Genomic DNA, 69,124 nt, shown 5'->3' on the forward strand with positions numbered 1-69,124 from the left:
TATTTTGCTATTATGATTCGAAGTAATTTGGCTAATGTATTAAATAGATAAAGAAAATCATAAAACTATCTCAAATTATAAAGTAAATTTATTTTGTATTTTGTCCATAATTTTTTAAACCAAACAGAGGACCCAAACCATTATACGAAAAAAAAAAGAAGGATGCCCAAACAATTTTAAATTTGTACATAGCCAAACCAAAGTTATTTACTAATAAATCGAAATGGTTTACTAATAAAAAATTTCGATTTATTAGTGAAGTAAACGCACATTCATATATACATACAGTATCAAGTTTGTGCCTACCTATAATTAAATAACTTTATATATTAAATATGCTGAATTTAAATTTTTGGTAAATTTCAAATACCATCCCTGTGGTTTTGTACTTTTTCACTTTAGTACCCTATGATCTAAAGTGTATCAATTTAGTGTCCCTGATTTCATTTTTCTCTTTTTGTCAGACCCTCTATTAACTTTTTGTTAAATTATATACAAAAAACTTAAGAGACCTATCTATAGTTCATTGAATATTCACTTTAATACTATTTAGTTTTAACTTTATCACTAATTTAACGAAAAAAATTAATAGAGCGGATAACAAAAAGAGAAAAATAAAATCACAGGGTACGAAAGTGATACACTTTAAATCATAGGGTAGTAAAGTAAGAAAGTGCGAAACCACGGGGGTGGTATTTAAAATTTTTTCTTAAATATTTCCCAAACAATGGATATAATACTAAATATACAATTTCATCCTAATCACTTAATAATAGAAATTTCAAACTTTCTTAAACAGTGATGCAAAAATTATTACCTAAATTATTAAATAATGATGTCAATCCAAACTCTCCTTAAATTATGTAATATGATCAATTCTAAAAATTCTAAAATATTCCCTGCATGAAGTTACGTGTATTTTAACCTTCTGTACTCACTACAACTAGGGCTGGCAAACGAGCGAGCCGGCTCGCGTTCGGCTCGTGTTCGGCTCGATATTCGGCTCGCTCGAGCTCGACTCGAAATTAAATGAGCCGAGCTTGAACAAAATAAAAGGCTCGAAATTCATTTCAAGCCGAGCTTGAGTATTACTCGGCTCGTTCGAATTAGGCTCGAAAAGCTCGAAAAGCTCAAATATATATATATATATANTTTTTGTGTAAGTATCCTATTCACGCCAAAACTTAAAAAAAAAATTATTAATGCCTAAATATAAAGCCCAATCAAACCAAAAAGAAAATGTTACTTTACTCAACCCACCCCACGCCTAAATATAAAGCCCAATCCAACCAAAAATAAAAGGTTACTATACTCAACTCACCCCACCCAGCCCAATCGACCCGATTACAAACAGAAAAGAAAAGAAAAAAGAAAAAAGAAAAATCGATTACCATCTCCCCTTCTTCCCTCACTCAATCCACTGAAATTCTAGACGAAGAGCCCTTCCCTCTCCTCCTCCTCCTCCTCCTCCGCCACCACAGCCAGCGAGGTAGAGTTCCGGCGGTTGCTAAATGCTTAAATAAGTGTCGGTAAATTAGCATCACTCTTTTTAGATTATAGCGATACTTTTTAACTGTCTCTATATAGCTAGCAACCCCACATATAGCAACACTTTTTAAAAGTGTCGGTAATTTAGCCAGCAGCACTTTTTTTGATCTATACCGACATTTAAAAGTGTCACTATAGACCGTTTTTGTTAGTGTGTAAGTTAAAATAACAATTCTATTAGAATTAGAATTAAAATCTTTTATTATGATTATGATTATGATTATGATTATGATTTACAATAATTATCGAACCAAATCTCTCTCTCTCTCTCTCATCTCCCTCTCTCCCTCTCTCTCTCTATATATATATCTATCACAACAAAGGGATAGTTTCATTTCTTCTTTGTGCACCTTAATTAGAAACTGATCGAGAGTCATTTTGTGTGATCACTATCATTAATTTGGAGAAAAAGGATCTCCCTCAACATGGGTTTGATGATGATGATGATGATGATGAGCTCTAAGCGATCCGCCCTTCTTTTTCTTATGATCATCTTAGCATCTATACTCTCCACTTCATTCGCAGGTTAATTACGTTGTATTTCATGCGTATTTCTTTTTTTTTTTTTTGATGCATTAATTTGTCATCATCTGTACGTAGAAACTAATTAAGGCCATGCATGCATGCATGCATCTCTCATGAAAGATGATTCATATTATTAATTTATTCGTCTAAACTATACTTTATTTTTAATTTCTTTTTCGAGCGACTAACAGTTTAAAACTAAGCTAGTTTTTGGAATATTTTTTGTTTTTTCGTTGCAGTTTTATTGTTAGAATACGATGGATAAACTAATGAAGTAGCGTCTAGTATAATAAAATAATAGAATATTTATGAACTTAATTGTTTCTGAATTAGTTTATTTTGTTGTATNTATTTCTTTTAAAGTTTACTAAACTGTTATACTAGTAACTTAAATTTGAAATTTATCATTATACTTTAAGGAGATTAAATTTAAAGTGAAAATTTAAATTTAAGATTATAATATAAGTTTAAATATAAAATTTTTAAATTCAAAGTATATTTATGAAACTTTATACCATTTGTCTTTATTAACAAACTTAAGATCAGAAGACCAAATCTAAATCAAAACCCAAAACCTTTTAACCAGTCAAAACTTAAACCTATACCTAAAAACTTTAGGCAGCTCAAGACTTTATTCAAAACACTAACAATCAGTCTAAGCTTAAGTTTAAGGGTTGATAAAAAAAGAGTGGTCATTAATATTAGAAAAATTAAATATACAAATTTTAATATAAATTTTATAAATAATCGAGATTGTCAATTTAATAGTAAGATAAATTTTATAAATAATAGAAATGGCCAAGGTTTAACAAGAATTACAATAAGCCAAGTTATCCAATTTTAGTATAAGAACTATCTTATCCAGTTTCAGACTAGTCAGTTTAGTTAACCAAGTTAGATCAAAAATTTAGTAACTTAAATTTTAAATTTATCATTATACTTTAAAGAGATCTCTTTAGATCAACATCTTTAGAATGAGAGATTCAAAAAATACGCAATGCAAAATTTGACCACGCTTATTTGACATAAAATTTAGAACCATCTTTAAATCAAAAATTTATCATTATACTTTAAGGAGATTAAATTTAAAGTGAAAATTTAAAATTCATAAATTAAAAATTTTAATTTAAGTAGCATAAATCTTTATTTTGATAAAGATTTTAAAGATATTAAATTTAATTACGTATTAAACTCTTTGTGATTTTGTAAATTTCATCTAAGGATTTAATTACGGATTATTAACGTATTTAAACCAATTAGTTAATTAAAGGATTTAATCACGATTAATTACGTATTTAAATCCTAGAGTTAATTTTCAAAGAAATTTATAACATAATAAATTAATGGTTTGATTTAAAGTTATTTTATTAAGAAAATGGACGATTCATAATTTCAATATAAAAATGGGCGATAATTAGTTGTCGATTCTAGAAAAAATAAAAACAAATTTTTTTCATGGCTTAGTATAGAGAATGTGTTTTCACAGGGTTTATACACAGGGATATTGATTAAGACAACATCAATCCCCACCTTTGCTCGGCTCGAGCTCGCTCGAATACAGTCGAGTTTAAGCCGAACTTTAATTAAAGCTCGGATTTAGATCCGAGTTCGAGCCGAACTTTAATTAAGCTCGGCTCGAGCTCGCTCGGATTAAAGCTCAGCTCGGCTCGAGCTCGAGATTTGCTCGGCTAACTTTAAGAGTTGTAATATATTAGTTATCAAATTAAAAATATCTTGTAATGGATGTTAAACTATATTGTACAGGTTATCAAGTTTTATGTTTTATTAATATTCTTTACACTCGATCCCACTGAAGGACTGACCTACTCCCAGACTCACTCTCTCTCTCTCTCTCTCCTTTTTTTTTTCATCTCTAAACTTACAATAGAAATACACGTTATCACTTTCAAACTTTCTCTCACAATACATTTAAATCTCAACCCGAGTTAACGTGCCATCATGAACAACCCAAATAAAATACCCGGTTGTTATTACTGGGTTTAATTTAATTTCGGATATACATTAATTTTATGTAATATATATATATATATATATATATATATATATATATATGAAATGCCAAATTATGAAAGGAAAGATAGAGAGAGCAAAAGGAAACAAAGAAAAAATAAAAATTTTGAAAATATAGTAGATGTAAAATGACTAAATTGCCCATGTATTAAAAGACAAAAATATCATTTTTTAAGGTACCTGATAACCGGTACCTCTCCCAAAGTGACCTGCTATTGCAGGTCACAATTTAAAAAAAACCAAATCTGAGCCGTTGAATACGCGTAAATGAACGTCAACAAAAAAAAAAAAAAGTATAGAAGCATTACTCTTTGTGTAAATATCCTATTTATGCCAAAACTTAAAAAAAAAATTATTAATACCTAAATATAAAGCCCAATCCAACCAAAAAGAAAATGTTACTTTACTCAACCCACCCCACGCCTAAATATAAAGTCCAATCCAACCAAAAATAAAAGGTTACTATACTCAACTCACCCCACCCAGCCCAATCGGCCTGATTACAAACAGAAAAGAAAAGAAAAAAGAAAAAAGAAAAATCGATTACCATCTTTCCTTCTTTCCTCACTCAATCCACTGAAATCCTAGACGAAGAGCCCTTCCCTCTCCTCCTCCTCCGCCACCGCAGCCAACGAGGTAGAGTTCCGGCGGTTGCTAAATGCTTAAGTAAGTGTTGGTAAATTAGCATCACTCTTTTTAGATTATAGCGACACTTTTTAATTGTCACTATATAGCAAGCGACCCTACATATAGCAACACTTTTTAAAAGTGTCGGTAATTTAGCCAGCAGCACTTTTTTGATCTACATCGACATTTAAAAATGTCGCTATAGACTGTTTTTGTTGTAGTGTGTAAGTTAAAATAACAATTCTATTAGAATTAGAATTAAAATTTTTTATTATGATTATGATTATGATTATGATTATGATTTACAATAATTATCGAACCAAATCTCTCTCTCTCTCTCATCTCCCTCTCTCTCTCTCTATATATATCTATCACAACAAAGGGATAGTTTCATTTCTTCTTTGTGCACCTTAATTAGAAACTGATCGAGAGTCATTTTGTGTGATCACTATCATTAATTTGGAGAAAAAGGATCTCCCTCAACATGGGTTTGATGATGATGATGATGAGCTCTAAGCGATCCACCCTTCTTTTTCTTATGATCATCTTAGCATCTGTACTCTCCACTTCATTCGCAGGTTAATTACGTTGTATTTCATGCGTATTTCTTTTTTTTTTTTTTGATGCATTTGTCATCATCTGTACGTAGAAATTAATTAAGGCCATGCATGCATGCATGCATCTCTCATGAAAGATGATTCATATTATTAATTTATTCGTCTAAACTATACTTTATTTTTAATTTCTTTTTCGAGCGACTAACAGTTTAAAACTAAGCCAGTTTTTGGAATATTTTTTATTTTTTCGTTGCAGTTTTATAGTTAGAATACGATGGATAAACTAATGAAGTAGCGTCTAGTATAATAAAATAATAGAATATTTATGAACTTAATTGTTTCTGAATTAGTTTATTTTGTTGTATGAATTTTAGAGCCAAATTAATAGCTAAATATGAGTAGCTTTTTTCTTATTATTATTATTTTCTTTTACTAATTTCTTTTATGCTTTTATGTACACAGGAGGGGATCTGCTGTTCTTCGCGAAATATGGAAGAGAATTCAAAAAGAAGGTTTGTAGTACGTAGGAAAATATATGAGATTATATATTTCTTTTTTTAATAAATTTGTATTGCTATTTCATAGTAGTTATTGAAAATTAACAATTTTAATGTGGTAAGTAAAATATGTCGAAAAAAATAAAATTTTAATATTAAAAACTTCAAATACTTTAGATCAATTTTAACCGTATGGATTGTTGATTTGAACATCTTAAGATCGAAAACAAAACTATATATAGTATCAAAGTCTCGATACTACAGATATTATAGAAACCTCGATACTATATATGTCAATAAGGCTATGATCCAACAATTGGTTCAGTTGATCGGAAAAATACAAGTAACAAGAACAATTAATAATGCTGCATAATATCCAAGTGCTAATTGTACTATTTAGTGTGCATAAGAAATTGATGGTGTGTATATATGCAGTGATTGTTTACATTATTTTCTTGTTGAATGGTGCATTAACTGGAGCTAGGCTCCGACGTTTTCAAAAGTACGGAGGCCTCAGTTGTTTTTAATGACGGAACATTCAATTCAGCGATCGGTCTCGTTAGACATTATATATCTACGTTATAATTAGGAACTACTTATAAATCAAATTTTATAATTTCTTGACTTTGCTTGTCTAGTAAGCAAGTAATCTCAAAATGAACGGTTGAAAATAAAAATCTCATAAAAAATAGCGATAAAATACTCAAATTTTGAATTGGAAGTATTGATATTTAACTCTTAATGTTAAGTAGAATTCTTCATATAATTTGAAACTTTAATATGATTTGATTTGTTCTACAGTTGAACTCGTGCCATATCGGCTATTAAAATAGTCATTTTTGAGCCACTTTGATCACTTAATAAATGATGTTGAAAAATTATGGTATTTGGTTTCTATATAGTTCTAATATCGTAAATTATATTTAACTGGAACCGATCGTTGAATCGAATGTCCTGTTATCAAAAACAACTTACAACCACTGAGGCTTTCGTACTTTCGAAAGCGTAGGAAACGTACTCCATTAATTGTTAATTAGTGTAATAGCTTATACTAACATATATAAGAGCGAGAACATGCAAATTAATTAATGGACTCATGATTGAGTCAAGTGATTAGATATTCTTCAGTTTTTCAAGATGTTTCACAAGCAAAAAAAGAAAATAAATAAAATTACAAATATATTCCTACACAATATTTATTCGTATATGCTTCCTCGTAAAATTTAACTCTTCGATGATCACTTATACCCTTGATTTCGTGCATGCCCTTCGAAAATTTATTACTAATTCAAAAACAATCATATCCTCCTATTAATTCGTTGGCTTTTCTTATATGAAAGTAGTGAAATTTTGCTAGGATAAAAATAAATTAAAGACACAAAATGATTTATGGTCCATGAGAATTTAATCTTGCAAAATCGTATTGTTTGGTCTCTTGCTGATTTTTTAAAATTGTTTAGCATATACTCCTAACCCTAAGGTTTGCGTATAGAATTTGGGATTTAGAAGAATATTTTGGGAATAGAAGGAAAAATTTAAAAATTTTGAATAGTAGTGAGGGGTATATAAGCAAACGCCCTTTACTGGAAACATAAGAACTACTGTTGTTACTATGCATTAAAACTATAGTTTTGATGGTAATAACAATAACATTAGTTAAATTACATAGCCTACCAACTGGGCTTGTAATTCATAATTTGTGCCCTAATTTGGCCTATCAAGTCCAAATATTAACATGGGCTTTGGACTCTCTTTTTTGGGCCTAGCAAAGTCCACTTGGGACTAGGGGGGTAATCGAGTTCGCTGTTTGCAAGCCAACTTGTGTTCGGTTCGAAATGAGCTCGAGAACGAATCACTCGTTTAATAAACGAGCCAAACACGAGCCGAACTTTTCAATTTTTTTAATAAACAAGCAAAACACGAGCTGAGGTCGGCTCACTCATGTTCAACTCGAAAACAGCTCGACACACACACACACACACACACAAACACACACACACACACACAAAATGGGTAAAATTTCCACTATTAGATCAAACTCAAATGGTAAGATCTCATCAATTTATTTTCTATCCATATTCTTCATAATTCTTTTAGCTTGTTGTTCATGAACAGCTTCTCGTCAATTTTTCGGCTCAGATACTTTAACAAGCCAGCTTGTATTCGGCTCGTGTTTGGACCCTAAGAAGTACAATAGTTTGGCTAATTTACTTATTCTTCATTTCATTCACGCATTTATTATTTTGACGGTTGTTATTTAGTTTACCGTTCATGAGTCTGATTATCTATTTCTGGTGTGGGCATTTTTTAGAGGTTTATGAATGCAACTGCAGATGATTTGGGTAATTATAGTAATTATTGAGGAGAAATATAAACCCCATTTTATTTTAGTTTGATTTAAATTTAAATTTTTTTTTTGTCTTAATTAATGGCAACAACTTCAAAGCTTTGTTCCTTGGCTAGTTTGGTAGATACAAAAATAAGAATATCACACAATAATAATCACAATAAAATTTTGCTTCATAACATAAAAAGAGATCATTTAATGAGTACTTAATTTGGCACCTTACATGTACTTGAAAACATAATATTTGGAATCCTTTACCAACCAATCATGCTCCCAATTTAATAGTGAAATGGTGATATCTTTTCATGAGTCTCAATCCCCATGCTTAAGCACATGCTTGACATGTACTTGTGGGAATTGTAACAATAATTAACTTAGTGTTATTTATTACCCTCTTTTTGTGTATTTAAACTTTATTTTCGATAATAGAATATTTAAATTGACAATACATTTGAATTGAATACTCAACTTTACATGCAATTTTGATAGAATTTTTTAAAATTATTTAAAACAAGATCTCCGTGTTTTGGAAATTAATTAGCACTTTAGCATAACTCAACAAACTAATAATTAATGTACATAAATAAATTGGCTATTTATCTACATGTAGTTGGCTAAACTTTATCAAATTCTCCAACAACCTATCTTGCACTTTGTTTTTTTTTCCCCATTAGCATGAATATGATGCAACATAAAAGACCCATAAGAATGATTACAAATGTTTGGTGTGGGAACTCCCCTACCTACCTATAATAAAGTGACAAATAGAGCATTGATTAATTATGAAGGCATGTGACAAATCATGTGCATGAACCATTAGTGATTTGTCTCTAATGTATTTTTTGTTTTCTAATTTTAATTATAATCTATCTTTCACTATCTCACAACTAGAGCATTTTGTACATTCTTATAGTACTTCATCTTTATTAATCATTCATTTTATCTAATTATTCTTCATCTATTTATATTTATATCTATATATTATTTTTTCTAAAATTGCCACATGGCCACTTTTTCTTCATGATTGAGTGTGGGCTCCACCCCCGAATCAGTTCAAGTCCTTCCGCTTCCTTTTTCTTCGGCTGTTACTTTTATTTATCGACAAGATGAATCCCACTCATCATCGCTTCTTTTATCATCGTTTTCTCTTTTTTTGTCGATGTTTTTTATTTTTCTCTAATTATCTACTGTCAGATCGCGCGGGATATTACGCTAGCTAGTTTAACAATATGTGATGTATATAAAAAAATTAACATGGTGTACAAATATCTCGATGCACAAGATACAGGCAATTACTTTTAACAAGGCACTTGCGCTAGAAACGACCAGTAAATCAAACTAAATTAAAATATTAAAAAGTTGGATAGTAAAAATAGTCCGAAGTTTAAGTCAACTCTATACAATTTTACCTGCTTGCATGTTGTTTGATTTTTTTTTGTTTTTAAATTTATGCTAACTATTGCACCTTAAGATGCGTGCAAATGTGGATAAACTAGGCTCATATATGTCACATGTATGAGCATTGATATGAAAATGATGGAGTGGGCTAAGAGAAAAGGAGAAGATCAGAAGACCCATTTAATTGTAGCTATATTTGCTTTTAATAGTAAATAAAAAAGGTAAAAATGTATAGATAATTCTTATACTCTATTTCCATTGTTAAAATTTTATATGTGAATAGTTGCATGTTGAATAATTAGTAAAGAAAATAAAGAATTAATATATATTAATAGGTTCAAGTCTCATAAGTTTAAGTTTTTAGTTTATATGAGTTACATTAGATATGTCACATTTTTATTACATGAAGGTCCTAGATCAGAATTTTCTAACATATATTTCCAAATATCTGCATAAATATTTCACTTCCAAACATCAAAAAAATTGTCTAATATTCTTATAAAATAACCATCTTTCCCTTTTGTGGTTACCAATTTATATATTTCTGTCCACATCAAATAAAAGTTTGACTTTTTTAATTAAAAAAAATTAAATATATAATATATGTAAAAATTTAGAAAATTAAGTGTTTAAATAAAAAGTAGGGTAAACTTTAATTTACCACTATATGGTTTAAAAGTTACACTTGATTACCCAAAAAAATCTGCAAGTAAATATATAGGATAACAAAATAAATTATTTTTTCTTGAAAACTGCACGATGTTACTCTATTTAACGATATATCATTATAGTGAAATAAAAAATAAAATCATAAAATAGCTAAGTGTAACTTAACCACAATGTGACAAATTAAGTGAAAGCACGCTAAACTATAGGGCAGTTAAGTGAAACTTTTTGAAACATAATATGGTAATTAAAGCTTACCCTGAAAAGTATTAGAACCAAATTGCCATATGTAGATAATATAGGGTCTTTTCACACATTTTACACTAAAATAAATAAAACAATATGTCAAAGTCAAAGGGCCCCATGGAGCTCTATTTTAATTGACATGTAGGTGCGAAACCCAACCACCAAAATCAGCAAAATATATTCTTTTGAAGGGGCTTTGCGTGTTGTATTTTAATTGTGTCTCTCCAAAATGTTTAATTACATTATTAGTTATTATTATTATTATTATTTTTACAAATAAGTTGATGAGTCAAAGTCTAAAGTCTACAGATCAGGTGAGAAAATAGTAACAAATTAGTTTCTTTTTGTACAATGTTTTTCCTTAGTTGGTGAATCATCTTTGTCATTTATTTCTAAGTATTATTGTTGACCTCTCAATTTGGATCTAGCTAGTATTTATTTAACGCCTAGGCATGGAGACATCTGGAACTGGCTCTGATGCCGTGTTACTCACCAAATTGATTTTGCAAAAAAAAAAAAAAAGTCTAGAAATAATTTGACCAGATAATATTCGTATACTCGTAGCTGTACGTATGGACGTTAAACATTGGTTTTATTACACTTGCGTGTCATAAGAATAAGCACTCTTAAAAGTACGTCTTGCACTAAGCAGAAAAGCACCGATCTTTAGTATACTTCTTTGTTCTGCAAACGGGATTCGAGATGCGGTATTTCTCTGTAACCCCTGCTCTCGCTTCATGAATCATGTTCCGCACCGGTGAAACGTGATTCATCACATCGATCTCGCGAGAAGTGACCGAGAACTTGGCTTGAAAATGAAGATTGATCGTTACAAAGGCACGCCTTGGGCACTTTTAAAAGCTTAATTTCTTGCGCTCTCCATCTAGCAATGTCGCATGCACAACGGGCTAACGTGGACAGCCATGCGGTATTTCGAAAGAACCTTTTGTACGCTTCTGCGTTTGTGACAGACGGAGTTTGAGACATGCGTGATAGTTCTTTGGAACTGCTGCCACGCATTCTTATGCGCGAAAGCAGAAGACCTACTCGACGCATCACGTTTTGCACTACAGAAAACGTACGTTTGTTCAACGCATAACCTTTATTTTATATACATCTATAAATATACTTTCTAATATAATATATCAAAATACAATGAATGAAGAAAATTTAAGAAATATATCGGGCAGTAGTAATTAAACACAGCTCTTATTAAATAAAGAAATGATATTAACAATTACATCTTTAATAAGGGCTAATCATATTCGTCGAATCTGGACAAATTCGGTCAGTAAATAATGACCGAGTTCAACGAATCTTTTTTGTTGTGCATAATAATGCTAAATATTATATTATGCGGATAATAATAAGCTCTATTGTGTGAGTAAAGTTTTGTCCCAAATCCACTTGCTAAAATGCAATTTCTCTTTTTCGCGAATCTAATACCACCCTTGTTGCTCGACACATAGAATCCGGGCCCACATCCGACCGTACGATATGCCACGTGGCATCATCTGAACGGCTTTTCCGTGCGAATGCGTACGACGCACTCCGCGTCCTCCACAAGAAGAATCTCCCTGCACACTTGGTTCTCACTGTGCACCCGGTCTACAGCCGTTACAAAGTAAACTCGCCTCCTATTGGGTGGCTCAAAGTTATTGCGTGCACCACGGTCTATTGTCAAGGGCTATCCCTATTTTTAATATTCTTGTAATTTTAATATTTTTTTAAAGTATTTCTATCTCGGGATCACTAATAGAATTGAATTTAGAAAGGTATTTTAATAATTTCAAAATAAAATTTAAGAATTTTAAATAATAGTAAAGAATAAATAAATCAAAAATTCTTATTTTATTTTGTTTTATTTTATTTTAACATTTTGTTACCTGTCACGGTGAATAAAAGTCAAAAATTCAATCTCAAATCTGACGTAAAATAATAATAAAAAATTCAGTAAAAAGAAATTTTCAGGGAAAGGAAAGTGTTAATAAGGTTCGAGCTAGTGGCTTCTTAAGTTTTTTTTAAAAAAAAGAAAAAAAAAGAAAAAACTTCAAATACCCTGTAGTTTCACTTTTTCTCACTTTAGTATCCTGTGATTTAAAGTGCATCAAATTAGTATCCTGTGGTTTAGTACTTTCTCATTTTAATACCCTGTGGTTTAAAGTATATCAAGTTAGTACTCTGTGGTTTCGCACTTTCTCACTTTAGTATCCTGTGGTTTCGCACTTTCTTATTTTAATAGCCTGTGGTTTAATATTTAATTAAGAAAAAAATAAAATTACAGAGTACTAACTTGATATAAAAATAAAACGACAAGCTACTAATTTGATATAAAAATAAAACCACAGAGTACTAATTTGATACATTTTAATCCACAGGATACTAAAGTGAGAAAGTGCGAAATCATATGGTACTAACTTGATATACTTTAAACCACAGAATGCTAAAATGAAAAAGTACGAAACCACGTAGAGGGTTTTTGAAGTTTTCCGTAAAAAAACCCTAAATTTACTATCTAACCTTTCGTTTACTTAATTTAGGACTAAATGCATTATTTATTTTTATATATTTGATTAGCATATTTTATACAATTCACATAACTATAAATTTTTCAAAATAAATTATTAACTTAAAATTTGAAATTAAAACACCTCAAGTTGAAAAATTTGAAAGATTGAATAGTTAAATCAAAATAATTTATAGTTAGCTAGATTCAGTAAATTTTTATCAAAAATATATTTAATAATTAAAAAATTATAGGGATGTAAGTGTAATATTAGAAGTGTGTAGGGATATAGATGATGAAACCTATTTATTAGGTGTGTGACACGTAGCGGGGAGACCATGTTGACGCAAACTACGTAATGGAACGGAACTTTGCCTTTTCCTTTTTTATTTTATTTTTTATTTTTTTAATAATAGTTTTGGGCTCCGCTCTCACTTCGCAGAGGAAAAAGATAAAAAGGAAAAGGAAAAGGAAAAGCCACTCTTTTTTATACCCACTTCCACACCCTCTCTCTCTCTCCCTCTCTCTCTCTCTCCTTGCTCAGTGGTGGAAACCCTAGAGTGAGAGGCGGGGGATCGATCGGAGGGGTGGGGGGGAGGGGGCGATAGCTGCGGTGCTGGGGGAATCGTCGATGACCTGGAGGGACGGGAGGGATCGGCGGGGCGGATCCGAAACCCTAGGGTCGCGTGCTCCCACCGCGGAGGACGCCTCCTTTTGCGGCGGCGCTCTTTCTCGTCGCGCTGTGGTGAGGTGAGGTGAGGTGAGGTGAGGTGAAGGGCCGCCGATTTTGGATCTCGCGACTCGGTTTCGAGCTCCTCGGCATCGATCGCGTCGATTGTGGGGATATTTTTAGGTAATCTTGGCGAACTCAGTCGAAGGATCTCCACTCGAGAGGTATAGCGTGGATTCAGTTGTCGGAAATCAGATTTTAGGTGTTGTTGTTCGTTTTTGATCTCATCGTCGTTTCTCGCGTCGATTTTTGGTGGATTTAGGTAAATCTTTAGCTATTCAGTGGAAGAATCTCTACTACAGAAGCAGAGAACATTAGGCTGGGATTTGTTTTCGTTTAGGGTTTTCATTCGGTCTTTTGAAGTTATTTTTTGGTCCCAGGGTTCGAATTTTGATCTTCTCGTCGTTAATCGGGTCGATTTTAGGGTCATGCTTAGGTAATTTTGTAAACTCAGTCGAAGAATCTCTACTCGAGAGGCAACAAAGGTTCAGCTGTTGCAAGTGCGGGTTTTGATCGTTCTTTTGGTGGGAGTTTAGGTCCCACAATTCGGTTTTGAGCGTCGTGGGGTTGATCGGGCGACTTTCGGGGCATTTTTAGCTGATTTTAGCGGCTCAGTCGAAGAATCCCCACTCGGGAAGCAAAGCAGATTCGGTTGCAACATATGATCTTTTTCCTTTTTTCCTTTTTGAAATTATAAATTTAGGTTTTGATCATTCTTTTGATGCGATTTTGTTGCGAAGATGATCTCATGGGTTACTAATATCAATTATTGATATCGAGAAAAGATTTCGCCACTATTAGTGTTTTATTGGTAGGAAATTGTTCTAATTTCTTAAATAATTGTAGGGAAATTTGCTGTTGGATACTAGTAAGTCAAATTTCAAGCACGCTTTGACCAGTGTTTGCTTTAATTTCTTTGCTCTATTCAATATTTCTAAGGGATGCATGAGGAAAAGTCTCATCTCTCTCTCATTTTTCTTTTTTGATTTTTTTGTCTCTTCTGTTGACGGAGACTAAGATTCTTCGTTCTATGTGGTTATTACTCTATATTCGACCGATTTGATCCCCCCTCTTTCTGTGAGTTCTGTGAGGGCACTGATAACAAAATCAAACACTTCCTCCTCTTCTGTCTTCTAGGTTGGTACTGAGATAAGATCCAATCTCAATTCAAAAGGCCAAGGTTTTTTGTGGTAAGGAATGAGGAGTTGGTTCTTGAGATATTATTTTTGATCATTATTGTGGAGACTCAGTGTGGTTGTTATGTAAAGAATGTGATCTATGGACTTCGATGATGGATCTCTTAGCATTCTTCTATTTGGAAATTATATGGATTAGTCCCTTTTTGTGAGTCCTGTTTATACCTTGATGATCTCTCTCTCTCTCTCTTTCCCTTCACAAAAAATAGCTATTTCAGAATGTTCTAGTTGTTAGCGATACCTATGCCCTCTCAAATCCGTTGCGTCATGGGTTCATTTCCTAACAACTTATATTTGTCAAACCCTCATCTGTTGCCTGTAACGTTAGCTCATGCCAATTTTCTGTTTTTTGTATTTTCCACTAATTTCTCTATCAAGGGGATTTGGAGTGGTTATTCAATGTTGCTTTTACATTGCAGAAATAAATATTGTCTATTGGGTGTTAACTCTTAATCAGTCATATGTTTGAAGTGACTCTAATCATGATCACTACTTTTTGATTTTCAGGAGCAGTTACTGCGTGAATATGATTTCCTCTCGCAGGGAACGGTGTAATGGGCATTGAAGTCGTCCCCTCTTCCAATTGTAAATACCATTGTTAATAAGGACCATTTTGGAAATTTATTCACTGTAATCAACATGGGGGCCAACTGCTGTGTTGCTGCAAAGGACAAGCCTTTGCCCAGTGCAACTCGGTGTGAGGTTTCTACGTATAGGAATATGAGGCAATCTCCTTCTTGGAGCTTTCGGTGGGATAACCGAACCCACATAGAGGATATAATGGATAATACTGCTCAGTTTTCTCAGCACAGTAGCAACAGTAGTACTGCTGCTTCTGAAATAAAGAATGAAGCTGTCGTAGAAAATGAAGGTCTTTTAGTTGGTGGAAGTTCACTTGATGCCATTTCTGCAGAAAAACAGCGAAAATCTCATCTTGAGACTGGAACTACTGGGAAATCTAAAGCTGTCTTAACAGGTAAAGTTGCTTCTTTAACTCTTAATCTAGATGATTATTTTGTTGCTTTCACTCGTCATTGTCGAAAATTGGGGAACTTTTATGATTGTTGGATTCTTTTTTATGGTAGTTTATCTTCATTCAGATTGAGTTATTTTTTTTTAATACCTATATTCTTAGTTGTTACTGCAATATACACATAAACTGTACTTTCATCAATATGTAGTTGCCACTTTATCGTATTAAATTATCGTGGTTTGGGGTTGATTAGATTTTGCTTGTAATTTAAGGAAAAATTTGAGTGATGAAAGTTTCTTTTGGAAAAGAAATTGTTGAGTTGTGTGTATGACTGCATGTTTGGTTTATATGTTAGCACGTCAGAAAATGTGATGATAATTTAAAATCTGTTATTATATTAAGAATCCATCTGTTTTGTTCTTCCAACCTTTATTCTTATATTGAGACTTAAATAGTACTCGGTAAAGGGATATACATGGCTAGGTCATTGTTGTGCTTGGAAACTGTTTTTGGGAATTTGGTTAGGCTTTGGAGAACGCTTTTTTGGTGTTGACTCTCTAAAAGTAAGACCAAATGTGGCATTGCAATCATAAACTTTGTAGCACTGAATTCTACATTGATATAGGTGCCTTCTTATGTGCTTATGCGGTCCTGGTTACATATACTTCGAATAGTGGAATTATTATACTTATATTTTGCTCAGTTTTTCATAGATATTGGACTTTTGATGCCATTATTATGGCTGACACTTTGCTCGATTGGCCATAGATATTTTGCTCAGTTTGCCATATAGGTGCCCACTTAAGTGCTCATGTGGTCCCATCGATAAGCTCCACTCATAAGGCTACACTGTATGAATATCCAGTTACAGTGAGTAAGAAATGGTAATGTTTGTCATACCAATGCGCTATATCACCTGTTAGCTTACTCTCCAGTTTATTTAACTGTGGCTTTACAAGAGCTTGGCTTCAGAAGAGCTCAATTTGCCGTAGGCATCGAACTGAAGCTGAGCTTCAGCTCAAGCTCTGATACTCTTCCCATTACCTCAGCTTCTCCTTGAAACTACGCTCGAAACTAGATCATTTTTTCACCTAGGTTCAGGACGGGACCTGAGCATGGCATAGTTTAAGCCCAAACTGCTGTGAGGCGTGCTTTAGCAAATTAACCCCAGCTATTCAAAGAACATTTGGTTTGCAACCTTATGTCCTTTTTTTTATTTCTAGTTTTCTAGCAATGTTGTCTTGTGGACCTTATGTCATCTAATATACTTCCCTCTCCTTACAGATCAAACCATGGAGAGCAACTTTTCCGCGGAGGTAATAATTTAAATTACCAGCACTAGGATTCTTTTATTCCGAAATCCTCCTGTGTTAGGCAGGATTGAAGCTAAATGCTTTTTCTTTTTTATTATTATTTATTAGTAGTATTATTATTATTTTTTGCAGGAGAAGGATCCCGTGAAGCCTTCTGGCAAAGCAAGTGTCGATTCATCGAAACCCTCAACCTCTCTTCCTCAAACCCCGTCCTCTTCTACTTTTAAATCAGACCCTTCCTCCTCTACAAGCCATTCTCAGCTGTCCGGTCCAGCATCATCCAAGAAGCCACGCCAATCTGACTGCAGGTCCTCTTCCGATGGCTGGTCCATGCACTTGTTCTCTGAGCTCATCTCTTCTTCTCAAAGAGAAAGATTGTCATTTGACAGTGAAAACCAAAATTCCATAAACACTAGTAAGGCATCAAGATCAAACACTCAACAATCATCCCCCCCACTGTCCCCAGAAGACCAAAAATGCAAAATATGCTTGAAGAAACTGAAGGAAAAATCCCCATGGAGTACTCAAAAGATAATTTCCACCAATGAGCTTTCTGTTGTTGCTATCTTATTCTGCGGCCATGTTTACCATTCTGAATGCCTGGAGAAAATGACTACAGAAGCTGATAAATACGACCCTCCTTGCCCTATGTGTACCCATGGCGAGAAGTTTATGTCGAAGCTATTTGCGAAAATCGAATCAAAGGTTAGGAACAAGGCGTCCAAAATCTCGGTTATTGATATTGATCCTGGTGGCGGGGGTAATGCTCTGTCTGAGAAGCACCAAAATGGAGGTCCGGGTAAAGGGCTTAAATTGGGGGCGAGTTCTAGCATGAAGGGCTCAACCAAGCAGCCGTTTTTAAAGCGGCACTTCTCGCTCGGTTCGCGGTTCTCACGGACGGTATCTGAGAGCGAGTCCTCGAGAAAGAAGGGGTTTTGGGGAAGATTAAGGGATTGAAGGTGCCCCCTCCACGCCGCTCTCCTCTCTCTCTCTCTCTCTCTCTCTCTCTCTAAATTTAATCGAAGAAAAGAGGTGAGCTGCTGCTTTGGTTCTTTATATGTTTCGATTAATCAAAATACAGGCATTACATCGAGGCAATCTTTTCCCCACACCACTAAGAATATTCAAATAAATTTGCCGCTCTTCTCGATTGCCTTTCTAGATTGAAGGGTATAATGTATGCTTAGTTCTTGTACTATCCTGATATTGTGACTTTGCCCCCGTTATTTTACCTTCAACACACAATCCCCGAATTTTTACAAATGTGGCAGTTTAGCCCTGCACAGTCATATTGAAAATCTATTCTTTTGAAGTAGCCATTTTGCTCGTTCATTTGTAGTCTATTTACAAGTAACATGAGATATTTTTTATGGTTAGGGACCACCAACGAAATACATGTTCAAGCCCGGGTTTAGATTATTGAGTCACAATGTCGGGAATCGTACTGGTTCTATGCATGTAGTTTCACTTGATCTAATGCTTGGACACTTCCTATTTCACTATACAAGTACATTTATTAGTGTGTAAATTTTAGCTGAACAAAGCATTATAAAGTTACCGGTGAAGTGGAAAAGAAAAAAAAGAAAGAAGAGGGTGTGGAACTACTCTATCTCTCAAGCTTCCCTAAAGCCTACTTCGCTTGTCGGAGAAGGGGATGAAGTAGTAAATAATCTAGCAAATATATTAAAGGGAGATTAGATGCAACTAATCTATGGTACAAGTATTAAGCGAGTTTTGTAGCTTTTTGTCCTTTTTTTTTTCCCGTTATTTGTCGCTGTAGTCGGTGATCTTGTATACTCGTTTCATTTGGGGGATTTTCGTATCAGAACATGTATTGATGATAGTAATGGTATATTTTGAACGCTATATTTGTGCTCCCTGATTTTTCTCTATTTGTTATCTGATTGTTTTCGTCGTCGTGTGTGCATGTCAACTTGCTATTTGCAGGGTCATGGATTCGTGACCATTTTTATAGAGAGAGACAAGTTAGAACTGCTGGAACAAAGAGAGAATAGACACTTTCACCCTTTTCTTTTACCTTTTGGTGTTTATTTATTTATTTATTTATTTATTACTTGATCTATTTTGAGAATTGCTTGCTCTTGGCATCTTGGAATCTCTCTTCCTGGGACTGGACTTCAACTGAGGCCTTCCTAAATCCGAAAACGAAAGCGGTGTTTGATTCCTCGGAAAAACTATTTTCAAGGAAAAGAGAATTTATGGAAAACAGTTCTCGTTTTTCAAATAAATAAATCTGAAAATTAAATGGAGGGAGATTATTTATTTATTTATTTTCATGAAATCTGAAAAATTTATGGAACTGCATAGCTCCTATTTTTGGAGGACATGGGTTGGTTAGTCAAAGGTTGTGTTTGTGAGGACTAGCTCAAGTTCAGGTTTGTTGAGTAGCTAACCCACTTGGGGGCAAAAATTGTATGGACACGGTGTGCAAATTAGCATTTTTGGGGACACTCCCGATGGGCGCCGCGTGTCTCATAGGCGTCCATCTCACCGTCCCTTTTCCTTCCCCTACTTTTCTCTCTCTGTCTCTCTCTCTCTTTCTCTCTCTCTCTCTCTCTCTCTCTCTCTATATATATATATATATATATATATATATATATAGAAACCTTCCTCTACTTCTCTCTCTTTTTAGAAAAAGTCGCATTTTTTTTTTAAGAAAGAGAAAGGGACGATAAGATGGGCGCCTGCGTGCCACGTGGTGCCCATCCGGAGTGTCTTGAAAAATGCTAATTTGGACACCATGTCAATTTTTGCCCCCTACTTGGTTGTTGTGTTATTGTTAGAGATGCAAATGAATCCGAGTTCTTGGATCTTCCACCCTAATCCCGTAAGTGGAAGGCAATAAATGAATTCGGAGCAGTGCCTGGAGCCTTTATTTATTTATTTATTTATTTATTTTTTATAGTCCAAGACGGATTCAGCATTGAAAATAGTGAAAAAATTGATCCGTCCTAAATTTACCCTGAATCTGTTTTTAAACTATGAGATTATTATTATTATTATTTAGAATATTATTTGAGTTCTAAATATTATTTATTTTTAAAGTTAGTGTAATTTGCAAGCTAGTTGCTTTTATGGTACTTTCCTTATTTTTAAATTTCATTGTAATTATGTAATCTAAGTTTCAAATGTTGTTTATTTCTAAAATAAATATACTTCAAAAGATTCTTGCTCTTTTGGTACTTTCATCAACTTCAAATTTTATTTAATTAAAATAATAAAAAACTAATTATATTTAACTTAAATTTTAAATAAAAGTTTAAAAAGACAAATTTTTAAGCAGGGCTGATTATAAGACAAATATTTTATCCCGTCACAAATGCAAGACAGGAAGTAGGGCAGATATGGTGTTGGCGCGATAGAGTCTTTTCCTCCCAGATTCGCTCCGTTCGCATTCCTAATTGTCACATAAAAAAAAAAAAGAAGTAATTCTCTATAAAGTCATGCTGCTTTTGCCCCTTTTTTGGGGCAAAATTTTTGACATTTAAGCTTTTTTGGGGAAATGTATTAACATACATAAAGAAAGCCTTTTGCAAACTCCATCAAAGATATTTCAATACAATACTCATTAATAACAAATAACAGAGCTTTAGTTGTCACTTTCATTGGTTGGTTCAATTTAGCCTACTTCCAAAGCCATGACAGTGCTTATCTAAAGAGACTTCTCAGGTATTTTTTTTGGGCATTATTTATTAATCACTCACATGCCCATGATTGTGACCAATCAAGGCCTAACAATGAAGATAAGGAACAGTGTATGTATATTATATTCACATATAAGTAAATTTCATAATTGCTTTCATAAGAAGCAGTGTTTCTCAGTTCATCAATGTTATTATAATATTTTGAATACTTTTCCCCTTTTAGTGGGCCAAGTACTTAAGATAGTGATGGTCATGGGGATAATTGGTTTTCACAAGGTGTTAAATGTTGTTGTATTTCTAATAAGGTTTAAACAATTAAGCATTTATTGGTGGAAGAGGGGAAATTAATAATACTCAGGGAATTAATTTTCATGAAGAAAATTGAAGAATCTGAAGTATGGTATGATAATAATTAATCTTAAACGCTAACAACTAATTCCAAAAACTCGAACTGTTGGAAAGATACAACTAATTGTTTTAAAGTGTACAGATGCAGTACCTATAGGTCTCAATTATGACTAGGCCTAATCGGCCTCTCGCTACTTCAAACATCATTCGGCCCAACTCAGCCTCTCGTCATTTTGAACGTGACTCGACCCAATCTGATCTCTCACCGAGATGAGAATGTCGGTCCCATTTAAGCGAACGAAAAGAAGCGCTAGCTTCATCTTCTTCTAATTAATTTATGCCTCTATAAATTTAAATTTTATGTTTGTTTCAAATGTGTGAGTCATTTATATATATCTAGGATATAGAAATACCATCAAGGAGACCATATAATATCAAAGCACACTTCATCAACTCAAAAGTTCGTCAATAATGGCCATCGCATTTTTTATTTCTAGAGACGACTAAATTTTGTATTCTTGTTAGACATCCCATGCTTATCCATAGCCACTTGAGCTACATTATAGGGCAATGCAAAGGGCACCATAAAATGTTTCTTATAAATGCTGCTGACGAGTTAGAAATTTATATTGTCGGATCGTTGGCGCTAACCATTAATTCCAAAAACTTGAGTTGTTAGAAAAATAAACCAATTCACTTAGCGTCAACGGGCTTAGGTTGTAACTCAGCCCAACCAATCTCACGCCACTTCGAACATAATTTTACTCAACCCGACCTCTCACAATTTCGAATATGACTCGACCCAACCTGATCTCCCATAACAAGATAGAATTAATGCTGGCCTGTCTCTTTAATCCAACATATATATATATATATTAGTATGTTAGTAACTAAATTTTTTATTTTTTTTCTTGTCACATGAGAACTACAGACTTATTAGCAACATTAATTTGAGGGGATCTTCTAAGATATCCAAAAGATTACTCCATATTATAATGCCCTCCTTTGCGTATCTAGTTTCAACACCATCAATCATCATTTATATTATTATGGGAGACATGATAAGGTGGAGTCCCCTTAATCATAAACTAACCTTTCCAAAACCATGTTATGTTTGGATGCATTCTTTTTCATATTCAAAAGCCTTTCCTTTCACATTAAAATTAATAGAATTAATGAGCACCTTCTATCTATACATTGTTGTAATTTTGTGATGTGAGTGCTCTTCTAAGAGGAAAACAAGCAAAAAAGTAGAGAGCACTAAAAGTGGCTTAGTGGGAGCTGTTATTATGCTTGATTTGATTAAGGAATTGGTGCATGCAACATCTAAATTTTCCAAAGATCTTTTCTCCATCAATGGCATCTTCTGCATACATAACTTGGAGTGGTTTTCATATGATGTCATGAGAGAGAGAGAGAGAGAGAGAGAGAGAGAGAGAGAGAGAGAGTCATTAAAGCTTGATGGTGGTGTTGCTCTTAAATGAAGGTTTCCTAGTTTTTTGAAACTTAAAAGTGTGAGCTCAATTTGGAGCCACCCAAAATAAAATGTCATGGTGTTCTTTCATAATTAATTAACTAATTAAGTTCACCAATTATGTAGAGAGATGAATGAGAGAGAGAGAGAGAGAGAGAGAGATCTAGAGTGAGAGAGAGTTAATTTCCATGATGATGGTTTAATTTGTTCTTGAGTGAAGGTACATGAGAATTAATTATGAGCTCAATTTGCAGCAAACCAAGTCATGATTTTGTTATTGTGCTTGTTCAAGGACTATGTTGACCAGTTATTTAAAGAGATAATAAGAGAGAAAGAGAGAGAGAGAGAGAGTATACACATGTGCTCCTTTCATATATATCTTCTTAATCATAAAAAACTAAACTAAACTAAACAACCATTACAACAATTAACCATTTCAATCACTTCACTTAAACTAAAACTACAATTTCCACTACACATGCATGCATGCAACTAATTCTCTACAACTCTATACACACACACACACACACACACACATAGATATATATATATAATTCTCCTAATTGACTACACCTCCTAACACTAACTAAATAAAACTACTCAATTAATTAGCTCCTCCTCCTCTCCATGAACACAGAAGCCAAATCCTCAGGCACATCAAAGAACTCAACCCCCTCCAATCTACACCTCAAAGGAGGCCTTGCCTTCTTAGGAGCAGGTGGGCAAAGCAACACCTCCTGCTCCTGCTGCTGCAATACTTTAGCACCCTTCTTTGGTGTCAACTGCAGAAGAAGATCCTCCTCCTCCTCCTCCTCCTCCTCTTTTGCTTCATGCTGTGGTGCAGTAGTGAGGGGCTTCAGAGGCTTCAATATCGGCGCTTTCAGCGGAATTCCGGCAATGACCCACATGGCTTTCTCTCCATTAGCTTCACTTTGATGCTGCTTCTTTTGGAAGCCCATGTAGAAAGAAGGAGAAAGATGCAAGAGGAGAAAGGAGTGTGTTGTGGAGGTGGAGAGAGAGAAAAAGAAGAGTAGTGTGTGTGTGTGTGTGTGTGTGTGTGTGTGTGTGTGAGGAAATGAGAGAGAAAGGAGAGGGGGTGTGAAGCTCTTTTTATTAAGGGTATCTTCTTTTAAGAAGAAAGGGGTGGGAGGGAAAAAAGAGGAAAAGGGAGGGGGGTGAGTGAAAAAGAGAGTGGCAAAAGTGGAGGGAATTTAAGTGAAGAGGTGAGGGGACTTGTGACTTGTGTGAGAGCTCAAACAAAAGGAGCCACATCCTAAAAAGTATAGAGTAGATGAGAGAGAGTGAGAGAGAGAGAGAGAGAGAGAGAGGGAGAGAGAGAGAGAAAGGTGTTTACACATTGTGGTTTCTAAAATTTAATTATAATAATTTTAAAATAATATGCTATGATTGATGATCCTACAATTATTAAGATATAGGCACTATAACTATATCAGCGATACACCAGCATTCAGTCAAATAAATTATATATAATAATTTAAAAAATTTGAGTCAAAAATTATATTAAATTAAAATTATGATTCAATATTAGTAATTTATATTCATATTTTAAAATATTTAGATCTGAATTTTCAGAGACCAAAGTGTATAATAAGCACAAACTATACGAGTATGGTGCATGCAATAATTTCTCAATGGGGGGTTAATTTGGAAGGTGGATACACCATTTTGCTTCTACAATAGCTTTACAATTTTATACAATTTTTATAATTATTTATCTTTCCTAGAGAAGAAGCTTTTCACCCTATAAATGAGTAGCACTGCAAATTAATTACCAAAAGTTCAGAACTTTTGATGATGTAGTGTTAAGCTAAACAAATTCTAATTTTTTTTTTAAAAAAAAACTAATAAAGCTCTACATGTATGTACTTTAAACCAAGCATAAAGTGTAAAGAGTATTTTAGCCAAAAAAAAAAAAAAAAAGGAAAAAAAAGGGGGAATGCTCAATCATTGGATATTGTCCTATGCATATGAATGCAAAGGGCTTAGATTGGCCTCCTCTCTCCTAAGTCCTGCCCATATCTTATCCAAATTGATGAAGAGAGAGCAGAAAATTTTTTAATAAATATTTTTTTTATTTTTCAAAAATTTATATTTTATTTTTTAAAAACTTTTAAAAATATTTTTAGTGAGTTATAGTATTAATAGAAAGAACGAAATGATCAAATTAATCTTACTTATCCTAGAAAAAATAAAATAATATTTTAATATTTTGTTATTTTTAAGGGTATTTTTGAAACGACAGAATCATGACGAAGAGAGCTAAATATATCGACTTAAAAAATTTGAAGGAATAAAATATAAATTTTTAAAAACCAAAATAAAAATTAAAATAGCGAATATTTATAACATAGTTTTCTATATTTTATTCGAGTTTTAAAATATATTTTTGGTAAAAAAAAATTATTCAATACTCTTTCTAACAACTCAACATTTTTGAAAAAATAACCATCAATCATTAGCTGTATGTTCAGATTTATGGCATCACTTATACAGTGCAATATCACTTTATACATACAGAAATTTTATATACATACGAAAGTATTTCTTTCCTAACTTGTCTCCATCCCCCAACCAAATAATAATAAAATAGCTAGGTACCATTGGATCATACAAAAAAAAAAAAAAAAAAAAAAAAAAAAAAAAAAAAAAAAAAAAAAAAAAAAAAAAGAAAAAAGAAAAAAGAAAAAAGAAAGAATATCAGTGGAGAGCTTTCCTACAACGCTTCGTTCAGGACTTTTTGATCCGTTGTCATGTATCAACTTTGTCTGCTCAACAATACGTTATCATGTATCACTTGAAGGTTTTTTTTTTTATTAGATTTTAGTTTTAACCCATAAATTTTTCCATGAAGATAAAAGTAGAGTAAGAGTCCACCTGGGATACTATCGATAGCACCAAGGACTTGGTACTATCGAGTTTTCCACCGTTAAGTTAAATTTTTTGATTATTTTTGCTCGTTAAATTATACTATTCAACTTCTCAATCTAAGGGTTAAAACACTAATAGCACCAATAGTTTGGTGCTACTGATAGTATTCCGGCCTAGTCCAGTAGAGTAATTATATGACAATAGATATATAGAGAGAGATTTAGACATTGAAGAGAGAGAGAGAGAGAGAGTAATTTTGGGAGTTACAAAACAATGTCCACTCTCCACCTCCATTTCCACCCTACTCAACTAGGGCTGTCAACGAGCCGAACTCGAGCGAGCTGGAGCCAGCTCGAGATCGGCTCGTCGTCTTCTAGGCCGGCTCGTGTTCGGCTCGAGCTCGTGACGAGCTTGAAAACTTTGGCTCGTGATCGGCTCGAAACTTAATCGAGCCGGCTCGTGTTCGGCTCGTTAGCTCAATTATATAATGCTACCGAAGTTCGCTGCCGCCAAAGTTCGCTGCTGCCAAAGTTCGCTGCTTCACTGCCGCCAAAGTGTCGCCGTCGAAGTGTAACAACCCTGAAGAATAAATGGTAGAAGTAGTAGTTAACAGAGAAAGTTAGCAAAAAAAATAGCAACTTTACTAGTTAAAATGGAGAATAAAAATGGCAGCAGCTCGGTGATGAAGGAGGAGTCGTCGTGGCAGGTCGAGCCGTCGGGAGGTGCCCTCGCAAAGGCGCGGACGAGCTGCTAGAGGAGGACCAAGGTCGATTAGGGCATCCTGGAAGGCAAGAAAGATCGAGGCCAAGAGGAGATCCGACAGAATCTATGGCTTGGGGGGCGGAAGTAGTAATACTTCAGCCGTGGCGGAGCGGGCGGTCGAACCATCTGGAGCGGGTGAGAAACACGAGCCCACTACCCACTCCTGTGAGGATCGTGCGGATAAGGCAACCCGGTACCCGTTTAACCGATAGCGGGATTACTTAAGGAGACAAGGACCAGCCAAGCCCAGCGGGGGCCCAGCTAGCATCAGGTGGCAGCCTATACGATTTTTTTAATCAATTCGTCATTTTGCTGTATAAGCCCTCATAGATTGAGTTGTTTACACTTCAGTAAAAGTCACCCAATAGTATAAATACCAAGTATAATGTAAACCTGAGACCATCAATGAAATGAAATATTGAATCTGCTTCTTCTCCTAATTATCCTTCTTCTTCCCCTCTAATCTCCACCNGAGCAGTGGAAGCGCAAGTTGCCCCCCGCCCTGCGCGGCTACGTGGATTTGTGGCGCCCCTGCAGCGATCTGCTCCGTTAAACTTGAAAAAAAGATGAAACTTCAAACTTCTCCCGATCCATCATCTTCTGCCACCCCTTAGTCTTATTCTTATCTAATAATTAATAATTAGATATTTTTTATAGTAAGATTTGGAGAAGTAGATTATAATTTTTAGATAGAGATAAAAATGGAACGATAGATCGAAGTTTCTTAACGAGATGTTGTTGTCGTCTCTAAGAAAAATTAGAAATTGCTCACTTAGAAGTCAGGCGCCAACATTGTCGGGTTTGAGTTGGTTGGTATATTTTCTTATGGAGAAATTGTGATGTCCTATTTCTCATTAGGTCATCCATTTCAAGATTATTTTAATGTTAGTATGTTTACCTCTCTTAATCTATTCTACCATGGTCTAGCTACTGTCCATTAAATTTTATTATATTTTACATATAGAATTATCGGAGATCTTACATTTTGTATTTTTTAAGTCCTGACTTTTCGTCAGGATCGGACTTACCAGTACCAGGCGATGTAAGATTCACATCGTCTCGCTAATCTTAATTAACCTTCTGGGGCAGTTGCATTTTACCCACAACAGTCATTGGCTTGAAACCCTCGCTCTTCCCGTTGTATAATCTGGCTCATCTCATACTTTCAGTTGGTAATTGGCTGATACCAATTGTGACGGCCCATTTCTAAGGGAATCACCTATCCTAGTGTTGGCTTAAATAGACCAGCATTCTGCCCTGTGGCGGGAGATTATGTTGCGTCGAGTCATGTTCGAAGTGGCGTGAGACTGGTTAGACCGAGTCAGAATCAAGACCCGTGCGCACTGTATTTGTACGGTTTAAGTGAATTGGTTGTATATTTCTAATAGCTTGAGTTTTTGGGATTAATGATTAGTGCCAACGATTCGACACCTAGGACTATTATAGTCTTAATATGCTTAACTCTCTTAACTTCTTGCGTCTAGCTATCGCCCAAAATTCTATAACCGGATTAAGAAATTTAATCATATTATATCTTACATATAAGACTACCTAGGGTCTTACAGAAACTATGTTTTAGCACGGTATATCTAAATAGTTTAAGTGAATTGGTTGCATATTTCTTATGAGCACGGTGGAAATAGCGGCAAAAAAAGAAAAAAAAACTTCAATCACTCTTCTTTCCTATGTTTTAGCAGATTTTGTATTTTATTTTATTAATTTGTGAATGCATTTGACTATTAGTTAGTATCTCTTGCTACACGAATATTTTTTATAACTATTCAATTTAAATTGGATGATAATAAAATAAATATTTATAATAAAAAATAATAAAAGTTATTAAAANCCCCCTCGCTCCCCACCTCCACCTACTTCGACCTCTTCGCCTCGCTCCCCCCCATCCTCCCCCCCGGGCCCCTCGCCCTCCTCGGCTTCGGCGCCGGCTCCGCCGCGCGCCTCGTCCTCGCCCTCCACCCCGGGGCGCGGATCCACGGCTACGAGCTCGACCCCTGCGTCCTCGCCTTCGCCCGCCGCTTCTTCGCCCTCGCCGACCTCGAGGCCCGCCACCCGCTCCGCCTCACCGTCCACGAGGCCGACGCCCTCGCCGGCCCCGCCGCGTCCGTCCCCGGCGGGTTCGCCGGGCTCATGGTCGACCTCTTCCTCCGCGGGAGCGTCGTCCCCGAGCTCCAGGACGCGGCGACGTGGGCGGCGCTGAAGGGGCGGGTGAGGGACGGGGGGCGGGTGATGGTGAACCTGGGGGGGCGGTGCGTGGAGGCGGAGGAGCGGAGGGACGGGGACGCGGTGATGCGGGCGACGCTGGGCGCCATGAGGGAGGCGTTCGGCGCGCACCAGGTGTTTGTGTTAAGTCTCGGCCGAGGCGGGGGCGACGATGACAGCTTCGTCGCGCTCACGGGGCCGCTGCCGAATTCAGAGCAGTGGAAGCGCAAGTTGCCCCCCGCCCTGCGCGGCTACGTGGATTTGTGGCGCCCCTGCAGCGATCTGCTCCGTTAAACTAAAAAAAAAAGAGAAAAGATGAAACTTCAGACTTTCAGGAGCCAGCTCCCCATCCATCATCCTCTGCCACTTGTTAGTTTTATCCTCGTCTAATAATTATTGATTAGATTAGATATATATTTTTTTGGATAGAGATAAAATTCGCACGTGACGATGGATTAGGGTCATCCATCCTAGAAATATTTTAGTTTCACTATATCTAATTTTTTTAACATCTTGGGTCTAACTACCATCTATTAAATTTTATTATATCTTATATATAGAACTAGTTACCGTCTCACATTTTTCTCCTTTTAAGTTCTGACGTTCTCGTCAAGGTTAGATTCGTAAGTATCGGACGATCTGAGACGTGTCTCGCTAGCCTTAATCGACATTGTGGGAAAGCCATGCTCCACCTATTAAATCATCTGCATGAGAGTTTCGTTCTCCCCACTGTATAATCTGGATTAGCTGAAATTCATTCACACTTTCGACTAGTTATTGGCTCTAATACCAATTGTGATGCCCCACTTTACAGGAAATTATTCATTCTAGAACTATTCTAGTTCTAGCATACTTAATTCTTTTAATCTCTTGAGTCTAAGTACCGCTCAAAATATTTTAACTGAATTAAGAGATTTTGTCCAATCATATATTATATATATATATATATATATATATATATATATATATATATATATATATATATATATATATATATATATATATATATATATATATATATATATATATATATATATATATATATATATATATATATATATATATATATATATATATATATATATATATATATATATATATATATATATATATATATATATATATAGATGTAAATTTTATACTCGGCGCATCTAAGACTCTGCAAAATTTTAATGAAATTTTACTATAAAATAAAAAAGTTAGTCATATTAGTTAGAGAATAATAGTATTGGGTGAATAGGATGCAGTATCTTACCTCTAATCTAAAAGTGTACATACTGTGTTGTGTTGGCTTAAATGAGCCGGCATCTTTCCATATGGCAGGAAATCATGTTGGGCCGAGTCATGTTCACTTTTGGAATTAATGGTTAGGGCCAACGATCCGACATGTTGCTCTTTTTTACAAGCATGGTGAACTAGCGGAAAAAAAAGAAAAAAAAAATAAATTACTCCTCTTTCCTATGGATTAGCAGATTTTGTACTTTATTATATAAATTTGTGAATGCATTTGAATACTAGGTAGTTTACTTTCGCTCTGGATATATTTTTTGCTATATTGATACATTTTACAACTATTCATTTTGAGTCGATTGGTAGTAATAAAATTATTATAATAAAAAATATTAAAAATTACTAAAATATTACAATTTTGTGAACTAAACGTGCCAAAAAAGTACCTAGTGAAATTTAAAAAAAATCACTTGTTAGACATACAAAATTTTTCACGAAAAGAATAGTCTAAATTGTCTAATAAAGTTTAGATGATCTTTACCTCTTCATTAAAGTGCTAAAGTTTAGAATCTCAAGCAAAGGAAAGGTCACAAAAAAAAAAAGAAAAGAAAAAAGTTAAGAACATGTTTCAAATAATAGTATAGTTGAGGGGTGTCGCTGCATTTTTACCTTTTTCTCTTCTTCCTCACTCTCGTCCTCTTCCTCGTCGAAAAACCCTAGGGCGGAGAAACCCTAACCCCCTCCGCCGCCTCCTCCGCCATGAGGCGCGCCCTCTCCCACCTCCGCCCCTCCCCTCGTCGACGACGTCTCCAACAAAGGTACGCTACTCCCCCAAACCCTAACCCCGACCCCCGCGATCCAGCCTCATTTCGCCTCATTCCCCCCCATTGTCGCCAGAGCTGAAGCGCCGCCTCGAGCGCTACTACGAGGGCGACGAGGAGTCCGAGCTCCCCTCGGTGGCGGAGGCCGTGCTCGCGCGGAAGCTCGCGGAGGCGCACGAGCACACCGACGACGAGCTCGTCGAGGAGCTCCGCAACAAGCCCCTCCCCGAGGTGAAGGATCGGGACTTCGAATCGGACTTCGAGGAGCTCTACGACACCGACGAGGAGATCGACAATTTGTACAACGCGCGGCAGTACGTCGAGAAGAAGCTGATGAAGGACGAGTTCTTCAACATGGATGATCGCAAGTGGGACGAGATGATCCGCGAGGCCACGGAGAAGGGCTTCCTCAAGGATACCAAGGAGTGCGAGGAGATTCTCGAGGACATGCTCAGCTGGGACAAGCTCCTCCCTGGTAATCTCATTCCATGAATAAGCAGTTCCTTTTCGCAGTATCAAAAACTCAGTTTATTATCATATACAGTAATTGATTCTGATCAGTAGTGTTTCGTCGCGATGAACGATGATTTATCTAAACCTGATTGGAATTTACTTCCTATTCTACTTGGTTATTGGCTTTTTGGTACAGATCACGTATCTGTATAACATTTCCATCATAATTAGGATACTGGTTCTTCCGATTTTTGATTACTTACATGATAGATGAAAAATAAGCATTTTATGCTTTTCCAAGGTTCGTATTCATCACGGCTCGTAGATTCTACTTTGTTTCCTGGATTCAAAATTGTATCTATCTCACAACCTACTAATTTGCCCCCTGAATTCGTCCTTGCAAAAGTTTCATAGCTTGTTATGTTCTGCGCATAAGCATCGCTATGCTGACCTGAGATAAACGAAAAGATTCCAATCAAATTTAATGAGTTTAAGGGATGAAGAAAAGAGGGAGTTTCCTATGAATTTGTTCATGGAAACAGACATAAATGAAATCTATGCATCTTACATATGACTTTCAATAGCCTGTTCTTCCAATACTTACTGGTTTATTTTATTTCTTTGGTAATTAGACGAGATAAAGAAAAAGGTGGAGGCCAAGTTCAATGAGCTAGGAGACATGTGCGAGAGAGGAGAGTTAGAACCAGAGCAAGCCTACGAGCAATTCAAAGAGTATGAGGACCAGATGGTTTTGGAATGCGTGAAGATAATGGAAGCAGAGGAGCCCCCTGAGGAGGAAGACGAAATTGCTGAGGCTGATAAAAAGAATGTCGAATTGGATGATCCCCCCGGTGAGGGGCCCATTCTTAGGTGGGAGTCTCGTGTTGTCTTCGCGCCGGGCGGTGACGCGTGGCACCCCAAAAATAGGAAAGTTAAGCTCTCAGTGACTGTAAAGGAGCTGGGGCTCTCACGCCATGCTTTCTGCCGACTAAGGGAAGTGGTGGGTAAGAGGTATCACTCTGGTCGAGATGAGCTCACCATTACAAGCGAGAGGTATGCCGCATATCTTGTTGGTAGAGTAGGATATCCACCTGCTGTACTTTGGTCTTCGTTTTCTTTTTCCGTTCTATTACCACTATGTTTTAAGAGCATTTTGGCTTTGGCTGGAGCTTCAATAGAAGCTGCTGAAAGGTCTAATCAGATTCTTCATTAGAATAACCCCTTAAAAGCTTCAAATTGGAGCTTCTTTTCGCCACACAAGTTCATCTTGGTTTTCCCATGCAACGAGAAGCTCTGAATTTTGGTTTGCCACGCATTAAACTTCTGCTTATTGAATGTCGAAACTGTTCATCGGGAAGCCAATTTATATTTCTCTAGACCTGTGACAAACCAGGCTACTTACATCTCAGGTGAAAATGTTGCCGAGGAAACACTGGACTATACTTTTATTTGTCCTTTTTACATGTGCGGGATATACAACTTCTGTCTCGTGGTCTTTTACTTGATCTTTTGTTTTCTCTTCCATTTGATGTCGAAAAATCGTAATAGTTGCATGAAGCTCTCTTTTCAAATTTTGGCATCTAAGTTTACGGAACAATCACTCACTCATACTCATAAATCATGCAAAATGCATGTGAACTACAACTTTGGAAGCTTATAAAGGAGTCATCTCTTTTCTTGCAATTCCAGGTTTGAGCACAGGGAAGAGAACAGAAAAGATTGTCTGAGGACTCTGTACGCCTTGATTGAAGATGCGATGAAAGCAGATAAACTGGTGGAGGCGGCTCGAAACGCCTACGTCAAAGATCGGCTGAGGGCCAACCCGCAATTTATGGAGAGATTGAGGACGAAAACAGCAAAATTGCAAGGGGGGCCTCAATCACTCCCTTCGTAAGGTCTCCTCGACTCGCTCTTTGTTGTTTATTTTGAATCGGATTCACAAACAACAGCAAATAATGCTTTAAAATACCATGCATATTCCTGCCTCTTGCGGTTTATGTAATTTTTTTGTTTCGCCGTCATTTTGGTTTCGTCTTCTGTTGTATTTTGTGAGATCCTAACGCGACGCACTAATTGAATAGTTTGATATTTATGATATAGATCTGATAATTCGTTTCGGTGGTTCCTCATCTTTCGGGTTAAGCTTAGATTAAATTCTTAGTTGGAAAAGCTTTTTATGTGCTCATGTGTATTGCCTGAACTATATGCACTGTTAGCTGTAGTTTTTTTTCTTTTTTCTTTTTTCTATACTTTTTGCATATTACGAATAAAAATTTTGAGATGTACTAAATGGAAAATTTTTCTTTACACAATTTATTAGGGGTATAATTTGGAGATTTGTATTTTATTATCAGCAAATGAGAAAACAAATGTTTTTTTTTTTTTTTATTTTGGGTAAACTTTAGATACCAACCATGTGGTTCCGCACTTTCTTACTTTAATACCCTGTGGTTTAAAGTGTATCAGGTTAATGTCCTCTGGTTTCATTTTTATCTTTTCGTCAGCTTCTCCGTTAATATTTTGTTAAATTATGTACAAAAAAATTTTAGATACTCCACCTAGGTTTATCAAATATTTACTTTTGTACATTTTAGTTTTAGCTTTGTTACCGATTTAACAAAAAAAAAGTAGTGGAATCGATAATGAGAAGATAAAACTAAAACTATATGACATTAAATTGATGCATTTTAAATCACAGAGTTTTATTAAAGTGAGAAAGTGTGAAACCACGGGAGTGGTATTCGAAGGTTTTTTTTTTTTTTTTTTTGGGAGAGAGAGAGATCATGTTTTATTCAAACTTAGTGTCCATTCAGAGGACTAATTTTATTTTTTCATTATTGTCTGCATAAGATTTTAGATAGAGCTTCTTTCACGTGAAATTTTTAAAAAAACTTTTATTTATCAGATGTTTATTATTATTATTATTATTTTTTCAATAGAGCAATCCCAAAAACCAGCTGGAAAAAATGAGTAAGGTCATTTTCTCTTATGCATCTTTACACCTCTTCTTTTAATAATTCATCCTCTAAAATTAAAAATTTAGTTCAATAATAATGTGATCAACAATATTTAAAGCTGTATCAAGTAATCCTAAAATTTAACAAAAAGTAATTTTCTCCCAATATCTGTTCTCTCTCTATTTTTTGTTTCTTTTGTAATTTCATTTGAGTTTCCCTATTTATGAGACATTTCAAAATTTGACGCGTGATTATCAAGCCCTAAATTCTCATTCCCGTGCATTTTCATCGTACAATGCTTCAGAATATAACTCTAATAATAATGCGACTCATCATCAATTATAACAGTTTGGATAATATCCAATAGATATGCACAAGAAATATTCTAAAAAATTATACATTATTTCCTAGAAGCTTCATATTTATTCACCAAAATTTTTTTTGGCCATAAAAATCTAATTAATTCTCAGCTTTCAAAGCATACTTTGTGGTTTTCAACCAAGGTGATAATTTTTGTTTTTCTTCTGTGGGGGTTAAAAATGTGTGGAGTTAAAGTAGGCCCCTAACCCTTTCACTTTTTTGTGATTTGGGACCCTTGAACTGTTTTTATTTTTCATTCAAGCTATTTAAGATAATTGAATTGGAATGATATTTACGATTCATCAAATTTAATAGAAGTTTTAACTGCGTCGCGGAGATAGTGAAAGATTCTAACAAAGCTTAGGGGCCTATTTATACTTTTTATTTACACTTTAAATCTTCCTTCACATTGGAGTATCTATTTGAACATATTTTTTTTCTTTTTTTAATTTTGAGTAAATAGTCAGGAAAAAAAAAAAAAAAACCCATATTATTTGACCAACACTTAAACTACTAATAATGACCATTGACCACTTTGAATAGTTGTGGATATAAAGGCTGCTAAAAGGAACCTTCCTTATCCAAAAAAATGGGCTTTTTTTTAATTCTAATTTTGAAGAGAGAGAGAGAGGGCCCACTAGGAATGCAAATGGATCCGGGTTTACAGAGATTCCGCTCGAATTTGTCCTGAATAGGGCTTCACGTGGAGGCTACACATAAGGAAATAAAAATTATCTGTTCTGCTCCCGTAAAACACTAGAAGGAAAGATAGAAATACATTTCTTTCCTTGATCTATTAAGTTTCATAGAAAATTTATTAAAAATATGTTTCTGATATGTCCTGCTCAAAATAAAGTTGTAAGATAAGATAAAAAATAAGCTAAAAATTTATCTGTATAAATTCACTCGGATCCAAAAAAAAAAAAGAAGAAGATAAGACTTGATCCGCCCTATTTGCATTCCTAGTAAAGTGTTCACATTGCAACTTCTAATAATAGCATGTGAGGATAAACTCAAAAAGTCAAAAGAGTACCACCACCACCACCACCTATTTAAACTCCTCTCTCCTCCTCCTCCTCCTCCTCCTCCTCAAAAAAGTGCAGCCGGATCGATCCAACCTATTCTTGAAATACACAACTCGCACACACTCCCTTTCAAAAAAAAAAAAAAAACAAGGTCATTAATTCACTTTGTTAAGCTCATGGGTTCTTCTCATAGAAGTTGCATGATCTCCACACTCTCCATCTTCTTTCTTCTTCTTCTTCTTCTTCTTCTTCTTCTAGCATGCCACTTCACTGGAACCAATGCTTACACTCTTGGTATGTTTTTGATCTTCTTGTTGCATTTTAATTTGATCTTATATGTTGAATCAACTACATTGAGACCATTTTGAAATGGCTCCTTTTAAGTACTTTTCTTTTTTAATTCCCTGGTTCATACTCTCCTTCAATTTTGATTTGCTAGAATTAAGTATACTTTTGTAAAATAAACTGGAGATTTACCATCAAATGCATTGATGATTCTGTGGTAGTTTCAATCAACTTTTAGCGAATAAAATTGAAACAATTAAAGGTTAGTAGCTAATAGGGCCACTGCATAAAACAAAATCTGAGGCCTCGTTTGGTATTATGCTTGGTTTTTTTTTAAAAAAATAAAATTTTATTTATCAAAAATATAAGATTCGACAGTTTTAGCCAAAGGAGTGTTGAGTTGTACGGAATGTTTGGTTTGTAGGAGAAAAAAAAATTTTTTCATCAATATTTGTTTGGTTGAAAGAAAAAAAAAAAAAATCATTTGTTTGGTTCGGCGAAAAAAATGAAAATTAAAATAGTTTCATGCGGCTTGTGTTTTCGTTTCCATCCATCAAGAAACAAAAATACTCTATTTTTCTCAAATCTACGTAAATAGTTTTCTTAAAAAAAATTTTATGGCTAAACAAATGTATGGAAAATAAATTTTCAAGCCGAAAAGTAATTTTTAATAAATTGATTTCTTAAAAAAATATTGATTTTTTTAAAAAATAAATAAAGCGGATAGCATATTTTCTCTCTCTTGAAAAATTTTTTTATCCTACTAAAGTTCTATCTATATTTTGAATGATAATAGATACCGAAGAGAAATGGTCACCAAGAAGAATGTTAGGGAGCCGAGTTCCGGCCGCAAATCCGGCGCCGTTGCCCCGTACTATGATCAACTTTCCGAAGAAACGGAGCCCCCCCGCCCCCGGTCCCGACACCGACCCCACCCGCGCCCCCGGCGATCCTCAATTAGACTAAAATTTCTATTATTTGTAATTCCTATAGTATTTTATATGAAAACAGTATCAATTGTCGACTCAAAAGCAGAGTGTGATGCATGGGGAGTACATAAACAAAAGTGCTGTAACTTTTCTCAGTTTTTTTTTTTGGTACTTTTTTTATTATTATTATTTCTCTTCTTTGTTAGTATAATTGGTTGGCTATGGTATAAGTAGATCATTTTTGTACCTTACTGTATTTGTAAACTCCATATATTCTTTTGGAAATTATAACTTTAAATATAGTGATTTTTTTTTTCATAATTTGTGCCTTGTAATGTTTCTCATATTTTTTTGAATAGTAAATTTAGCTGATTCAACACTCAACATGCTCTCCACAGTAGAAACGTTTCATTAAAGTTTTATTCTCAGTAAAAAGTGTTAATTATTAAATTAACAATTAACCAAAAAAATGAACAAATAGTTTACTAAAATATTCCTTAATTAAATCGAATTATTCCATCTACTCTCTTCTTGCTCACTTCGTTTGAAGTGAAAACCACAAATCTTGCAATAATACTCGGGATACCTATTAAGCGAGAGAGAGAGAAAGAGAGAGAGAGAGATTTGTACGTACGTAGCCTGTTTTGTAACTTAATGTTAATTATTATTATTACCAGAGTACGAGACAAAATAAAGTAGAGCGAAATCATATTTTCCAACGAGAGGCTGCAGGAATCATAGTTTAATCATATGTGCGTGATTTAGTGGCATGCATGTTATTATTATTTACAGAAATAAATAAAATAATTTTCTATTATACTTTGTGGCGTGGTGCATTATGCATCTTAATTTGTTGTATATTAATCCAAATATATTGAAGCCTTACTTTTTTTTTTTTGTTTTTTTTGGAAGTATAACAAACATTTTTTTAATCAAGTTGATTCTTGAGAGAGAAATAGAGAGAGAGGGGGGCTTTAAGTATCTATAAAGTCCCCATTCTTAGCTCAATTCTTAATTTAAAAAGGCAAAAAAAAAAAAAAAAAGCAAAAGTATGTAGCCCTTAAATTTTAATTAGGCGCATAAAAGTTCATATAAGCTTATTTACAAATTATTATTAAAATATAGAGTGAGGCTATCTTGCTTCTAAAGCACGAAGGCCTCTGTGCTTTCATTTTATTTTCCTCTAATAAGACAACGTCTAAATCGACGACCCATTCCTTTAAACTTGATTTACACTAATTGAAGTATTTAGAAGTCAGGTTTCATAATTTTTTGATATTATCTGCCTCGTGATCGAAAGATCTCAAAAATTAATTATTTTAATGATCGATACGAGTTGATTGTAAGTTTAATAGTGTAAAAATATCTCAATTAGGTAAAATTTTGATATAATATTTTTTATTTTCTAAAGTGAGATAAGTGTTTCCGACCTTAAAGTCAAATCATATATTATTATTTTTTATAAGATTTTTATTTCCAACCGTTCATTTTGGAATAATTTAATCACAAAATAAATTATACCGAAAAGTTACTTAACTTTTCGTTAGATACTCCAAATAGTATAGATCAAATCTGATAAAGTAGATCATCTTCAGAAAAAGAAAAAAAATGGAATCACGGGGCCCTACACTTCTAAAAACAAAATAGCCATATATAAACATATACTGGTGTACGTGGGTCGAAAATTTAGAATCTCTTACTTTAATATTTTGATGCATCAAGGGTCTCATTATTTTAGTTTATTTTGAGCTTCTGAAAAAGTTCAATTGCAATATAGCTACGTGGGAGAGGAAGTTAACTTAAAAATTCCGCTTTTAAGATTGGGAAGGCTATTTTTCACTTTATGTTTTCAACAACATGTTAAGGATTTGAGACTTTTGTTCTCTAAACACGTACTTCCAACAAAAAACCTATCATCAAATACGATAGTAAACTATAATTTTTCGCAAACCACAATATGAATATGCAATAGATTCTTATAGTGATATAAAAATAAATACATATATAAAATAGTTAAGTATAACTTTCTGAACTATAAAGTATTGATAAAGTAAAAATTTGCTATACCACAAGATGATTAAGTACAAACTTTTGAACCGTGGGAGGTCGACAAAGTGAAAAAGTACTATACCACGTGGGCACAAATTGAAATTCATCCGTAATTAATTCGTTACACCCAGAAACCCGTATACATTCTTTTTTGTTATTTCAACAAAATGAATACTTTGTACTATGCCAAAAAGCTGTGGAACTATACTATCAATAGCACCAAGTTGCTTTCAATGATGTCGCATCCAAATCGACGATCAGTTCCGTTAGACTCGATCCATACTATTGAAAGTATTTGAAAGTTAGAGTATATAAGTTATTTTCTCCAAATCAATAGATCATAAATATATTATTATGGAAAATCATGATTGTCGTAATATCTTACAGTAAACTAAAAGCAAACTCTAGGTTATAGATTGATAATAATTAACGAAAAAAATTTATGTAAATGCCTAAGCTTTCTTTGAATAACTTAACTACACATCCGTTGGGTATTAATAAGTGTCTAATGTTAAAGAGCTACGTGAGTGCGGTAGACAAATTAATGCATGTAAATAATTCAATAAAATCATAAAACTTATATCATAATCGAATAATTGCAATATCTGCGACAAACTGTATTTTATAGGATATCAAACAAAACCCTTTTACATGAAAAGAGATCCGAAAAAAAAAAAAAAAAAATTGAGTTCAAATCTCAAAAAAAAAAAGCTAGAAATATAATTATTCAACCGGCGCAGGTTAGTCAAAAAGAGCTGGCCCGGAATACACTACGCCGTTGACTCCGTTTGGCCTCGTCGAGGTCAAAGTCCACTTCACCAAAGCGTGTTCTATCCCTTTCCAACGCAACAATTTGGTGTATTTTCAAAGTCAACGGTTTGGCTAAAAAAGCAGGGGTTAATTGCATCATAGGTCCTTAACCTTTTTCCATTTTCTCACTCTAGTACTCTTTTTTTTTTTTTGGGTGCTATTTGGTCGATAACTTTCATATTAATCACTTTTAATAAGGTCCCTACAATCCAAAAAGCCTACAAATATACATCACGGCCATATATAGTCCGATAATTTTCAATCAATTTTGTTATTGACTTTTTCAAATATCTAAAAAAAACTAAATAATCTATCTAGCTTGCGACGAAGAGCGTTAGATTCTCTTAAAGAGGCTTATATAAAGTAGATATTGTGTACAAAGTGGAGATGATCATACAAGCAAAGAACAGTATTAAAAGTGGTAACATAAGGTTTGGCACAATGTATTCTCATATAGGAAGGATATTAGGAATTAAAGTAAAAAAAAAAAAATTGAAAAAGGTTAGCGACCAGTAGTGCAATTAATTTCGAAAGCTGAATCTATTACTTCAGCTGGAATTGTAGCAGTTGATATATTATTAACTCGCCCAATTTAAGAGAAAAAAAAATAATGACATATTCAAACTACCGACAGATCGAAGAAATATAGCTGCGGTTAGCACTCGTATTTTCAGTTATGCAATCTTAAATGCATCGTATTTTCAATTGCGTCGAAACAAGCAGCTTCTAAATAAATTAGAGATAATTTCATGTGACTTCCAAGGAAGAGATGCCCCCTCAAACTTATTTTTATGAAGTTTAAATTATCATATTTGCTTTTCCAAAACTTTTGCCTTTTATAAAAAATAACCATATTTTTAGTCTATGTTAGAAAATTATCATCAATCACGGATAAAATATTTATTATTCCTAATTAGTTTAGAAATAAAAAAAGATTTTTTTATCCCAATATGTATAATTCTAATCCCACTAACTGATGCGCTCTAGGTTGTGATGTCGAACTGTGAAGAGACGAAATTGAAGTGCTCCAAAACAAAGCACTCGCGCAAAATCCGAAAGCCCTCTTAGATTTGCACGTAGGGCTTTATAAAGAAATAAATTTGTAACGACAAAAAAGGTTCTCTCACTTATTTAATGTTAACAAATTAATAGTAAAATTTTTCGAGAAATAAATCTAATAATAATTTAAATTTTTATGAATAAATTTGATGGCACTTTTTTATTATTATATATCCAACTTGGGGGAGGGCGCAGCATAGTCAAAAGTATATATATATATATATATATATATATTCAATCTAATTCTTTTAACTTATTGTTCGTTGGTCAGTTCGTGAGTCAGCTCGTGTTCGGCTCGTTTATACCCCTACTACAATCCAAAAAGCCACAAATATACATCACGGCCATATATAGTCCAGTAATTTTCAATCAATTTCGTTATTGACTTTTTCAAATACCTGAAAAAACTAATTAAATAGTATATCTGGCTTGCCACGAAGAGCGTTAAGTTCTCTTAAAGAGATTATTATATGCATTAATTGCGTACAAAGTGGAGATAAACTAAGGTTTGGCACAATCGTACGCTCATATAGGAAAAGATATCAAGAATTAAAGTGAAAAAAATTGAAAAAGTTTAGCGACAGATCGAAGAAATACCGCTGCGGTTAGCACACGTATTTTCAATTATGCAATCTTAAATGCATCATATTTCCAATTACATCGAAACGAGCAGTTCCTAAAATAAATTAGAGATAATTTCATGTGACTTCCTGTAAAGAGATGCCCCCTCAAACTTATCTTTATGAAGTTTAAATTATCATATTTGCTTTTCCAAAGCTTTTGTCATTTATAAAAATATCTATATTTTTAGTCTCTGTTAGAAAATTATAGTCAATCACGGATAAAATATTTAATATTCCTAATTAGTTTAAAAAAAAAATTTATCCCAATATGTATATTTCTAATCCCACTAATTGATGCGCTCTTGGTTGTGATGTTGAACTGTGAAGAGACGCAGCTGAAGCGACACAAGATCCGATCGCTCTTAACTAGTAGGATTTTATATATAAAGAGATAAATTTGTAACGATAAAAAAGTCATTTCACTCATTCACTGTTAATAAGTTACTAGTAAAATTTTTCGAGCAATAAAACTAATTACATAAATTTTTATGAATACATTTAATGGCACCTTTTTATTAAGGGTCAATTGCATACAGGTCCCGCCAAATATAATAAATTGTAAATATATTCTTGTAAAGTTCAACTTTTATAAGTTATTCCTACAAAAGTTCTAATATTTTCAGATATGTCCCTGCCGTTAGAATCCATTCGAAAAGTTTAGTTAACCATAGGTTAAATACTTTAATTTGGATTAATTTTTGACATTTTTATCCCTCTTATATTAGACTGTTATAATTTTTGGAGGAATATATTTGTAATAGTAAAATTAAAAATATAACAGTTTTCTAACAGTTCTCTAACAATAACAAACCAGCGACATATATCTGAAAATATTAGAACTTTTATAAAAATAATTTATGAAAGTTGAACTTTACATACTGAATGCAATTAATCCTTTTATTATTATTATACATCCAACTTGGGGGCAGTTCGGGGAGGCTCCACTGCGCCGTTGACTGCAGCGACCCCGAGGTCAACTACCACAAAAAAGTCAAAAAACGTGCCGAACCAATCCGAGCGCACCAAATAAACACGTCGACATGCCCTTCCTCCTATGAACAACTGCCACGTGTGCGGGGCCCACCTGTTCTCTTCAAATCATTGGTCGGATCAGCTGTTCTCTGTTCGAGGAACACGCACCGTTGTTCACGCTACGTGCCAAAACCTGCCACGTGGCTCATCTTATATAAATGGCGTAGTGTGCACTACGCATGCACATGGCCTCTTATTAAGTAAACGTTGCGAATCGATGGGGCGATTAAGATCTAATCTCGTCGCTCTCGTTCTTGTTCTTGCTCTTCTTCTTCTTCTTATGCATTGCTCACTTGTTCTCTCCATTTCCTGCTGTATATATATAAACTCTACAGTCTCTCTATCTCTCTCAATTGATCTCGTATATGTTATTCGAAGAAGTTCTAACAATTTTTTCTGTGTGCGTAATTTTTACCAGCGATTCCGAGAAAAACGATCTCTCGCCTTGAAGACGGCGGCTACGGGTGTCGGAACCAACGCGACCCGCCGTATGTTACTCCCGGGAAAGCGAATGGTGAAGGCTCGAGGATAGGCGTCTCCCCGCCGGCTCCGGGGGTAGGGCGGTCGACGTATTACGCGTCGAACGCTCCCCCTCCAAGTAAAATTTGAAGACTAAAACATGCATGATCAGTGGCTGTTTCTTTTCCAATTCATGTCGAGTAATGAAAAAAGAAAAAAACTATCTTATATATCTAGCTCTGGTCTCTTTATTTGCATTGTGTTAGCTATTTCGTACGTGCATGTTGGTGACGAGAAATTCCCGGGCTCATTGTGTTTTGGTTGTATTTCATTGTATATGTGCAAGGGAGCTTTATTGTTTCAGATATGTTTTTTTTTATTTTTTTTATGTCAGAGCAAATGTCTTGATCAACAAAGTGTTAAAATTGAAACGCCGAAAAAATAGATCAAGAAAAATTATTTAATGCAAGAAAATAAAAGATAAAGAAAGAGTATACTGATGTTTATATGGCTCGATCGACTACCCGCCTATGTCCACAGATAAAGACGGAGCAAATATTTTATTAATATCGAAAGATAGAGTACAAAAAAAATCTCTTAAAGAACCAAAACTTAATTAGATTGGAAACGCAGAAATCCGCATCCGTACAAGCGACTCCAAATATGCGGCTCGGCTCCTCTCACCCGTACGGACCACCCTTCCTTAATTCTCACTTAATTAATTAGATCTTAATTTGGTCGCGGCCTCATTAACTTAGTCGTAACATGTATATATAATACATGTCTCCTAACTAGAGTTTAATCCTAATTCAATTAGAATTACACTCCTACTTATAATTCATATATGCCAAATTAAATCTAAATTATTCTAATCCTAATTATATTAGGATTTAACTTCAATTTAGATAACTACAAATCTAAACAAAATATAACACAAAAAAGTGTAATAAGGGTTAGCTTATATAAAAATGTATTTTCTAGGATTTAGAATAATAAGAAGAATTAAATTAGTTGTCTTATTCTATCTTTTTTCTTATTTTTTTTTTCTTGATCTGTCTCTGTCTCTCTAATATTTCTCTCTTAAGAAGTTCGATCCCTCCGAAGCGATTGTTTTTCACTATCGATACAGTAGAACCGTATCAATTTTCCTCTTTAATTTACACATGTAATTGAAACTATACATATTTAGCATCGATTAAATCGGTCTCTGTCAAATTCAGATTCAAATTAAAAATTTTGAGTGTCCGTATCACATCCCTAGACCATCTGCATACTTACCTTCCCAAAAGAAAAACAAATTTTTTTATTTTAAATTTTGTAAAAATTAAAATGTATACACAACAACAAGTAAGTATTCCAAATAGAAGAGTCCATCCAACGAGCCACGCTCCTGCTATAAATAAGAATTCCCACATCTCTCTCACTGCTCACACACTCGCATCTCTCTCTCTCTCTCTCTCTCTCTCTCTCCTCGTGCTTCGGAGAGTGGGAGAATTAAAACCCACGGCGAAGCCATGGCCCGAGCATCGGCGGCTACGCATGCTCGCTCCGGCGCGGCGGCGGCGGCGCACTGGGAGGTGGAGTACGCGCGCTTCTTCAACTTCCCTCGCCGGAGCCCCTCCTCCTCCGCCGCCGCCGCTCTACTCCGACCGCTGAGGAAGAAGAAGCTCCGATCGGGGGGCACGTGGATCGCCGCCGCCTCCGCCGCCTCGCTCCGCCTCGTCGCGCGCCGACCCGCCTCCGTCGCCGTCCTCTCCGTCTCCATCGGCGACGACGTCATCGTCCGTTCCTCCCGTTCCCCCATCCCTCTCCCCTCTCCTCATTTGCGAGATCGCTATATATCGGATTCCATAGAAACCCTAGGCTTTACGTGATTATTCCTTGTCTTTTCCCCATGTTTTGTTCTATTTAATGTTAGATTATAATCCGTATATGTATACGTTATTGTTTAGTGGTTTTAATAATCTCATCCTTGTATATAGTATATACTGATCGTTTTTTGTTTCAACAATTGTGCTCGTATTGTGGATAATTGTGTGTTCAAGCTTGAGGGGAGGAGATTAGGGGGTTTTTTTATCCATTTTACGGGGATTGGAGAATGTAGCTATTTAAGGTTTCTTTATCATCAAAAAGGCTTTAAACAATCGGATTCCTGTTTTCTCTGCTGAAGTTGCCCCTTTTCAGATTGTTCAGAAGCGCTTTTTGTAGATTTTGCCGTCGTTTTTGGCTCCGCATTGTTTGGTAGGTAACTGTAATCACTTTGTTAATACTTTTTCTTGGCCAGGAAGAGCACTTTGTGTCGAATCTCCACTTCTCGTGGCCGCAGGTGTCGCGCGACACCCAATGCCCGATCAGAGGGAGCAGAGTGGTGTTGCTCAGCTACAGGGATAGCTCAAACGAGGCAAGAGAGTTTGATTTAATACAGCAGTTTGATACGCAATGCAATTTATCATAGGCGAGAGCTTTCACTAAATGTTCACTAACACCACTCTTACGGATTTGGGATTCTTTCCTCTTGTAAATTTTGCAAATTCGGGATACCGTAGTCTCTTGATATGATAACTTCGTGCATTGTTAACCAAGCTTCTAGAATAACTTCTCGAATGAGAAACAGATGCTTGTTGCTTGGCGAACAAAAATTCTGATTCTTCTTGTTGTGGTGGAAAGTCAAAATGAGCTTATGATCTTCAAAAGCAGAATCTCCAATTTGTAGCTTTCGCTTCCAGCTACAGCGAGAAGCTATTGAGATTATCTAATGAAATTGCCGCTAGTGTTTTTTTTTAAAAAAATCTATACTTAAATAACATTTCTACAGAAGCTCCAGCTAGGCACCAAATAGGACCTTAATTGTTCGTTGTTTGATACTCCATTTGTCAAGTCTAGCTTGGTTGTTAAGCATGACTAGCCTCTATTTGATAAGCTTTATTTAATTTTGCTCTTGGTTCTAGTTAATTTTCAGGATGCATAATATCCTCCCTGTTGTTTCAAACATTTCAAAGTTGTGGAGTATGGTAATTGAGTTGCATGGTTTTAGCATTTCTTACATTATTGCCTGTGGATGCTTCACATTGTCAAATTGCAGATTCAGAAGTTTGCCATGCGGTTTCTCACAGGTTCTAGTGCAGAAACTTTCGTAAATTGTGTGAAGGTGGAGCCTTCTACATCTTACTTGTAGCCTCTTTTTTTTATTTTTAATTTTCCTCCTCCATTGCAGTTTGCATACTTATCTTTTAACAACAAAATTGATTTATTCGGTATGATGATATGAGGCATTATCCTAAACCCCTTCAGTTATGTGAGGTTGCTGTGCCAATTCCACAATTGTCTTAATGAGCCAAGCTCCCATTTGTTATTTTTCCTATTAAGGCAATGTATATCTTCTTTCTAAACTCTAGCATGCATGTGATAAGAGGGTGTTAATAGCCAAACCAATTCCTGGAAATTCTCTAACAGGTCTATCTTCTTGGTAACACCCGAAGCTGAAGTTTTTAAATAGAGTGTTTTTAGTACAAACCCTGCATTTCAAGCAATGACTTGAAAGGTGTCGTCTTCCTCTATGTATAGATTTGTATGAGTGTAGGTACAAGTACGCTTTTTTTTTTTTTTAGCAGATTCAAATGCTGTAATCACGGACCAAGAGCTTGAGAACAGTATTATACATTTGGTTTTAAAGAAAGGAGCACATTCTTTTTACTTGTCATCTGGTGTGTTCTGACCACTCAGGATATGTGTAATGGTGGTTTCATGCGGGATTGCTATAATTCTGCTTCATATGTTTTACCAAATCAAACTTTTAGATTTAAGCCGAGGAATGTGCTTTTCTTTCTGCTGGTGGTAATGGGAAAGCATATTGTCGAATTGTTCTTATTATACATTTTCAACAATACTCAGGAGTGCTCGAGGGATACAATGGACATATTACTTCCTGGAAGTGATTTTGTTGGTGATGATTCATCGGCATCTGAATATAATGCTTCAAGCAGGCTTCATTATGGGTATAAGTGCGCAAAACTTATACTTCACTTTTTATATCAGATTTGTGCCAGGGAATAAAAGAAAGGTGTTGCGTATAGGTACAATGAGATGTCAAATAGTGGAGAAGCTGTTGGAATAAATGAGGAACAAGAGGACTTGTCCTGTCAACCTCTCCTTGCTAACAATATAGAGACCATTTTCTCGAACTTTCCTTGCAGCTTCACTGAGCAACCGAACAGTTGCGCGAATGACAATGGAAAAGGTGCGGGAACTATGCTTCTGTATTTACTCCCTCTAGCAGCAATCTTTTGATCGAGCATTTGTTGTGCAGCATTTTATCTGTCCATTTGTAGTCCAGAATTTTATCTGCACCTGCAGACATACATTTTAAGTATAAATGATTGTTACTCTGTTCACTAATAGCTTAAGCTTTTAGAGAAGAATGGTTAGCTTACATGGTATCAAAGTACGCTTCTTCTAGCCTCGTTTAATTTTCTGGTTCTTCCTTCTCAAACTTCCACATACATGTTGGCCTTGTGGTCAAAATCCGCCCACATGTGAGGCGGAGTGTTACGCATAAATGATTAAAATACAATTTTCTATCGGCTTAGGCTTTTAGAGAAAAAATGGTTGCTTCACTCCCTTAGCTTTTGCTAATGCTTTTGCTAATGCTTTTGCTTCGTACCTAAATGGCTCGTAGAGCAACTATATGCGATGTAACTTCTACTCTGGGTTTTAAAGAATTTTTGCATAAAACCTACGGTTCGCATGTAAATAACCAGCAAACCGGTGTAACTTTTAGCAGGCATGGTTTCTAATCTTTTTTACTACTACTGTAGGTGCTGAAGGACAACTAAAATTGACGGAGGAAGCTGATCTGAAGTCTTTGGTAGAGGTATATATATTTTCTTGAGCTGCTATTTGGCTAATTAAGTCTCTTTTCCTCTAATTCTCTGCCTCATTTCTTTCTTTTCCTAAATGTTTTCTGCTTGGCTACAGAAATACTCGGCTGATGCTTCTTTTTATGGTAAGTTTATTTTCATTTTCTACTTACCAAGTTTGATTGTTCTTTTTTTTTTTCAAAAAAAAAAAAAAGAAGCTAATTTGCATAGTTTGCTTGAGAGTCTAATCTGATCATAATAGCTCGCCACTTTGTTTCTCGTAGATATGTTACTCAAGCTCGACAAAGTTATCGATCATTTGGGTGGAGACTTGGCACTCAGCTAAGCTGTTCTCTTTCCTGCTTGAAAGACCTGATGCTACGTTTGTATTTCTTTGCTTTCGCCGTCTTTCTCTTCTTTTTTTTTGTCTTTTTTTAACTTGCGAACTTACGATATTAGCAACAGTAACAGCTAGTTGATCACAAAGGGCAATGTACAGTTCCCTTGTCTACAGAAACCACAAGTATATGACAATACTCAAAAGAGAAACAAGAGAAACATATCAAAACACTAGCTATTATAGAACACCTTTTCTTAAAATTTTTCTTTTTCTGTTCTTTTATTTTTGTATCAGTTGAAGCTACAAAGAAAGGTATTCTCTACTCGTAATGTCTTCATATAAAGTTTCACAGGTTGAAATCTGAAGTTTCAAGCTCCCCAGTTATGCCGAAGAGTCGAAAGATTGGTACATCTGTAAGTGGTGTGCTTGCGCAACCTTTGATTCTTCGAGTTTAATATCATTGCATTAAATTCCCTTTTAGATTTTGGATTGCATGTGTGTCGGAATTATATTATGCGCCAATCGATAAGCCGATAAAAAGAGATTGGTGTGTTATCAGTAGGGAGAATGATATTTAGACAGAAATAGAGATACTAATATGGAAAATAGGGCAAACTTCAAAGACCACTCATGTTGTTTCGCACTTTCTCACTTAGTATCCTGTGGTTTATACTGTATCAATTTAATACCCTATACTTTCATTTTTTTGTTTTCGTTAGCTCCTCCGTTAATATTTTGTTAAATTATATACAAGAAACTTAGATATCTCATTTAGGTTTATCGAATATTCACTTTAGTACTTTTTAGTCTTAATTTTGTCATTGATTTAACGAAAAAAAATTAGTGGAGGAGATAATAAAAAGAAAAAAGTAAAATTATGCTATTTTCAGAAAAAAGTAGTCAAACATATGACAACTGTGACGAGATGAACTGAGCTTATGGTGAGCGTTTGGTTAATATGAGAATTCGTATATATTTTGGTAGTAAAACTTTACATAGAGGTGTTATTCTCCTATTGTGTTTGGATACAGATATTACTACTATTATTCTCGCTTCATCCCAATATACAAGTCCAACTCCCGAGTCAAGTCAAATTTGTCATGATATTGATTTAAAAGAAAAAAAAAACAAAGATGATGAAAGAAGTGAAGTAGAATATCCTATATTTTTTTTTCGCCCCGTTCGAGTCCTGTGTTGTCTTATTTATATAGCTTAGTTCACTTCTCTAGTGAATAAAGCAGGTAGTATGTTACATTTTCTTCAAAATTCTCAAAAAAATTCTCAAAAAAATAAAAAAAGAAAAGCTAAAAAATTGGACGTTACAAGAAGTGAAGTAGAATCACAAGTGTACGTAGTGTTACATTACTACTGTCAAAGGATGCCGCCGGGGATGCCGAAGAACGGGATATCCGTGTCCGCGTTGACGAACCTGCAGTCGGTCCGGATCTGGCCCTCCTCGTCACCGACGAGCACCTCGACCTCGCCGAGCTTCACCATCGCCTTTGCGAACTTCCTCGCCCACTTGCGCGGGTCCTGCGCCATCCGCTGGACGATCGCCCGCGCCCGCCGGTCCCTCATCAGCGCCTGATCCGACGCCAGCAGTCCCCGCCCCGTCTGCAGCCCCACGTAGTACGACGTGTCCAGCGTCGTCGCCGTCCTCGGGTCGAAGTCCACCTTCAGTTGCTGCCGAGCGCGCGTTCGTAGTCACAAGTGCAGCATTCACAATGATAAAAAAAAAAAAAAACAATAATAATAATAATAACAATAACTAACAAAACGAAAAAAAATATATATATTTTTTAATAATTTTTAAAAAAATTTAAATTATTAATTATTTTTAACCATAATAGCCTTGTAATAGTTAAAAAAATATATTTAGAACTCTTTTTAGATTTGTGAGTATAAATAAAATATTTAAAACCTTAAAAAGAAAACCAGGCCAGTACGGTCCGGGCCCGGACCAGTACAGTTCGGCCTGAGTATGTTTAGCCAGGCTTGGGCCGGGTGGGTCGGGCCAAGCTCAGGCCCGTTTAGGCGACATATTAACGACACGGTGCGGTAACCGAGACACGGTGGGTGACAGTAGCGGTGTTTGAGTCGACTCACCTCCCGTAAACTCACCCCCCTTTACAGTATCGCCCGTTTCGCTCGAAAATTATTTTTTTGCGGGTTTGGCGTCCAAGAGAATTCGAGGTGGCGATAACTCGTCGGTGACTGCACCGCGCGAGTCGAAGTGGCGAATCGGCGATGCAACAACCGTTCTGGTCCGTGCATAAAAAATCTATACAATATACGTGTGTGTGTGTGTGTGTGTGTGTGTGTGTATATATATATATATATATAACTAAATTTAGAATATATATACTTAGAAATAAATCAAATTTATAAATAATTGACTACAATTTTGATGTTCAAAAAAGTATGTAGTGCTTAGTTTTTTTTATTATTGGAAGTTGGTAAAATACTATAGCATTCTATATGTAATGTGCACTTCACCGGACGGACGCACCTTTGCGACGTCGGCGAGGGTGGCGGGGAGGGGGCAGAGCGTGCGCAGATGCGCGGCGTAGGTGGCGTCCATCGCCGGATCCTGCTCCGCCGTCGCGGAGAAGTTGTACAGCCTATTGCTGAACGCGACGCAGTGGGCCCCGCCGACGGAGTGGGCCCCGGCGAGCACCACCATCTCGGCCGGGGAGAACCCCTTGCGCGCGAACAGCGCCGCCATGTTGTCGACGGAGTACACGGGGGATGGGAGCCCCGAGGGGACGTCGGAGGCAAGGGAGACGACCCCGTCGCGGCGGCCGGCGGGGACGGCGTAGCGGCGGAGGCCGGCGAGTGCGGCGGCGTCGCGGGCGGCGAAGGCGAGGACGTCGGCGCAGGAGACGGTGGCCGGGCAAGCGGACTCGAGGGCGGATTTCGCGGCGTCGATCACGTCGAGGCCGCGGAGGGTGAAGCCGTTCGCCGAGGAGCTCTTCTCGACGGGGTCGCCGGAGGGGGTCTCGTCCAGCAGGATCGAGGCGTCGCATCCCTGATGATGATCATCGATCGAATATTGATCAACAAGGTAATTCAATATTAGCACGTACGTACGTACATTACTGCATGCATGCATGCAATCCCTATTATATATCTAGGTACGTACGTACAGTGGAATTGCATGATACATAGCTCCATTACTCTAAAATGGTTTGATTTATATATATATGTATGGTACATATATAAATCTCCATTACATTGCTCAAACAACTCTAAATTAGATCTTAGAATTTAGTTAAGATAAGCATTGTGCATGTAAAATTATATAGGATGACTCGCCCGGACGAAGCAATCGTGGAAATAGAGGCGGATGAGGCCGGCGGCGATGGTGGGGTCGACGGCGTGGCGGGCCGTGACCGCCTCGCGCACGATTTCCTCGGCCTTCGGGCAGGTGGAGTTGTAATACCCCACCCTGAGCCGCGATGCCGTCTCGCGCAACTCCGCCGACGCAGTCGCGTGCCGTACGACGACGACGACAAGGAGAAAGACGAGCACAGTTAGCACGTCCTTGTTCATCGTAACGGCAGCGGCGGCGGCGGCAGCGACGACAGCAGCGGCGGTCTCTTCCGGGAGGATTCAAGTTTGGAAGGGCGCGAAATGTCTGCGGTGGAAGGGGAGGGCTAATTTTATTGGGAATCTCCGGCGTTTTCTCTTCATTCGGAAAGTACCACTCCTGAGTGTGAGGCCTAAAATTAACTAGAGTTTGAAAGAGTCCCTGGCCTTTGCTTTCTAAACACTTGGCATTAGACTAATAATCTAATCTCTATTAATGCCTGATTAATAATACACCCCTTAAAAATGAAAAATTGATACAGTTTTGCATGCGGAAATGTAATTAAAATAAGTGTTAAGATAACGAGCCGGCTCTTGTTCCGCTCGAAATTGGGATAATCCAACTCAGTTTTTGATTTATAATTAATTTGAGCTTAGCTCGAGAATATTTCGAGCCAACTTAGAATTAAAATTTCGTAAAATATTAATAGTAAATATAAGTTAGTATTATTATTAATTCATTATTATTGATGCTTGTATTTGCCCTTAGTAGTACTACTTGGTATTAAAATTTAAAAGACACGCTAAAGAAAATTAAAATCTTCTGAATAATATTTAAATCTCTATAAGTACCAATTTTATAAATAATTTTTATATTAGATTATTTGCTTATTTTCAAACTATACCGAGCTAAACATGAGCTAGCTAGAATTCGCACACATTCGTCCACTAGCCAAGTCCACTAGCCAAGTTCGAGCCAACTACGAGTCGAACACGAATTGACTCGCGAAAATATGCATGGGAGGGTTATATAATGGTAACCTAAGTTTTGTTTTATGTTAAACAAAAGGAGTATACATCCCCTATATATTTTTAACATTCACATGCCACAGGAACACCAAAGGAGTATATATATATCTATTACATATTGTTCATGATTAAACATCATATAATGGCATATATGCATAACATTTCTACCAGTCAGATATATGAGACCATTAGCTCCTACATGTATACACACAACAACTAACTCATCAGGATCAGCTGATGCTGTTTTTCTTGTAGACTTAGAAGGGTTATTGAAGAAATAATCCCTTTCTTATATGTAGGTTGAAGAAGAGAAGCATAAAACAAACTCACAGCTAAAATACGACGGGGCTCGGCGATTTGTGTCAAAGGGCGTGAACGAGAGAAGAGATGTACCAGTTCAACCTGGTAAGAAATTAACAGCTTATGAAGCAGGAGATAATGAGTTTATTAAGTTCGCAAGCTTTTAAAAGTAGCAGCTTACCCTCTCTGGCTTTTGGTAGAGAGCTGTGATCAGGCAATAGATAGTAGACTCCTCACCAAATTTGGAAGTAGTTTGAGAGGGTCTGCGGATTCCACATTAAATACGTAAGGATAAAAATAAATTAACAACAAAAATTGAAGTTGTAATAGGAAAAGCTAAGTTGTACCCATTTAAGTTAATACTGCTTCAAAATCATCTATTTACATGTATACGACGTTTATGAAATCTGAATTTTGACTTAATTTAAGGGTATATATGTAAGAAATTGACAATTAAGTATACTGACCTTTATGCCAGACGAGCGCTCATGCTTGTTGAATGTACAATTCCTGCTTATCTATGACGTAACATCCGATAGTAGTCCCCGGCACAATGCAGAACTGCTCATGGAAAGTGCCGACTCGTCGACTTGCTATATCAAAGGGAATGTCTTGCATATTGGGCATTCCTTCGGCTTGAACACCATCGCCGCATATGAGAAAGTGGGACCCCAGGATGAACGATCCGGACGCACGAATCATGATGCCGTCCTGGCCATGCGCGCGACAGTGAAGCTTCTCAACTACGTGTATGAGTTTCTCACATGGATGGTTGCCTGCTAATTTCCGCCTTACGTCGGATAGAATTGAAAATATGTCGTTGTCACCAGTGTACGATTTTCCCGAGAAGCTGATGTAAAGAAGGACATATTAATAATCTTATAAGGGAAAACTGCATACATGTCCTTGGCACGCAATGCGATGGTGTCTTTACTTTTGTAAATTAAGGTTTGCCATATCACGTCCCTCGAAATTTCACAAGTTTGCAGGACTCTGGTTTTCGTCCTAACTTCTTTTACTTTTACATGTCATGTCATCCCATCTGATTTGTAAACCAGAAACATTTCTTCATGCTCTTTACCTTCCCTCCCCACCCCACCCCCCCTCACNATAAGGCCATATTCGAAATGATTGCCAAGTAGAATTGGAGGGATATATCTGTGAATTTGTAAAATTTAAAGGGATAGGAATAAATCCAGAGTTTTTGAACCTCTTCAATGTTATGTTTTCGATCTCCCATCAAAATAAATGAACTGTGAAGCCCAATGTAATTACGTCTGGATGAAAAAGCTTCTCTAAAAACAATCATATATTTTTTCCATACATAGGTTAAAGAACTGGCACCTGAAGGTTGAATGTTCTGTGTAAAATGTCCTCATGTGATGCCAAAGCCCATCAGAACCATCAAAAAGCAAATAGTAGTGTACAGCCAGCATCTGCTAAATTAAAAAAAAATTAAGTGCCTCCAAGTTTTTGCATAAATATAATACTATTATATGGTTTTGCAAGTACAAACAATTTTCAAACTGGTGAAAGCATTATAGCTTAATTATGCATTATTGGATATTAACATCATACCGCTGCTAAGTTATTTGCATACATATCACTGCAAGATCTAAGTTTTTCATATGCTACCTTCAAAAAATCAATTTCTTAACATATACCCTTGAAGTTACAAAATTTCCCCTCTTTCAAAAGCTTCTTTTAATACATTAGCCACTCCCCAGAGCCAGATGGCTCTGCAACTTCAGAATTTTTTTAATAAGCAGCTGCACTTACGGGAGCATGTGTGAAAATCAAGATTTTACAGGGCACATATATGCAAATAGATGATTATGCAGGTATGTAAGTTTATTTTATTATGACCATGAATGTAAAAGAGGGTCAATTAGAAAAGTGTGCCTGATATTTCTCCCTTGTATGATCATGTCCATGCATTCAGTCTCTAATCAAAACGTAGAAAAGATTGAAAGTAAAGAGGCCATGAAGCACTCACATCTGCTATATCTTTTAGTCTCTGTGTTGGATCAACAACACTTTTAACATATGCAGACAAATCCACGTCGGAGTTCTCATACTTCTTGATGAATGGATGAGATAAAAGCTGCAAAATGTTCAATTTTAGCAGAAGACTCCAATAATGAGACAACTCATACTAACAGAGAAAAACTATATGAAACATAGTTAACTTTTCAAAGTGACTGCCGACTAAACCAATTCAGACAATGCAGCAAATTCAATCTGTGGTACCTGCTCAGCTGTTGGCCTTGCATCAGGATCTTTCTGCAAGCAAGCATCAATGAATGAGCAGAACTCCGATGAAAAGTCTCTTGGAGGTGTTGGTGATGGATCATACAATATCTGACAAAAGAAATAAGAATTGGAAGTAAAGAATGGAATGTAATAGATAGTGTGTAATATTACGTTGAATGGACATACTCATCCATCCACTTTAACCTAAGAACACCGACACGCCATGTGTCGGTGAAATGTGATAGTACATGCTCTACGTTGGCTTTTATTTTGAAAGAGGAGCTTATCTGCTTCCCTTCCTATCAGCACTCTCACTGTTTTCCTATTGAAAGTTTATGAGAGATAATCTCAAGATATCATTATCATCACCACATTTTATACCAGCGATAATCAATAAACATTTCCAACTACATCAAAATGGAATATTGAAGAGCATTACTTAGTGCAACGGTAAGGCTCGGCATCATATGCCCACGGCCCAAAAGTTTGACTTGAGAAAAGCAGCTCTTAAGTACATACGCTTAAACATTTCACACACACGACATTTTTTGTTCCTCATTGCCTAAAAGCTTTTTTTAGTTTTATTTATAATTTTGCATGATCAAGGGATGATTTTCAACAACTCAATCAAAGGTAGGAAGGAGAACAAAGAAACAATTAAACGCAGAGATACAGTATGCACAATCTAACCTGGAGCATGAGATTTGCAGGTCCTTCATTTGCCTTGTATGGAAACTCTCCAGTACCACATTCAAAAATGGCTAATCCAAGGCTCCAAATATCAGCAGGGTAAAAGTAGGCCTCATTTCGAATCCTCTCAGGCGACATGTACGTGACAGTCCCAACAAAGGTAGCACACTGGCAAATATTTCAAGGTTTTATTTACATACATTTAATAAATATATGGCATGCAAAGTAACAATGTTCTTTGATGAGTTACATACCATAGCAATTGAATTCTCTAATCCTGCGCTTACGCCGAAGTCAGTAATCTTAGGCTCACCCTTGAGATTTAGAAGCAAATTTGCCGGCTTTATGTCTCTATGTACTAGATGTCTCACCGTATGCAAGTAATTGATGCCCTTGAAAAATTAAGAAAGTCAAGAAGATTCAATTTTTATGCTTCAAGTAGTATTAATACTCAAAACAGAAAAAGGAGTAAAAGAAATTCCTTACTTCCAACAGCCTCTTGACTAAAAACGAAAGAGTAGGCTCAGGTATGAACTTTTTAACTCGGAGAACATCTGCTAAAGAACCTCCATCCATGTACTCGAGAGCGATGCTTATGTGTCCCGAGTCAGGTGCATAGAACGCCCCATGAAATTCAACTAAACCAGAATAGCAAGCTGCCTCACATAGTGTCCTTATCTCGTTGAGAATCTGTTGCCTTTTCTCCTTTTTAGGTGCAAGAGAGAATTTATAAATAAATTATGCTGCAAAGATGAGTACTTCTCGTTCTTCTTAAGATTCTACATATAGATTTGAGCAAATTTGGTGCAACCTGTCCCACCACATCAGGTTCACAAGGGAGGACCTGGTCTTCTAGTAGAGCGATTCGATCTCGAGCTCATTTCGAGCCGAACACGAGCTAGCTCGCGAACAGCGAGCTGGATTGTCACCCCTAGACTGACCTCACAATTTCTGTTCCTTTAATTCACCTGTATGGCCCAGGATTTTTTTTAATTTGACCCAGCACAGAATAGTTAAGTCATTTTGGATCCTCTTGGGCTTAAAATAGTTATAGATTCCCAAACTCTGCTAGCAGACTAGCCGGACCAGTTCTTTCCTCAAGTCTATATACATGCATAGCAGTCATCGGTTCACATAGGGCCTGTTTGATCCTTCCATAGGATGTAATGCAATTCAATAAAGTGTGCCCCCCACCCCCCATAAACCCCAAACAGCACGCCCACCAACCCCCCAAACCCACCTACCCACCANTTAGGCATGGCTTTTGGAACAGCTTCTATACTATCGAAAGGCGAGCTTCCAAAAACAAGTGCTTGGCTTGAAAAAGGAAAAAAAAAGAAGCTTTTGCATATGATGGAAGCCAAAATGAACCTCTATGCACAACAAATGCTTTATACTTTTAGTTTGCCGGACACTCTATTAAAGGTTATTGAATTGAAAACAAAAGTGGAAGCGGGACCAAACAAGCACTTGGTACCTATTAGGCATGGCTTTTGGAACAGCTTCTCTACTGCCGAAAGGCGAGCTTCCAAAAACAAGTGCTTGGCTTGAAAAAGAAAAAAAAAAAAAGAAGCAGCTTTTGCATACGATAGAGGCCAAAATGAACCTCTATGCACAACAAATGCTTTATACTTTCAGTTTGTTGGACGCTCTATTAAAGGTTATTGAATTGAAAACAGAAGTGGAAGCGGGGCCAAACAAGCACTTGGTGCCTATTAGGCAGATGTGTTTGCAGATCAAAAGCCCCATCACTCAGCTTTTGAAACAGCTTCTCTACTGTCGAAAGGCGAGCTTCCAAAAACAAGTGCTTGGCTTGAAAAAGAAAAAAAAAAAAAGAAGAAGCAGCTTTTGCATACGATAGAGGCCAAAATGAACCTCTATGCACAACAAATGCTTTATACTTTTAGTTTGTCGGACACTCTATTAAAGGTTATTGAATTGAAAACAGAAGTGGAAGCGGGGCCAAACAAGCACTTGGTGCCTATTAGGCATGGCTTTTGGAACAGCTTCTCTACTGTCGAAAGGTGAGCTTCCAAAAACAACTGCTTGGCTTGAAAAAGAAAAAAAAAAAGAAGCTTTTGCATACGATAGAGGCCAAAGTGAACCTCTATGCACAACAAACGCTTTATACTTTCAGTTTGCCAAACACTCTATTAAAGGTTATAGAATTGAAAACAGAAGTGGAAGTGGGACCAAACAAGCACTTGGTGCCTATTAGGCATGGCTTCTGGGACAGCTTCTCTACTGTCAAAAGCCGAGCTTCCAAAAACAAGGTGTTTGGCTTGAAAAAGAAAAAAAAAAAGAAGAAGCTTTTGCAGTCGAAAGAGGCCAAAATAAACCTCTATGCCCCAGAAGTGGAAACTTCAATTTGAAGCCTCTACTACTACCATAGCAAAAAGCTGCTGAGGAAAAACTTTAATAAGAATGTAGTCAGTACTTCTTGGAATAGCTTTACCCAAACAACACTCTAGTAGAAATTCCAAAAAGCGTAAAACAAGCCCTTAATATGTTTAACTATGAATAAGAAATGAAACAGGATGCGAACCTTCTCATATACATTTATTCTCTTTAAGGCCAAGACACGATGAACAGGTAGAGAAATAGCTCGTTGAACGACACTGCTCGCTCCACAACCAATGGCACCAAACACATGCATTTCATGAGAAGCACAACGATATGTCTTCTCATCAGTGTCTGTTACTTCTGTTATACCAGCTGATCGTTTTTGGAGGCCAAGCTCATTAATGTTGTACACCCCACATGATCTGCTTAATAAATTGACAGTTCCACTATCTGATACCTTCAAACACACAAAAGTAGCATCAGTTTTATTCTGTGCTCTAATTCGTGATTAAGATAGAACCACAGCAAACATAAAGATATTCAAAAATATGAAGAAAATCCAATGGTGGTTTAGAACTAAATTCCCAGGAAGGGGAAACTTTAGGCAATTGAAGAGCCAACTGTAAAGTCATTGGCATTGGAATATTTTTCCTTTTAACCATATATGGCAATTCATGTAAAGAAAAGGTTGCATTAAAAAAAAAAAAAAATTCAGAAAGCATCCCACTAAATGAAACAGGTTGAGACAAACTATAACCCAACTTAAGAGCTACAACTTTCCTGATTAACAGCTGCTGGAAGCAATACACTTGTAAAGTGAAGCTTAACGGAATATATAAATTGAACACTCAATGGTCCAGTTCCTTACATGCTATGGAAATTTCTATATTAAGAACGCTAGCATGACAAAAGTTATTAAAAGTTAATAGTTTTTGTGCTCTTGCTCTTTGAGATTATTGTTATTTAAAATAGTTTCTTATTTTTCAGCCAAGAACAAACATTTAAACATGTTTTCTGACTGACAAAATTAAAAGCATCAAGAATACAATAATCTAGAAATCGCATAAAAAATCTGCATAATATTTGGTACTATTTTTTTTTTTTCTCTATTTTCAAACTAGAAGGCACTTAGATGAATCTGATATATTACTTTACTTGTTTACCATATATGAATCACCAGGATCAAGTGACATTCCGATTGAGAGACCCTTTTCAGCATCAAATAAGGGCTCTAACTTCTTCTTTAGCTCCTCAAGCCCAGCCATATGCTCTTGTGCTCTTGTTCTTTTATGTCAACCTTGGATCTGAAAAGAGAATAGCACATAAACACCCCTGCAAAAAGAACATCAGATAAGAAGAACTTAAATGAACATCAAGTATTGCCTAGTAACAGAAAAAGAATATATTCAGGGATAGAATTAACAATACTGTTAAAAAGTACAAACCAGTTACACATTTAACACACCCCGGTCTTGATCTTTACAAGATTGGATCCTCCAAGGCGATGCTTCAAGAACACTAATTGAACCATGATTAGAGTATTTTCTACCCATCAACAGAAGCAGAAGCTTCAACCTGTAGCTTATGTTTTTGGGCGAGGCACTCATTTTAGATTCCGGCCACAATAACAGATCAAATTTGACACCCTAACTCAAAATGATGATCAGATCCTTCACAGAGACAATTAAAGAACACTCATCTGACCATAACTAGATTATCATCCACTCAACAAAAGAAGCAAAAGAGCATAATAATCAGCATAATTTTCCACTCATTAGCAGAATCTTCAAACTGAAGCTTATGCTTTTGGCCGCAAAAAAGCTCAATTTAGCTTTCTCGCTACTACAACAGCACAAAATTGAAAACCCTAACATGATCCGATTAGAGAACATCACTCCGATCATAGTGAGAATAATCACTACGCATCATTCAACGAGACAAAAGCATGAATTAACAAATTAACGACCTAATTTAGGCATCCGTACAAATTGCGTGTCGAGTTAAATTCAACACACACTGCCGCGCAAAATTGAGATCAAACGATAGATCATGCTCCGAGGAACCAAATCGAAGCAACAATTTTGGTAAAGAGCGAAAAAGCCGAATCACAAACAGAGATTGGTTACCAGAGGGAAAGGGGGAGAGGTATCGATTGTAGTAGTAGTAGAGTGTCGTGTAGTGTAGTGTAGTGTAGTGTAGTGTAGTGTAGTGCTTCTTCTTCTTCTTCTTCCGCTGCTGCTGCTGCAGCAGCTTCTTTCAGAAGCGCTTCTTCTAGGTTTGCTTGGATTTTCGAGGGCGAGGCGAGGGAAAATCGCGTCGGGGGTGAAAGCGCGTTGGCGACGACGCGCGGGGCGACCGCGGCGTTCGCGAACGACCGCTTGCGCCTTTTATGCTGCGGAGAGGCGAGGTTTGGGTGTGAGACGAAGAATCCTTTGCCTGCACCCGGTGTATCCGTACATCTCATGCACCAAACTCCCATTTTATTTTAGGGAAAACTTTAAAAAAAATCCTACGTGGTTTCACACTTTCTCATTTTAGTACATTTGGTTTAAAGTGTATTAATTTGGTGCCCTATGGTTTCATTTTTATCTTTTCAACAGCTTTTTCATTAATATTTTGTTAAATTATATACAAAATACTTTAGATACCCATCTAGGTTTATCGAACATTCACTTTAGTACCCCTTAATTTTAATTTTGTCACTGATTTTAAAAAAAATAGTAAAATTCATAATAAAAAGAGAAAAATAAAACCACTAGGCACCAAATTGATACACTTTAAACCATATGGTACTAAAGTGAAAAAGTGCGAAACCACAGGGGATTTTAGTTTTCCCTTTATTTTAGGAAAAACTTCAAATACCACCGTGTTTTAGCACTTTCTCACTTTAATACTCTATGATTTAAAGTGTATCATTTTCGTATCCTGTGATTTTATTTTTTTATCTCCTCCACTAATTTTTTTTGTTAAATCAGTGACATAGATAAAACTAAAGGTATTAAAATAAATATTCGATAAACTATAGATGAGATATCTAAAATTTGAGTATATGATTAAAAGAGAAAAATAAAATCATAGGGTACTAAATTAATACACTATAAATGATAAGGTACTGAACTGAGAAAGTGCGAAATTATAAGGATGGTATTTAAAGTTTATCCTTTATTTTAAAATTGAGAGATAAATATCTTGAACAGTGTCAATTTCTTTTCAAATATTAAGATTTATTGGGTAGATTTTGAATTTTAGAGAGAAATTTGAAAACTTTAGACATGTTTGAAAAATGAGTTTTTTTCCCTGAAGTATATAAGAAATTGTTACTAAAATTAAAATATAATGCATAATTAATGAAATTTATTAATTAATCTTAATAATTGACAGTAGAGAAACAACTCTTGCTTGATTTATATGAAAAACAAAATCCATGCTCAAAATATGGAAATTATTTTATTTGCATGCCTTTTTAATGTTATATATATTATTATGTAGTTAATGAATTAGATTTTGATTACATAAAAGAGTGCCTACACTCAGTACTTTGATCTATGCCCCGTACGTAGCACATAGTTTTCAATTATTAAGATTAATTAATAAAAAATGTCTGATGATATAAAATATAATTTATAATATCTAATATTATGTAGTTAATGAATTAGATTTTGATTACATAAAAGAGTGCCTACACTCAGTACTTTGATCTATGCCCCGTACGTAGCACATAGTTTTCAATTATTAATAATTTGAAATAAAAAATGTCTGATGATATAAAATATAATTTATAATATCTAATAGTCTATATTCAAAAAGTTATTATCTAAGTGTTAAATAGTATCAAAAATTAACAGTAAAAAACAGTCATTGTTCAATCGCTATAATTTGTTATGTACAGATCATCTAATTTTAAACATGCACTGAGCGAAAATATACAGAAACCTTTTTTTTTTTGTTTCCAGATGAAACCACATAAATCAAAACTAATCGCGATACGAAATATAAAATAACTTTTTAGTTATATCCTTTTGTGGGTGATAATTTTGCCTCTTGGTATTGGTGCCACTGCCGTACCGCGTCTCTCCTTTCTGACACGTGCCACCACCGTGGCGCACACAGTTATCTACGTGGCTACGCATGCGGAGCCCACTCGTCAGAAAATTTACGATATCACACTTACACCACATCATCAATATTTTTTATTTTAAAAAATAAAAATATTTTTATAATAACTATGATTAAACAAATAAATTTTTATAATAACTATGATTAAACAAATAAATTTTAAAAAATTATTTGATCATCACTAATACTAGTGCAGAGACCCGCGCGATGCAGCGGGTAGATAATAGAAGTAAAATTTAAAAATGTTAATTAATTTTATATTTACGATTTATTGATATATATAAAGCTATAACATATTAAGTACAGTTATTTTGTATGACTAAATTTACATAGTAAGCAGAGGCTCCCGCGCGGACCGACTCAGCGAGCACTTATATAGGTCGCGGCTCGGCTTCGCGGGACGATGCTTCTTGAAGGAGACAATGTTCTTCAGAGGCTCTTCTTCTTCTTCTTCTTCTTCTTCTTCTTTGTTAACACAATGAGAGAAAGAGGGAGATGAGTGCGGAGTAGGAGATTAGACGATGATATTTTTTTATGGTGCATGTAAAAGAGTTACAAAAGAAAGGGGGTAGAAGATTAATTAATGGAGGAGGGGAGTGGTGCATGTAAAAGAATTACAAAAGAGAGGGAGTGAGAGATTAATTAATGGAGGAGGGGAGTGGTGCATGTAAAAGAATTACAGAAGAGAAGGAGTGGGAGATTAATGGAGGAGGAAAGTGGTTAAAGTTATAAAATAGAATTTTAATATGGTGCATGTAATTAAATATTGCATGTAATTAGAGTAGTGGTGAGATGAGTTAGGCGTTAAGAAAAGAAGAAGATGGTTTAATTTAAAGTTGGATTTAAAGTTACATATAATTAAATGTTGTAACTTATATATAATTAGAGGAGTGGGGAGGTGAAGAATTGAGAGTTAAAAAGAAAAGAAGGTGGTTTGATTTAAAGTTGGCTATGAGAAGTAAGAATAACATGCCACGTGGCAAAAAGTATTGTGGCTTCATATAGGTTTATAGATAACTTGTACTTTTTAAAAAAAGTTCGAGCCTTCATGTGTTTGCACATGTGTTTAATACATTCAGGTCTTATCTGGATGCATAAACATTTTATTCGGCATATCTTTTTAATTCCTCAATAGGCATACAGTATTTGATAAATAGGAAGCACGATCAAATGTCTTGATATCATATTCAACCTTTGAGTCATTTTATCGGAATAAGATAAATCGTTTCATCAGTAAAATATGTTACTCTACCAAATCATACTAAGATCTTTCAGGGATAAAGAATCACACAAAAAAATCTTCATGCGAGATAAGTTATCTCTAGATATCTTATTCCAAGATCCAAGTAAACAAACATAAGGGAGATAATATAACAAACAAGGAAAATTTTAACAACCATATTTGAATAGATGACACCTCAGATATACAAAAGAGAGAGCACAAGTAAATCATGGAAATGTTGGACAAGTTCAAGAGGAAGCAGTTCTCTAGATTCTTCATCCTGCTGGGATTTCTGATCAATATGGTGACAATGTTGCTAAATTGTACAAGGATTCGCAACCTTTTGGCGTAGTTTCAATTTTGTCCTCAGCCTTTAAATTGTTACAAGTTAGCCCCCGATGTTTATGTCGGTCGACGACGACAAAACTGAAACTAAGTTAGAAGGTTGAGGCCCAACTGGTGCAATTTATCCATACAATTAACCAAACATCCAAGAATCTTGCATCAGGATAACAGGGAACTTATAGAAGATAGATCACAGTTCACAAACCTAATCGCATATATATACAACCTAACCATACTTTGTCGCAAAGTAAACATTGACGATAGTCAAACATGAGTACGAGAGAGAAGCAGAAAAAGATTACCTTAAACTACTTTAGTAAATACTACTTTACGACTAGCAGGTTTTGCGGTAACTGTTCTCTATCACAACCAAAATGAGACCCTTTTCTGTGACAAAACCAAGTAACCCTTACGGCTCCTCCTGTCCACGATAATGCAACTCACATTTGCGGCGTCCTATTGTTTTGCCATCCACCAAAGTGAGAATTGTTATACCTGCCTCTCTTCCTGTTCTTTTGCTTGTTGGATGCTTGAACTTCTTCCTCCTGCTCACACTCGATATATGCGGACTCGACAAGCAAGGCCTTGCGCGATGCTTCTAGGAGCGTCTTTGGATTGAGAGCATAAACTCGAAACCGGATCTCAGGTCTCAACCCTTGCAAAAACCTCGAAGCACGACTATATTCATTCATTACTCGTTGAGGAGCAAAGCGAGCCAAGCGAGAGAACTCCAGCTCGTACTCTGCCACACTCCGATCCCCCTGCTTAAGGTCCCTGAACTCCCTCTCCTTCTGTAAACGAAGACTCCACGGTGAGTATCTATCGTAAAAGGCGTTTTTAAAGGTCTCCCAGGTGATGGGGCCAGCGGTTTCACGGTGCGAGGACTCCACGGACTCCCACCAATAATGCGCTCCATCATTGAGCATAAAAGCAGCGATTGTTACTTTATCCTCGTCGGTCGTCCCGAACAGAGAAAAGTGCTTCTCCATCCCCATGATCCAATCTTCGGCTTTCATGGGATCACAAGTTCCGACAAACTCGAGATTCCATTCCTTCATCATCTGAATAAGTTTAACCCTATTCTTAAAGGCTTCTCGTCCTTTCGCCTGCTGCTCTATTACCGATAATCTCTTTTCCTGGTCCTTAGCAAGCCAGTCCTTAACGAGCCCTATAATCACATCCAACTGTTCTTTCATCTCGCAGTCCTTAGCAAGCCGGTCCTTAACAAGCCCTATAATCACATCCAACTGTTCTTTCATCTTGCGCATGTCCGCAGAATTTAGGGCACTCACCGATTGCTGCGACATGACAACTTGCAAATAAAATTTCTCACAATTTGCAAATGGAGGAAGTAATTACACAACAAGGTAAAATTAATCTTCTCCCAGTCAAGCCGAACACCCGCCATTTTCCTAACAATGTTAAGCCCTAAATGTGCTAAAAATTTGAACTTTGAACCCAATTCTCTGAAAACAAACAAGAGTTTTCTCATGCATAGACACTAGAATGTTATACCATAATAGAAACATATAAACAAATGTGTAAGAACACAAGGTGGCCTCCTTTAGCACACTAACTCACAAAGTACTTCATCAAACGACACTGTAGAGAAATCACCTCAGAGCATTAAGAATTATACGTGAAACCAATTAAAGCACCATCGAATTAATACATCTACTATCGTTAATAATCGAGTATAGCAAATATAATTCATAGAAATCGGGAAAAAAAAGAGAAAAATCCATACTTCTGGATTAGGGCTTATCTCCTCCTTGCTACTTCCTCCTCTTCCCCCTCCTCCTACGTTTCCATCGATCTTTGAACCCGATCGCAACTTCATCTTCTTCTTAATGATCGTTAGGTCGAACCCCAAATCGAAAACCCTAGCGCGATCGATCGAAAACCCTCCGAGGTTTCATGCGTAAAAAAGAAAAAAGATGTGTAGCGTGATACGTGCACCCGGTTCATAAGTACATTTGTCCACTGCACAACGATCTACGCTTCATCACGACCCGGACTCTAATCTCGACTGTCCATGAGCGGCACTGTTTTCAAAGCTGAGGATTTGGATTGTTGGGAATAAAATATTGAAACGCGGTGTACGGTAGATCGGTACGAGGTCCATAGATTCCAATATGCACCGGGTGCAGGTAAGTATTGTACAAGTGAAAGCGTGTGGGGGCCCACTGTGATGGCCCGATGAGATGTAATATGGCCCAAGCCCAATTTAGTTAAAGTTTCCGCATTGTTCTGTTTGGGTAATATATTTACGAGAATACCCCCTTCCCCTTCCTCTCTCTCTCTCTCTCTCTCTCTCTCTCATCACACCTCCCTCTCCGCCGCCCCCGCCGCTGTCGCCGTCGCCGTCGCCGTCGCCTCCGCCTCCGCCTCCGCCTCCGCCGCCGTTACCGGAAGAGGTAACCATCTCTCTCTCTCTCTCTCTCTCTCTCTAGGTACTAGGTGGGGGACTCTCCATTGGATAATAGGGATGTGGATGATTGATGTGAGAAACTGATAAGCACCAATTTATTACGTTTTTTAGTGATAATGTTTAATAGATTAATTTATTGTTTGTTTTTGGGGAGATGTAATTCTACAGGAGCAAGAGAGGAGATTTTTTGCAAAGAATTTTTTTTTTTTTTTTTTTTTTTTTTTTTGCGAAATGTATAATTGTATGCAGGAACATTTCACATTTGTAATTCCACAGAGAGTAGCGAAAAAAAAAAGGGGGGAAGAATAATAGTGTATGGGAAAATTTTAGAGCTGAGAAGAATAGAATGAACAAGAAGTATAAAGAGGGTAGCTTTTTGCTGCAGTGGAAAGCTGAAATGAGCTTTTCGCATCCAAAAAGCAGCAGTTTTCTTTCTAATGCATAAACTGTTAGTGTGTTAGCAAACATCTCTACTCAAATAACGCTTCTACAGAAGCGCCGGGTATGCATGCCCATAAGAGTTACATAAGGCTTCCTAACATGTAATTTTACGAGCTTACGATTCTTTTCCAATTACAATTTTCAGTAGGCTATTATCTACAAAGTTTCAAACCCATCCTAACCAACTAATTAAAATCTTGTAAGCTACCCAAATCACTGTCCTAAGTTCATCCAAAAATCCCCGAAGGCTATAAATATTACTCGATTTAAAATCTACAAAACTTATTTGACCAACTACTATAACTCTAATGTCCCCGTGCACCCAAAATCGACCTATGGCAAATATGTGGTAGTAGATAACGGGGCAGCTGCGTTGCCAATGGGGAATTATGTGATTAAACTTAGAAAAACGATCACTCTTCCAAGGTGCGTATATGTGAATGTGCGATGTTGTATTTGCAGGAGAGTGGCAAGAGATCTCTCTCTAGTTATTTAACTGGATTTCTGAGTGCAAGATATGGGGGAGCAGTCATTTCTTGATCGAATGATCTCCCATCTCCGATCTACCAGCAAGTAAGGGGAATGCGTAACCTTTCTCCTGTGCATTTTTCTCGCGCGTTTCTGTTCTGTTGATTCTTACATATTTGGTTTCTTTTCGGTAATTTACTAGCCATGCTTTTGTTCTTCAGATGCGAAGGGAAAAGCAATTATTTACTCCATACCGATAAGCTGATGTATATTAATTTTTGTTAGTCTTGTTCATCTTGATGGATTTTAGGTATTACACTGGATACCCTAAGGATAGAGGGCCATCTCGGATTATTCCTTTCACGTCAGAGCGTCAGTTTGTTCAGTTACTGCACGAAGGTCGCCCTGTGGTCGTTGCATTTACCATAAAGTAACCTCTCTTTTCTTGGTCACCTAGTTATTCTCTTGATTAATCCTACAAAGTTTAAAAGGATAAAGCAGATGTAATATTTGTTACTGCTAGTTAACCTGCCTCAACTTCTGCTTTTGGCCGCCACCACTACTAGAAAATTGTTTTCCAAACAGGAAACTCTGGAGAATTTTTATGATGGGAAGCTAAGATAAGATTTTGAGATTCAAAGATGCTACAATTTGAGAGAAGTTGTTTAAGACATTTTAAGAGTGATTCTCTCGTATCAATTCTCAGACAACACTTCATTAAATATTCTAATACCCTACAGCAGGGCCAAACAGGCTCTTAGTCCAAATTTTCAATCAACGCGTCACAAAGTTGTTTATATTTATGTACGAACCAAAAGCTGCATATGTTGAATTTTTTTTTTTTTTTTTTGAAGTTTGATTTAGGAGGTGACTATTCTTTGAATGTAAGGATTAGAATAGCTCGGAGACACTGATAAGATGCTTCTTCCTTGCTACACATTTAAGAGCTTAATTAGTTGCCTGATCTATCCTTAAATTCTGATTGTAGGTGTCCCTATACAAAGCATCTTGACGAAGTGTTGGAGGATGCTGCTGCTGAGTTTTATCCGCAGATAAAGTTCATTCGCGTACGAGTTATATTTGAGAAATTGCTGCCTCTTGGTACTTTTAGCTATTCTAAATTAGCAACCACGTTGAAAGAATCAAATAAATTATGCACGATACATCCATTTTGTTTGTAATTTTTTGTTCGATACTATCTTAGTTTAGGTTTTTTCCTTTTTTTTTTGTGCTTATTTTTCTCTACCGAACAAACTGGCAAATAATGTTCTGGGAGATTTCGTGATTCTTTTTTGTTTTTCATACCAACCTGACCGAGAATTTCTTAATCGATTTGATCAATGTACTTGTCTTTACCTGAGATAACTCAACTATTGATAAACTTGGATTCACGCAGGTTGAATGTCCAAAATATCCCGGATTTTGCATAACAAGGCAAAAGAATGAATACCCATTCATTGAAATATTTCACAGTCCCGAGCAGGTATGACTTGTTTTTCGCTGTTGGTTTGGTTCTTTATGTTTGCTTTCACTTCTACTTTAAAAAGTGCCACCGAGGCTCCCACCCACCGTGATGAAACAAAAGAATTTCTAATAAAATCTTTCATGTAGCTAGTGAAAAGATGTGGCACATGTGATTTAAGAGCTGCCTCACTAAGAAAAATTTCGAAATATTTTCCTTCTAATATTCACATGAAGACTGATCTGCACTGTCAATGGTGTTTGTTTTTTTTCCCTCAAATATCTCATTCTGAGTTTATTACATCGTAGCACCTTGTCCAGATGACACATCAAAGTTTAAACAATATTTTCTCTCTATTTCTTAAGCGGTCGTTATTTGGCTAGTAGATGTAATAATAATATGCAGTGTAGTTAGTATTTCACTCATATATTTTCTCTGATTAAATTGCTTAATTTCCAACAGGCAGCTAATCAAGGGCGGACAGTGGATCTTAACATAACAAAATACTCAGTCAAGGTGTTGCCTGTAAGTTTGTGGTCCTAAATGGCTAGAAAGTTAATTTACTTATTTTGCGATGAGACTAGAGAAATCCTTGCAATGCATCTGCTGCCAATCGGAGAGAGTAAAACTAGATTCTCTGCACTCAATGTTCTTGTTGTTGTTGGTGTTCTTCGTACATGCTGATCTTTAGTATAATGTACCAAACTATCTACTATCTTTCCTTGTTGTGTCAATTCTTTTTTTTTTCTCTTTTTTTTTTTAAATATCATAGAACTTAGATAAATGGCTCCTCTATATACATGACTAGCTTAGAAATCCAGAATCCTGTTGGATAATGCACATTTAGTTGTTCCCTGCGAAGTATATATATATATATATATATATCTGCGGACAAAAATAAACGGTGAGATT

General features: G+C 35.9%; 9 protein-coding genes and 1 long non-coding RNA gene across 22 annotated transcripts in view; 6 read left to right on the forward strand and 4 right to left on the reverse strand.

The window, feature by feature from the left end:
* Nucleotides 13,546-19,039, forward strand: LOC109710206 (cell wall protein RBR3-like). 3 transcript variants are annotated; one of them, XM_020232687.1, is made up of 4 exons: nucleotides 13,546-13,842; nucleotides 15,382-15,850; nucleotides 17,132-17,163; nucleotides 17,293-19,039. In XM_020232687.1, the coding sequence occupies exons 2-4, from the start codon at nucleotides 15,514-15,516 to the stop codon at nucleotides 18,115-18,117; spliced, it is 1,194 nt and encodes a 397-aa protein (XP_020088276.1). In that variant the 5' UTR covers nucleotides 13,546-13,842; nucleotides 15,382-15,513; the 3' UTR covers nucleotides 18,118-19,039. The 3 variants fall into 3 exon arrangements, with proteins under 3 accessions (XP_020088276.1, XP_020088277.1, XP_020088278.1); XM_020232688.1 differs by having other exon boundaries at nucleotides 13,546-13,801; XM_020232689.1 differs by lacking the exon at nucleotides 13,546-13,842 and adding an exon at nucleotides 13,860-14,329.
* Nucleotides 23,012-23,851, reverse strand: LOC109710667 (cyclin-dependent protein kinase inhibitor SMR6). Its single transcript, XM_020233394.1, has one exon. The coding sequence runs from the start codon at nucleotides 23,604-23,606 to the stop codon at nucleotides 23,256-23,258; it is 351 nt and encodes a 116-aa protein (XP_020088983.1). The 5' UTR covers nucleotides 23,607-23,851; the 3' UTR covers nucleotides 23,012-23,255.
* LOC109710739 lies at nucleotides 26,189-29,435 on the forward strand. The gene is made up of 3 exons (XM_020233478.1): nucleotides 26,189-26,258; nucleotides 27,315-27,340; nucleotides 28,135-29,435. Exons 1-3 carry the CDS (start codon nucleotides 26,189-26,191, stop codon nucleotides 28,807-28,809), a joined length of 771 nt encoding a protein of 256 aa, XP_020089067.1. The 3' UTR covers nucleotides 28,810-29,435.
* Nucleotides 30,518-33,148, forward strand: LOC109710740 (the record flags this gene model as incomplete). Its single annotated transcript, XM_020233479.1, has 4 exons — nucleotides 30,518-30,563; nucleotides 30,643-31,041; nucleotides 31,652-32,072; nucleotides 32,709-33,148. Coding segments are annotated over 4 exons (1,071 nt in total), but the record flags the coding sequence as incomplete, so codon positions are not given.
* On the forward strand, nucleotides 44,034-48,168 carry LOC109709967 (protein POOR HOMOLOGOUS SYNAPSIS 1-like). Of its 2 annotated transcripts, XM_020232366.1 has the most exons (8): nucleotides 44,034-44,388; nucleotides 44,892-45,008; nucleotides 45,690-45,755; nucleotides 46,499-46,602; nucleotides 46,681-46,844; nucleotides 47,422-47,477; nucleotides 47,582-47,609; nucleotides 47,748-48,168. In XM_020232366.1, the coding sequence occupies exons 1-8, from the start codon at nucleotides 44,122-44,124 to the stop codon at nucleotides 47,807-47,809; spliced, it is 864 nt and encodes a 287-aa protein (XP_020087955.1). In that variant the 5' UTR covers nucleotides 44,034-44,121; the 3' UTR covers nucleotides 47,810-48,168. The 2 variants fall into 2 exon arrangements, with proteins under 2 accessions (XP_020087955.1, XP_020087956.1); XM_020232367.1 differs by lacking the exon at nucleotides 45,690-45,755.
* LOC109711113 (peroxidase 5-like) lies at nucleotides 48,938-51,510 on the reverse strand. The gene is made up of 3 exons (XM_020234032.1): nucleotides 51,119-51,510; nucleotides 50,313-50,831; nucleotides 48,938-49,486 (listed from the first exon to the last, which is right to left on the reverse strand). Exons 1-3 carry the CDS (start codon nucleotides 51,353-51,355, stop codon nucleotides 49,175-49,177), a joined length of 1,068 nt encoding a protein of 355 aa, XP_020089621.1. The 5' UTR covers nucleotides 51,356-51,510; the 3' UTR covers nucleotides 48,938-49,174.
* On the forward strand, nucleotides 50,730-51,790 carry LOC109711116. Its single transcript, XR_002216516.1, has 2 exons — nucleotides 50,730-50,867; nucleotides 51,109-51,790. It is a non-coding gene; the product is annotated as an uncharacterized LOC109711116 (long non-coding RNA).
* LOC109711112 (mitogen-activated protein kinase kinase 3) lies at nucleotides 52,224-60,103 on the reverse strand. Of its 8 annotated transcripts, none has more exons than XM_020234031.1 (13): nucleotides 59,854-60,103; nucleotides 59,173-59,245; nucleotides 58,891-59,031; nucleotides 57,930-58,184; nucleotides 55,871-56,089; nucleotides 55,639-55,776; nucleotides 55,385-55,552; nucleotides 54,692-54,802; nucleotides 54,438-54,545; nucleotides 53,786-53,877; nucleotides 52,909-53,291; nucleotides 52,623-52,704; nucleotides 52,224-52,543 (listed from the first exon to the last, which is right to left on the reverse strand). In XM_020234031.1, the coding sequence occupies exons 3-11, from the start codon at nucleotides 58,990-58,992 to the stop codon at nucleotides 52,928-52,930; spliced, it is 1,557 nt and encodes a 518-aa protein (XP_020089620.1). In that variant the 5' UTR covers nucleotides 58,993-59,031; nucleotides 59,173-59,245; nucleotides 59,854-60,103; the 3' UTR covers nucleotides 52,224-52,543; nucleotides 52,623-52,704; nucleotides 52,909-52,927. The 8 variants fall into 8 exon arrangements, with proteins under 8 accessions (XP_020089620.1, XP_020089617.1, XP_020089614.1 ...); XM_020234028.1 differs by having other exon boundaries at nucleotides 58,891-59,059; XM_020234025.1 differs by having other exon boundaries at nucleotides 58,891-59,059; nucleotides 59,173-59,302.
* Nucleotides 63,191-65,346, reverse strand: LOC109711114. Of its 3 annotated transcripts, none has more exons than XM_020234033.1 (2): nucleotides 65,158-65,346; nucleotides 63,191-64,708 (listed from the first exon to the last, which is right to left on the reverse strand). In XM_020234033.1, the coding sequence occupies exons 1-2, from the start codon at nucleotides 65,248-65,250 to the stop codon at nucleotides 63,851-63,853; spliced, it is 951 nt and encodes a 316-aa protein (XP_020089622.1). In that variant the 5' UTR covers nucleotides 65,251-65,346; the 3' UTR covers nucleotides 63,191-63,850. The 3 variants fall into 3 exon arrangements, with proteins under 3 accessions (XP_020089622.1, XP_020089624.1, XP_020089623.1); XM_020234035.1 differs by having other exon boundaries at nucleotides 63,191-64,722; XM_020234034.1 differs by having other exon boundaries at nucleotides 63,191-64,876.
* LOC109709937 overlaps nucleotides 65,677-69,124 on the forward strand; it is a 3,916-nt gene continuing 468 nt past the window's right edge. Inside the window, exons 1-6 of the mRNA XM_020232320.1 lie at nucleotides 65,677-65,827; nucleotides 66,745-66,855; nucleotides 67,061-67,180; nucleotides 67,739-67,817; nucleotides 68,147-68,233; nucleotides 68,675-68,737. Coding sequence (XP_020087909.1) covers nucleotides 66,800-66,855; nucleotides 67,061-67,180; nucleotides 67,739-67,817; nucleotides 68,147-68,233; nucleotides 68,675-68,737 — 405 coding nt within the window. The 5' untranslated portion in view covers nucleotides 65,677-65,827; nucleotides 66,745-66,799. The remainder of the gene's footprint in view (nucleotides 65,828-66,744; nucleotides 66,856-67,060; nucleotides 67,181-67,738; nucleotides 67,818-68,146; nucleotides 68,234-68,674; nucleotides 68,738-69,124) is intronic.

The sequence above is a fragment of the Ananas comosus genome, linkage group 5, assembly GCF_001540865.1.
Source record: "Ananas comosus cultivar F153 linkage group 5, ASM154086v1, whole genome shotgun sequence".
Taxonomy (NCBI): Eukaryota; Viridiplantae; Streptophyta; class Magnoliopsida; order Poales; family Bromeliaceae; genus Ananas; species Ananas comosus.

What these genes read in the sequence shown, in the direction of transcription:
- LOC109710206 (XM_020232687.1), top strand. Translation starts at nt 15,514, where the DNA reads ATGGGGGCCAACTGCTGTGTTGCTGCAAAGGACAAGCCTTTGCCCAGT. An exon ending in ATCTAAAGCTGTCTTAACAG is followed by an intron (nt 15,851 to 17,131) that starts GTAAAGTTGCTT and finishes CTCTCCTTACAG; the next exon opens with ATCAAACCATGGAGAGCAAC. An exon ending in AGAGCAACTTTTCCGCGGAG is followed by an intron (nt 17,164 to 17,292) that starts GTAATAATTTAA and finishes TATTTTTTGCAG; the next exon opens with GAGAAGGATCCCGTGAAGCC.
- LOC109711114 (XM_020234033.1), bottom strand. Translation starts at nt 65,250, where the DNA reads ATGAAGTTGCGATCGGGTTCAAAGATCGATGGAAACGTAGGAGGAGGG. An exon ending in AGATAAGCCCTAATCCAGAA is followed by an intron (nt 64,709 to 65,157) that starts GTATGGATTTTT and finishes GTCATGTCGCAG; the next exon opens with CAATCGGTGAGTGCCCTAAA.
- LOC109709967 (XM_020232366.1), top strand. Translation starts at nt 44,122, where the DNA reads ATGGCCCGAGCATCGGCGGCTACGCATGCTCGCTCCGGCGCGGCGGCG. An exon ending in CTTTCGTAAATTGTGTGAAG is followed by an intron (nt 45,756 to 46,498) that starts GTGGAGCCTTCT and finishes AACAATACTCAG; the next exon opens with GAGTGCTCGAGGGATACAAT. An exon ending in ATCTGAAGTCTTTGGTAGAG is followed by an intron (nt 47,478 to 47,581) that starts GTATATATATTT and finishes GCTTGGCTACAG; the next exon opens with AAATACTCGGCTGATGCTTC.
- LOC109711113 (XM_020234032.1), bottom strand. Translation starts at nt 51,355, where the DNA reads ATGAACAAGGACGTGCTAACTGTGCTCGTCTTTCTCCTTGTCGTCGTC. An exon ending in TCCACGATTGCTTCGTCCGG is followed by an intron (nt 50,832 to 51,118) that starts GCGAGTCATCCT and finishes GATCATCATCAG; the next exon opens with GGATGCGACGCCTCGATCCT. An exon ending in CCCTCGCCGACGTCGCAAAG is followed by an intron (nt 49,487 to 50,312) that starts GTGCGTCCGTCC and finishes CGCGCTCGGCAG; the next exon opens with CAACTGAAGGTGGACTTCGA.
- LOC109711112 (XM_020234030.1), bottom strand. Translation starts at nt 58,992, where the DNA reads ATGGCTGGGCTTGAGGAGCTAAAGAAGAAGTTAGAGCCCTTATTTGAT. An exon ending in TAGAGAATTCAATTGCTATG is followed by an intron (nt 55,553 to 55,638) that starts GTATGTAACTCA and finishes AATATTTGCCAG; the next exon opens with TGTGCTACCTTTGTTGGGAC. An exon ending in ACAGAACATTCAACCTTCAG is followed by an intron (nt 53,292 to 53,785) that starts GTGCCAGTTCTT and finishes TCTTTACATCAG; the next exon opens with CTTCTCGGGAAAATCGTACA.
- LOC109710667 (XM_020233394.1), bottom strand. Translation starts at nt 23,606, where the DNA reads ATGGGCTTCCAAAAGAAGCAGCATCAAAGTGAAGCTAATGGAGAGAAA.